We start from the raw sequence: 64309 nt of genomic DNA, 5'->3' as shown, positions 1-64309 counted from the left end.
CTATCAGATGATAAGATATCAATGAGATGTTGAATAAAAAAAAAACTTTCGTAAAGAATTATTGCACAATCACAAACCACAAGCAATATGAATTCCTTCTAAATCCACTGCAATCAAGTTAGAATTAGGCAATTTATAAAATCTATATATTTAAATGTTATATATATTTAACTCATAAAATTTAAAATTTAAAAGTTATAAAATATAAACTAATTAGTTTTAAAATATGATTTACTTATTAAACAATCATTTTTTTTATTATAAATATCTAAATAGTAATATGATTATTTTATTTTATTACACGCGTAGTTCTATCTTGTTGACTTATTTAATTTTAGTTCATGGTATTTATAATTGTGTGTATACTGTATACATGAGTAATTCAATTCCGTATGTAATTCAATTCATGTCACAACTAACAGTTTTATACATATCACAAAATTATTCTTTTAAATTAAGGAATACAATTAAATTATCTCACTTTCATTATATATAAAAAATCTCACATATCGTTAGTAAAGTAGTATGCAAAACTGATATCTCTTTTGGACGAAAAAAAATAGAGGGAAAAAACATAAGTAATAATATCTTTTTGTTTGATTAAAGAAAAAATAAACAGGATGAAAAACATATATTGAATTCTATAAGAAAAATATTTCTTTTCACCTTTTCTTTAATTTTTTTTTTTCAACTTCCTCATTTTCTTACCATCTAATCAAACATAGTATAAAAAATTATTATATTATTATGCTTTTTTTTTATCTACTTCCATTTCATTTTTTTCTCTCTATTCGTCTATTCATACTGTGTAACATTAGTATCGAAAAAAAAAATATTGTATGTAACATTATTTGTCATATATATATATATATATATATATATATATATATATATATATATATATATATATATATATATATATATATATATATATATATATATATCAATCTTTTATCTTCCTTTATTAGTTGTCTCTAGTTTTTTGTTTCTCGTAACATCCATAATAAAATTTGACCATATACGATCTAAACACTTATTACTAAATCAACCCTAATAGATTTTTTCTCTGTCCTTTTTTCTTATACTCATATACTCCAAAAATAGAGTATACCTTTTTCGTAGTATAATCACTCGTGGATGCTGAGAATATAAAAAAACCACGCTGTACGGGTTTAGTTATCTAGGAACATGATTTTGCGCTTGTCAAGTCATCTCATGACAGTGTGTTTCACACAATGTTGGTTCACTACATTTGTGTTTAACAAAAAAACCAGTAACTTGACAAATTATATATGAGTTGTTTCATTTATTTATTGGGGGGGTTGGTGCAGTGAAATTAAGCTCTTACCATAACACGTAAAAATAAATTTTCTTTTCATGTAAATATAATCTATCCATTATGTTGTTGTTAAATTCATTCATTTATTTAACCTAAAGCCACCGGTTTTAATCCAAATATTATATTAAACTTAAAACTAAGTCGGATTGAGTCAGTTACGACTCCAAAAGTGATAAAGATCTCCCCAGGATATGAATATGATCCCATATGAATCTGTATGAAAATGATGTGTTTTTATAATTTTTATTTGCTGGTTCTCAGCTGTGCAAAGTTAGCAGCACACCACTTGCCTCACGCAGAGTATGGCGAAAGAAAGGTACGAAATCATGTTAACATGGTTGTCTGAACCAAAAGGTTTTCTTCTTTTTCAATTTACTAAATTACTAGTCTTACTGGTATTATTTTCACTCTCTTTGACCTTATGATCAAATTCAACCGTCCATGTTAAGACCAAGACATATTCAAAATTTTAGGCAACAATTTAGAAAGACATATTTTTATTTAGATTAATGTCTTTAGACAAATTGATGTTCTCTTTTTACACCCACACAAATCTATTTAAAAATAGCACATTTTCCTTTCATGGTACAAGTATTTGTTAATTTAGGTAAAAACTTAAATTAATAGAAAAAATATTTAAAATTATAAAAGGATATGCTATTTAAAAATTAAAAGAAGGAAAGTTGAGAATAACGTCTAAATTGTTCAACTTCGGACCATTAAAATTTAGTCAAAATAAACCTCAAAGTAATGATTTTTTTATTTAATTAGAATATACTGAAAATGTAAATCTCTTTTACACTATCATTCAAATCACACTTAATTATGTAATTTGTTAAATTTTTAATAATTAATTTATAAGTTATACTTAAGATGATTTCTAGCAACATTACAAAAAATAAAGCAAATTATATTAATCTCCCTCCATTTAGCACTTATTATACATGAACTTTTTACTTAAAATTAAATTTCTTTTGCCTCTCCTAACACGTCAGTAATGGTGTTAGTTTTTTTTTCTAAAATACCAAAATAATCCTTATTAATTTAGTCACATACACTGAGTAATTTGAAATCCCAAAATCCTCTCTATTAGGGTTTGTGAAAACCAAAATCATTAGTGAGCCTAGTGCGCATCATTCTGATACATGAAGGGAGGTCTAGAAGAGGCAACCTTCGGAAGTAAGTTGCACGCGGTGGTCGTTGGTTGTGGTGGTGATTGTCACTGTTCAGAAGTCATGTGGTGATTGTCAATGTTGCTGGGGTTGTTGTCCAAAAGTGAGTTTCACGTGTGGTCTATGTTGGTTGTCGTTATTGGTGGTGGTTGTCATCCTTGTCCAAGGTGTTGATGGTGATTGTCGTCCAAACATTGTTTGTGTAAAGGTTCGTTCAAACACTAATTTCATGTTCACTTATTTAAACGGTATAATTTTTAATTTTTTAATTGGTTTTTCAATTTTAATATTGTGAAGATGATTTTAGTTGGAGACCATTTTTGCTTTGAAAATCATTGTGTGGTATTGAAATCCCTGTGTAAAAAAGAAAATGACAAAAATGTCCTTATATTACATTAAAACAGCATGTGCGACACATATGATAAATTTTCATTAACAAAAATCAATCTGTGACAAAGAATGGGATGTCATTGTAATGGAGTTGCAACAATTACGAGATTTAATGTAGGGGTAATTTACAAAAGAATTTTTCACGTGATAAGTTCTAAATGGAGAAAATGTGAGTGTAATTTACTCAAAAAATTATATTAACAATGCATAAAAATTAAACTATAGTTTTTATCTATTAATGTATAATAAAGAAATCATATAACAAATTTTTTTAAGAGTAACTTGTGCTATTTTAGAATATTTAGAAAAATGAATAAAAAAAAGGTGTAACAACTCAATTTATGAAATGCTACAACAACTTTATTTAAGATTAATATATAAAAGCAATGCCAATAAGTTTTTGGTGTTAGTAGTCTTAGACTTAGTTTCTTTAAACAAGATCTTGGGATAAAGTCTTGTGGATGAAAAAAATGTGATTAGAATGAGAGATCTATGACCTCTGAGCAATTTTTTTTTGGGTGTGATATAATGGACTATTTTACCACTTTGTAAATTTTATTTGTAATAATTGCTTGTTTAATAGTTCATTCCCAATTAATTCATGGTGCATTAGTTTTAAAAATCACTTAGAGTATGTTTGGATAGAGAATTTTAACCGAGGAAAATAATTTATCAGACAATTTGAATTTTTGTAATCTAGAATTCATTATTTTGATGTTTTTTCGTAAAGAATTTAAAATTTTGGAATTTTAAAACAGAATTTTAAACAACTAAAAATCTGGAATTTCAATTTTCTTCTAAAAAGTGAGAAATTGAATTTTTTTTTTTACCGTCTTCTTCAAGAAACACCGTCTCAGACTGTGGAATATCGATCGGGCCTGAGAACGTCTTCTTCAAGAAACACCGTCTGAGACGGTGGAATATCGATCGGACATGAGAACGTAGAAGAACACGTATAACTAACACACCAATCATATATTTTCTTTCTTTTCATTCATTTTTTTCACCCTCATAATTTTAACTTTTTTATCCAAACACAAAATTTTGAAAATAAAAGAATTTCAATTGAAGTATTTGAAATTCTTAGAATTTTAAATTTCTCAAAATTTTAAATTCTTTCATCGAAACACACTCTAATTAATTACGGGTGTATTTTATTAATTTTATCTTCACAACAACTTGAGTTCAAACAAACTTTTCACCCAACAAACAAGAAACGCTAGACTCAGCTTTTGACCTGAGTTTTTTTTTCTCCAAGAATGAATGAATGCTGCATTCGGCACAATTATTGACTCTGTCCCAAAATTTACAATTCAATCCTTTCCAAGAAAAAAAACTGTACGGTCAAAATTGGGATTTCGTAATCGTTTTAGGAATGGATTTAATTTTTCCAGGTTACTATACAATTTTTGTGCGTTAAATGTACCACAGAGTGTAAGAATTATCTTGTTCATTGAGTATTGATTTTAAAATAAAATGGCTTATTGCTAGTGCACCAAAAATGAACTCTTCGTTGTGTTTACTTAACCAAATTTCAAAGGCATGCGTATGTGGACGGACATAATTTCTCGTGTTTCTACCTAGCTAAAAGACTTATATCAGAATATTCTCACGAAGAAAAAGAAGAAGAGAGAGAATGAGAATAAGAAAAAGTTTGATTTGCGAAGTGTGAAGCTTGACTAAAGGACACTATAAGGCATCTTTGTCGCCTAGATCATTTGAGCGGTAGAAAAATCTATAAAGTGGGTTACGTGTTTACTACTTATTTTGAATTTGAAGCAAATAACAGTACCTCGTTAAAGTTGGCGAGCTTTACCATATGATAAAATAGATAAAATACATTTTGAGTTTGCTTGGATATTGGAAGAACATTTATGAGAAGCTATCAAAATTGTCGTCTAATTCAACTTAATTTAAAATTATCTTGATTTTATAAAATTGATTTTTGTTGAAACTGAACTTAAAAAGTAGTATATGCTTGAAAATGTTTATATCAAAAGTAAGCTTCTAGTAAATTTTAGTATAGATTTTTCAATTCAAGGCAACATTTTTTTTTTCATTTTTATTCTAATATGCAATTGAGTACAAACTTGATTTTACTATTTTACATTTATACATCTAAACATTACAAAAAAAAAATAAATCAAAATAACTATTGTGGTCCTTGAACGTGTGTTTATGACGAGCTAAAACACAATTAGTGAAGCCATCTAATAATTTCCACTAATGACTCCACCTGATTCTTCTCCTATTCATAGTTTCCCACCTAAGCTAAGCCTACGTGAGACTCTTGTAAAAGTTCTATTACTGTATTTTTTTTTTATAAAAAAAAAATACGAACAGTTATTAAAAGTAAAAAATACGACTAGTTTTTTTTTTTTTTTTTTACTGCAACACGATTAGTTATTAAAAATTATTATATTGTAAATATAAAAATAATTTAATATATTTAATAAAAATACATTTAATATATTGATATTGTCCGTTCATTAACGTAGTAAATAAAACAGTTCATGAATTAATGGGCATAAATAGTGGAGTGGTTAGTTAAAAAATCAGGAAGTCGAATGGAAGCACCCCACCCCAATACATTACTACAAATCACTCTCGTTGAGTTAAGGCCCCAAAAAATAGTTATATTAAATCAAAGGGTCAATTAAAGCTAGCTTGGTAAGATAAAGTAGTTATCATAATTTAAATACAAAATATAATTTCTTACGGAAATAACATGCTTATTGGTTTTAAAAACCTGAAAATCACTTTCGATTTGGAAAGAAATATGCAATGATTTTTGTCTTATTATGTTTTGTTATTTTGGAAATTTCTTTCTGCCTCATTATTGTGCACCGCATTAGTATATGCACACAAATAAAAGATGGTTAATTGAAAAATAACGCAACAAATTTAAACTACCATTGTAAAGCGATCGTGCCATCAAATTGGTAATAAAAAGTGATTGAGGAAATATTCACCATTTAAATACATAAAGAACTTCTTACTGACAAGAAAGACAAAAATATATATATATATATAGGGTACAATATACAAGGATCAATATCTCTCCATTTCCTTCTTACTAATTTTTTTTTGATAGATAAATAAAATGCACATGTTACACATTGAATATGGAGAGTACCGTTTATTTTTTCAAAATCATAGGAATGGAAGAAATGGAGAGAATTTTTCCCCAACTTACACATATTTATTATGATTATTATCAAAGTGTTGCTAACAAGTATCTTTAAACATTAGTTAAGAAATTAAAATATGAAAATACTCTAAAAATATTAATTAATATTTATCTTATTATTATAGGAGTCGTGAGTTAGTTTGATGGTCCAAAGGAAAGACATAAGGGTTAAAATAATAAGAAAATTATGAATTCGAATAGGCTTTATTTTATCGGTTGGGATTTTTTTTATATAAAATTATCAAATGTAGGTATTTTTTAAATTAATTCTTACTTAATAATAAATAATAAATTTTATAAACAAAAGTCATAAATCTTTATGCGACTTACTTTTAAAAGGTGTGGCCTTACAACTAAAAGGTTATGCGTTTGAATCTGCTAATATAGCATGCTAATTATTCGACCGTAAAAACATGATTATTGTTATTATTATCTCAGAGTTTTATCAAACTAAAAACACTGGAAAGAAAAAAAAAGGGGGCTAGCTCCTTGGAAGAGACAAATCCATTCGCCGAACGCCATGGCTATTAATTAGGTAAACTTTGCATTCAAAACTCAAAAGTCAACCATGGCACCAATTTTTCGCAAAACAATCCACAGACTGAAGAATTAGTTTTTGCAAGGAAGCGACTAACAGTCGCGTGCTAATAATTTTTTTTTATCTGGAATTGTCCCATAATTAAACCCACAAAAACAATGGTAATATTCTTTGAGTTAAGCACCAAAAAGAAACAACGAATTTACCACCCAATTAAATGTGATGCTTCCAAAGGAAAGGACCAATTTTTCCTTTCTTTCCCCACACACCAGAGAAAAAAGTCTATTTGTATAACCCTGAAAATTATTCGCATTAATTAAGAGTTACCAAGCTGGGAAGGTGATGCTGCATAGGACCAAACCAACGTTACAAGAGGACCCAATCAAACAACAGTTTCGTTTTTTTTTTTTTAAATTTGATATCACCATAATTTAATTATCATTTTAAGATATTCTTATAAATTTTAATTCTTTGGATGATTATAGGATTATTTTTCAATAAAAATTTAATCACATTTAAAATTTTGTATCCCTTGTATTCTATCGATCAAATCAGTTTTTTTTTAATCATCATTCATAAACTCAGCGTGTGTGTTGCATTGGCTTTTTTTCCACTTTTCACGCACCAAAACGAAAGAAAAAGAAAAAGTGAGGTCACTCACTTAATACTCTAGCGAGTTGGCTACAACCAGCTAAGCCGGTGAACCGGTAAACTCTTTCAAAGTTCAAAGGGTCCTCACCGCCGTACACACTATATAAGTTATTTCTTGACATCCCAGTGGCGTTTCAGTTCATTCGTTCACATTTTCCACTCCCTCTTTCGCCACTCAGAGACAAAGATGAAAGAGAGAAGAAAGTGAAACGCAGTATAGCCTTGCCGTTTTTGAAAAGAACGCTAAACGACGAAGCAAAACGCGTTCGTAACAGAAGAAAAGAAAAGAAAAGAGTAACTGACAACTGTACCAGTAGAAAAATCATCGACGGTATGGCCCTGACTGTCACTGCCTCTTAGTTTATCATTTTTTTGTTTCATTTCAATTTTTCACCGCCACGAAATTGGATCTGATTCAGTGATTCTCAAATTCTTCAAGTTCTCTCACTCGTAAGAGAAACATTCTAACGATTCACTTTTTTTCACGTTTTTTTGGCAATGAAAGCGAAAACGAGAAGCACGCTTTCTCATAAACCTCGCTCTGAATTATTATTGCAGTTTCTGTTATTCAGCGACTCGCTGAAGCGGTGAATTGAGCAAACCAAAGCGTGAAGAGAAGGTTCTGGAAGAAGCGGATGGGAAAATCGACGAATAATAACAGAGACTGGACGCAGATGTACGCGATCTATGGAATGGAGCAATGGCAAACCCTAATATTCCTCTTGTGTCAGGCGATGCTGTTTTCTGTGCTGTCTGTTTTGTATCTTCTGTATTTCGATCTAGTCTGTAACTTTTTCGAGAGAATCTTCTCCGGCGGCGGCGGCGGCACGGCACGATTCGCGGCCGGAATCACCGGCTCGGTGACGGCGCTCTCCGCGCTGTGCCTCTTCTTCGCTGCGGCGAACTTCTTCTACTCGTCGGTGCCGTTGCACTTCGACATGGCACAGCGCATCGTCTCCGCCGTGCACGACTGGTCGTCGGTGAAGCTGGCGCTGGACCTCGGCTGCTGCGGCCGCGGCATCCTCCTGAACGCGGTGGCGACGCAGCTCAAGAAGGAAGGGAGCTCCGGCCGCGTCGTCGGCCTGGACCGCTCGAAGCGCACGACGCTGTCGACGCTGCGCGCGGCGAAGATGGAAGGCGTCGGCGAGTACGTGACGTGCCGCGAGGGCGACGCGCGGCGGCTGCCGTTTCCGGACAACTACTTCGACGTGGTTGTGTCCGGCGTGTTCGTGCACACCGTCGGAAGGGAGTACGGTGCGCGGACGGCGGAGGCGGCGGCAGAGAGGATGCGCGCGGTGGCGGAGCTGGTGAGGGTGATGAAGCCCGGCGGAGTGGCGGTGGTGTGGGACCTACTACACGTGCCGGAGTACGTGCTTCGGTTACAGGAATTGAAGATGGAAGACGTGAGAGTCTCCGAGCGTGTAACCGCCTTCATGGTCAGCAGCCACATTGTATCATTCCGGAAGCCCAGTCAGCACGTGCATGGTCCCGCCGAAGTTCGCTTGGATTGGAGATTATGCTGACGTGGAATTTTTATTTTTCACACTAAATAGACAAATATTACCAAATATATAAATATAAATATATATTACACTAAGAAATGTTTTGTTAATTTTTTTTCTTTTTTTTTTAAATATGAGTAGATATCTGAAAGTAAAGTTATGGCTGGGGAGGCGAAGTCGAACCAGATGGTGAAAAAAACAAAAATTATATGTAAAAAAAAAGTGAATAATGTGATGACAGATCTCGAGCCAGGTTTTTGTATATGGTGATGGTTATATAGATAGAAGTGAAATTTCCAGCACTTTTGGTGTATCTTAGTTGTTATTTGTTTTTTTATTATTTATTTTTGTGAAATTGATCTTTAGAATTAGTTGACCAAATTAAATTGGTACTACATGTTAATGAATGTGTGAAACTTGTCTTGTGTCTTTATGTTTTTGTTGCTATGGTTGCAGATTTTTCAAACGATTTTAATTATGACTAGCGGAAAAGCTGGTAATTGTGGATTGAATGGATTAATAGTAGCTAGGACAGGGACTTAGATGGGTAACTTTTGAATTTTAATTTCTATGCATGAATGAAGATGTCGTTGTCTTTTATTTAATTTCTGGGGTTTCGGTTTCGGGTTTCTTGCCTCCATGTGAGGTAGGATTCTATTAGAAAAGGTTGAAAGCTAATTGACGCTGAATGGATGGAAAAGAAAAAAAAAATAGTGATATTTCTATTTAGTACACTTAAAAACTTTGTGGAGGGTGTGGATTGAAATGATGGTGTAGATTGGTGACCCTGTTAAGGTGTCACAATCAGAGATTTTTCGATGGTGAAGCTTTAACAACATGCTGGAACGAGTTTGTTGGAAGTTTGCATCTCATGTTTTGGATTTGGAGTGTTAGCTAGTGATAGAGAACTGAAAATTGTTTGCCCAAAAATTTAATCTTGCCTCGTACCAAATTGGTTGATGTAGTCATTTTACTTTGGTTTGTTGCACCAATTTGGATGTGATCTTCAAAATTACTGGTATGGGTCCGTAAGTAATTATTATGGTCAATTAATTGAGCTATGTATAGCTTACATGATCTTTGTGGATTGTGGGGCTGTTGCTTCACTGTCAGTAGCTACTTGCTAGAGATAACAATTGAAAGGCAACAAGTGCTCAAGTGGATTCACAGCAGACATTTTGCTTCTTCTATCCTGGTCTTTGTTTTTTGTTACTTTTATTTCCAATGAGAAAGATGCAGTAGTATCTTTTATAAGGATGGGAAGAGAGCATATGGACTAAAATTCCATGATTCAGTTGGTTTGATGCTTGGGTTCTTTACTTAAAGTATGAGATTTGATCTTTGATTTGGTCATTAAGTTATAATTAAATGTATTACTTTATCTAATTATGAGTTGATCTAATGGGAAAAAAATTAGTTCAATGTGAAATAAGAAAATAGATATCTTGTGATTGCATATAAAAAAAAAAAAATAGAGAGAGGACATGGAAGTGAGAAATATAGGAAGGACATTGTGAAAAAAGAAAAATCTAACCCGCATTTACAATTCATGTCCCCTTAACCAATTGAATTTATTAGAGGAAACTGTCGTTGTCACTGTTTATTGATTATATTGCTTACTCTCAAATCAAAACCAGTAAATGAAAATTATATGGTTAGGTTCTTTTTCCTTATTGACATTATAATGGCTTAGATTATCTAAAACAGTAGCATTTCCCAGGACCACATGGTGCATGTGCTCCTCTAATCTGACACCAGAGGTGTATGGGGCCATACTGGCTAATCCCATAACCAGTGGCCACTTGGGACATGACATCAATGAGGCCATGATTTTCCCTTCTTAGGTTCAATGTAGATATCTCATTTTATTGGAAGATCACATTTTCAGAATTATCCATGTCATATATATAGTCTGGATCTCTTTTTTCCATTGTAATAAATAAAAGTAGCGATAAGGATTGGATTCTGAAATGACTAAGTTGAGATCCTTACTAATATAAAAAATCTGAAGGATAAATACCTTGATAATGTGCCACTTTTAGAGGGAGTCAGGTGTCAGAACCAAACTAAACAAGAGCTTTTGTCGGATGCGCTTAAGAAAATATCTCTCTTAATTCGTTCACTTGTTAAACTTGAAGTAGAAAACTGTTTGCTAATTTGATAGCAAAACTTGAAATCCATATCCTTTATGATTCGAACATTGAAATCCATTAGAAATTTGTCGTGATGATCTTAGATCCATGGACTATAAAGAGATGCAAAGTGGGGTGTGAATAAAAACGGGTAAATGCTTGTTAATTTCTACTTAAAAGCAATCATGATAACATTATCAACATAGAAGGTAAGCATCTACATTGAGAAGGTTAACTGAAGATAATAATCTTGTGTTGTAGAGATATATCTCACTATTTTTTCTTTTTCTTTCGGGGACCGGAGACATATCTCTATTCTCTCCATTTACCTAACTGATGTAAGTCTATTGCGTGTAGAGAAAAACATTCATCCAAACTTTAATGCAAGGTCCACAAATGCCTTAGACACGATAAATTCTGCTGGATCAATTTATTTATTTTTTATTGTTTTGAAAGTGAGATCAATGGTTGATTTTTTTATTATCATTAAAAAAAAAACGTACAAACCAAGAAGGTTCTTATACATTTTCATATACATGTACCGTACACCGTTTGCAAACCTTGCCCCCATTTTGAAGCAGTTTGGTCAGCTGCTAGAACAATTTGCTAAGCAATCTATTTGGAAATGATCAAAAGGGGAAAATAATTGTACTAGGATAACTATTTTTTTTATAGGTAAATGCTAATTGTTAGTTTGATTAACAGAGAGAATCAAATTTGCGATATTTTCTCTCTTAACCATTTAATCAATTTTATATTTCTTATAGTTATTACTGTTAACTAGGAACCAAAACAATACATTCTCTTTTGTATAATGTATTTTATTATGTCACATTAATATATGTTGAAAATAGTATTCATATATTCTTTGTCTACTTCAACGTAACAAAAACGACTATATAAAATTTCGTGCTCTCTTTCTCTTTTAATTTTGATGCACTTTGTTCGCTTTGTGCCCGTGGCACAGTGGTTATGACGTACATGTTAACACAATTTCAGTTCCAAGTCTTTTACTAATGAAAGATGAAAAGTTGAAACGAATTGGATAAATTTGGCAATTTGGGATCACAAAGAAGCAAAAGATGAGAAGTGAGCAAGTTAATTTAGCAAACAAGGAGCATGGCGTGTCATGTGATCAATGCCAAACTGAACCAAACCACGACCTATGTGGATAAGAATAAAAAAGAACACCAAATTAATAGCATCACATTAATTAGTTCAATCCATGTGTCACTACTTCCATCCATGTGTCTCCTATTTCTCTTACAGCATCTCAAGAAAAATTAAATAGCCATGTTAAGCTGTTTGATTTGAAAATTGGTTGAGCTCATTCTCTGAAGTTGAGTGGTGCATTCCATGCATGAAGTGCACGCTGACCAATTTGTTTGGATGTTTTATACGCAATTAGCAATGTAGCATGTAATTATATGAGCCTATGACATTTTCTGTTTGTGATATTTTTTAACAAGATTTTTCATAGTGTGTTAGGAACAGATAATAAAATTTGATGTGGACTGCGATACATGTTGGAATCTTTTTGGGCTTGCAAGAGAAATAAAGTATTCTTAAATTATGTTTCACACTTGATTTAGTAGTATCATATCGTTGTTTGTATTCTCTCCACTTACGCAAAGCCCCAGTGCCAAGATTTAGGAAAAATATATCTATTGTGGCTTTTTCACAAAATAGGTGTATTTTGCTTTTAAAATTCCAAGAATAGTATAGTTTTAAAAAATTCAAGGTATATATTATATATCAACATTGTGAAAGTCAATTTTGGTTTTGTGGAGTCAATTTCAGACAATTTTGTCCCTTTTTAGTAGTTTTTCAAAACACCATATATTTTTTGACTGCCAAAAACCGTCAGAAATTACTTGCACAGAATTAAAATTGTCTTTGACAACGTGGATTTATATCCATGTTCTATGTAAACATTTTTTAGACTATACTATTTTGGTAACCTGTTTTTGGAAATTTTAAAATTGTACTCTAGAATTGAATCTATAAATTTACAGGTCCCTTTGGAGGTATATGAATTTTACAACACTGGAGATGGGGCAGCAAATTGTCTTCAACCAGGCATTGTTCGTTTATTTTAAAATTAGATAAAATTGTTTTTTAGTTTTGAGCAATTGAATGAGATATATACCTAAATTAATCTTAACCATAAATTTTACATTGGAATGTGTACTATGGTGGGAGACATTGATTTTGCGTATTTGTCAAGCGGGCACAAAGTAAGCCATGAAAGAAATAGTAGTAGTATATTCGATGAAGAACATTGATCTTCTAAACCATTGAGCAACATGGTAAGTAATGTACCTAAATCAATCTTGAGAAAGTCATACTCTCTATCTTAAAAACATATGGTGCTCTGCAATAATGTAGTTTGGTCTACCAAGAAAAATATTATACTGTCTTTCCTTTGCTAAAAACAATTATATTTTAGGAGTCTTCGTTTTCTGACCAATGCTCTTTTACAGCTAATCTGTGCTTAATCTGGTATGACACAATTAATTCACTGTAGTTCTGTTGCTATGTACAGACCCTATTTCCTAAAGTTGACGAATCTCGGGATTTGGTGATATTTTTCAATTTGATTTGAGTTCCATTATGTATGTTGATATATGTTGATATATTGTAAAATCTACTAATCATTTAGGAATCAAACATTTTAACTAAGAATGCAGGGTCCTCTTTCAAAGACCCTATCACAAAAATTAGCGTATGCCGCTGTAGGTGACAAATACACGGTATTCTTTAGTAAAAGGCGAAAGAATAGTTCGCTTTGTAATTATCACACGGCTCCGTGAGATTTAACAAAAATAACTCTTTCTTTTTATAGCATAAAACTTGGTTCAACTTAGTACATTGCTCGATGTGGGCTTTGTTTTCGAAACATACACCCACGAGTCATTCAGCTTCACTCATTCCTGGTGCCCCCCAACTCAACATGCTGCATATAAAAATACTTCATCTTTCATCTGATTTTCTTGTCTTGCCTATTATTATTACATTCTTTAGATCTCAACATCTGAAAGCAAAGTAGGTAGAAGAAACTGGACCTTGGTTTAATTATACTTGGTGACTCGTGTGCATGTGGATAACCTGGATTCAAAAGTTACCAATAGAGACTTCGAAAGTTGAATTCCATGTTTTCGGAATTATACGGAGGTAGGGAAAGCATAACTTGATAATTTTTCATTAAAAAAAACATACATATTTGAAGAAAGGAGGATCTTTAACATGTTACAGTGTGTGTGTGCAGATAAAGATGCCATTTTTTTTTTTGTCTATAATTGGAGCCAGTCCACTGCTGCTGACCGCATCATCGTCATCAAATATGAGAAGGCTGAACGTTTCTAAAGTCTTTTTTACTTATATAATATTTATTGATAAATATAATAAATTTAATCCGCATAAATCTTGAAATAGTTGGCATTCATTTCTTAAAAGCCCAAGAAATTTCATTTTCTGAACATACTGCAAAATTTGAAAAACTAACCTTGATCAAAAAACCTTAACCTATATAAACAGAAAGCAGTGAACAATGAAAGCCAAAACCTAAAAACTGTTTTGCTGAGGAGTGCCAGGCCCAAGCTATAGTGCAACGCTTAGGCGACACTTGATGATTGCAGTAGCAAGCCACTGCGGTGAACCATCCCCCTCAAAAAATACATTTAATATCGTGTGGACCAATGGCCCACATATCAGATATTAAACTGATAAGAACAGATACTACACTTGATCTTAGCCAAAAGGCCGAGAAAGGTATGCTTAAGAATTTCAAGGATTGTTTGTTTTATAGCCAAGTCTTTGGCGCAGATTCTTTCTCATCGCCGGTGTGGGACTTGGGCAATAAGGAGTTAAGCGCCAACATACATAAGAACTTGGATTTTCTGCTACTACCTTCTCTTCAACCTCTACGTCTCTATATCTTTTCTTCATTCTTCCATTATCCTGATTCCTGCAAAAACAACTCTCTCTTTTCTTTCATTTCAAATTGAGCTTCAAGACAAAGTTGAAGCTAAACCAAATTCAACTGAAAACCAAACAAAAAGCTTTCTCAGTTTTAGTTTTTAAACAAATGTCGGGAGTCTGACAACTAAAAACTAAGTGTTCCAATAGTCATAAAATCCCACATCGCTTAGAAGTCAAGGCTATGGATCATTTATAAACATCCTCTCCTCTCAACCTTGACTATTGGATAAATGATCCATAACCTTGATATGATAGAATTGAGGTCAAAACACTAAGCATAGTTGCATGATTAGTGTTTTGAATCTTTCAAATATTCCAAAGCAAAATATATGAGCCCTTCTGAATTGCATTTTACACACAAACAAGTGAACAACTGTAAGTTTTAGTGTTGGAAAATATTCTCCATATAGAGCCTAGAAAGAAAATTGATAGAAATTGTTTGATGAATAGAAAGTTAGGGGAAATATTAATGAAGAAAGATAACAGGTTCTGATGCAAATTCATTTGGAAACATTTCATTCTCCTTGCAGAGTATTTTATATTGGTAAAGGCAACTCGAATATGAATGTTGTTGTTGAACAAGAATTATTAACATTATAATTACTTTATACTTTAAATTTGTTTTAATCTCCAAAAATATTACTATTTTAAGTCCACACAATATTCCTTACTCGATTTTCAAAAGCCTTTGGAGAAGCTGTGCACCGAACAAAACACTTACTTTTTCTTGACAACTGATCTTAGATTACCAACTCAATAAAAAAGCTATTACATTTATCTCCATCACTCTAAATGTGCTTTCTGCAGTGCTCTCAGCACTTATTTTTGACCTGTGTCACTTACCCTATCAGGCTTGGCTTTTCTGTTACCTTTCCTTCTCAAGGTCCTTCCCATTATCTCTGCCATTGTAGACTGATTCATGGTAAAAATGCTAAAAAAATTTGGATGGTGTTGTGGCACTCCGTTGTCTGGAATTTGTGGTTGTTGAGGAATTCTATCATTTTCAGTAGTGGCAACTATGATTTTATTTCCCCGTTGTTTGATTTTGATGAATGATGCTACCTGATTGATTATATAGATTTGGTGGTTGTTGGCAACGTGTGCTCACCCTGTTGAGAGCTCTGAAGAAACTTCTTCATTCTATACTTCGTGGAGGCTTACAGCTGATTTTTTTTCTGACTAAAATTAGTCACAAACAGCTTCAATCTAAGTGCACAACTTGACTTTCATTCTCCATGCCCAAGGTGCTGGGTGAAATGTGACTTTAACATCAGGAACATCTTGTTATCATCAATGTACACTAATTTAACTTACAATAAAAATAAATCAAATTGATAACTTTTTCATATCTTTGTTTTTCACGTTTAGCACCTTATCTAAAATTATTATTTCAATTTCTGTCTTAATGTAAAGACTTTTTCCCATATTTTTTTAAATCTATTTTCACTATATTTAAACACAAAAAATTAACAAAACTTTTTCGTGTACAAAATTTGAAATAATTCTAAAAAATCAAGTTAAAATATTTTTTTAATAATTTGTTTCAATATTTTATTTATTTAAAATTATTATATTTCAGTGCAAATATTAACTCTTATAACTTAATTTGAATGAAATAATTTTTTGACCCAACTTAAAGATCTTTTTTCAAAATTGTTATTTGTTTTTATTATATTTGGACACGGAATTATAATTTTTAATTCTCAAAATTTTAAATAATGCAAAAATCATATTAAGATTAAAAATTACTTTTGTTTTTAAGATTTTATTTATTTATTTTTAATTTTTTGAACACAAAATATCAACTTCATATCTTCTTAGTATAGAAAATTTAATAATGCTAAGAATCAGATTCACATGCAATACCATTTATATTGTATTAAAAATATATAAAAAAAAAGTGGTATTACTGTGGTTTTAATGAAATTTAAGCTTCATACATGCAGACGTGTCAGCGTTCAACATGCAGTCATGAAGCATGCACCTCAAAAGTCGAATGCTATTTGCATTGAAGGAATGGACTATGAAGTTATAATCTTCGCCCCAGCAGTGATCAAATGGAATGTAGCATCCCAAATATAATTACCAATTTACCACGGTAGATTCGAAATTGTTTACAACGATTGGTATCTGTAATTCGATTTTTTGGGAGCAAAATAATGAAATTGTATATGGTGGTTCCTACCAACTTTTGTAATTTTGAGACAAAAGAATGTTATGGTCCGTGTATCTGTCTAATGTACAAGGAAGAGCACAAAATTCCACTGTACATGCGCCAAGGTTCCTGCTGCTGATACTTTGAGCAATGCATGAAGGCTACAACTACAAGCGACACAAATCCAACTACGGAGATTTTTAATGCAAAGAAATTAAAAGGCACAACGTTACACTTTCCTACTTAAACCAAAAAAATTCTCAAACATCTTAATAGCCTATGGAACACAAACTCAATCAAGATTGGGTGAAGACACAGTCACAGTGAAAACTCATGAATTAACTGGAATGCAGAAGGAGGAGCTGAGAGGCGGTGGCAAAACACAAACCAGATGTGGCCCAGCAGGTTTGCAGCTTATATTTGCCTCATCAACATCTGGCAGCCCAAGTACGGGAGGGTGAACATAACCAGCCACCAGTGGCATGCATAGTACCGAGATAACTATTCTTGCCCCTATCATCATAAGAACGCAATTCAAAGATCAAAAGGCATATTCAATACTTAAAATATGTTCCTTTCAGTTACTGAAAACAATATTTTCCTAAACTGTCAATATATCCAAGTACCTTGTTTTGTGGACAGAGATGCATATCCTCTTTTCCTCCCGGCTATCATCCAATTTCCAGAATTTGCATTTACCTCGTATAGCATCTCATCCTGTCAAAATCAAAAGCAAAATTGTGGCATCAAACAGAATAAAGTAAGAGTTTTAGAGAATCACACAATATTTATCCGGATTCAGGATTGAAACAACTCCACAGACACCATATATTTAACCAAGTTTCCTCTCCTGTTTCTCAAAAGAAAATACAGAGACAGAGGCATGCAGCATGTTGACATCATTTTCTGTTGATTTGGACTTACATTCTGTTTAGAAACTCCTTCCTCATCTAAATCCTTTAACCTTTCCACTCTCCATTGCATCTTAACTAGTTGTCCTACTCTTAGGCCATCTGAAGGGAGAGGAAGAAAACCAACAGCTAGGCATGGATCAAGCACAGGCCTTTGCAAAGTAATTGCACTCCTGAAGATTAACTCTTGTCTGGCACCATCAACTCCAGTAGATTCATTCATGACAGGAGGGTGAGCTCCAATTGTTCTATCGCCAGAAATTCCATATTTGACATTTAATATGCTTTCTGATTGCTTCCTGGCTTCTGTATTTTTGTTATGAAAAATCAAATCAGCTTATTAATTGAAGACATCAGGCTATTATAATTTCCACGAGTAAATACTTCTATTGGGACAAAAATGTGTACCACAGGTAAATCAGGATATCACTCAGCTTGTCAATTTGCAACATGCCTAGACCTCAGAAAAATAAAGAATGCCATAATGCTTTAATATTTTCGTAATATAACATTCTATTGACATGCCCCTCATGCTTAATGTCTAAAAACTCTTTTAAGGTAAAAAAACATGATAAATAAAATGAAAAAGTGACCACTGAGGTGGTAATATTATCAAAATCACAAATCAACTTTGCCTTCCTGTGAAACTAATAAACACTGGAAACCACAACGTTAGTCTTTAACATAGACAACAGGTCAAAGATAAAAGAACAAACGTTTTTCTTGCCTATTCAGAAAGATCAATGTTGAGTTTCAAAAGAAAAAAGAAATTAGTAGAGTTATTGACTGCTGCAATTGGCCAGAAATTATTGACTGCTGCAGTTGGCCAGAAATTATTGAACTTGAAATAGAATAAATCAACCAATCAGAAACCTCTGAAAATGGATAGAATTACAGTTCCCAGATTCTGCATTGATTATATAGTAACCTTATATTTAGGGCATTTATCAAATTATTTGGTGAGAACATATTAAAAGCAACAATAACATCACTTCACTGATCTCCGGAAAAATGAAATTACCTTCTGCATTTGTGTTGTCTAGGCAGATACTAAACAATATTCCTCCTTTGGAAGTGGGAGATATGTTTAGCGGGAAGAAACTTGAATTAGGTCTACCCTCAGTTTGTCCAGTATGAACAAATCCATCTTGAAGATCAAGCCAGGCATCATAAATGGTCAATGTAGCCTTTACTTCAGAGTGAAGTATTACCTAGAAGTCACATGACCCATTGAGTACTCTATCAACAAAAAAGAATAAGATGAAATCATAGAATTTTAGTGGTTAAAAATGTGTCCGTGAGAAAATATTGTTACATTGTTGTATAGATATATAAAAATCTTCAAACAAGTAGAAAGCTCAAATTAACTTAGATTTTCATTTATTATTACCAGTTGAATGTTTTCATAAATAAACCATCCAAAATCTTAACCTGTTTGGGAAGGCATAGGAATGATTTTATATTTAACACGTCTCCTCATGCAAGAAACCTTTGGACTTGAAACATGGACAATGCACAAGTCTACACTACCTTGTGTTAAAAAATTTATTTAGAAGAATGCAGGATGGTTATAGAGGTTTTGATACCATGTCAAACCAATAATCCCAAAAAGTAACTAGTTTGGAGAAGCACCTGAATGGTTTTATATGAACAAATGTCAACAATGGCCTGATTAAGTTTTGGAGCATCTTACGATGAGCTGCTATTGTAGCCTTGTTAAAACACTGACCTTAAGTACTATGATATTTGTCATGAATCAACCATTCCAAAAGCTTAAAGTTGTAAGGTAAAGGCACATGAATGTGTAGTAACATATTTAACATAGCATGTCATGCAAGAGCCCTTTGGGCTTTAAGTGTGGAAATGCACAGGTCCCCTACCTTGGGCTTAAACTCAACTTCTTAATAAAAGAATGGAAACAACAATGATTAAATTCTAGACCACTTGGTCATAGAAGCTCTGATATCATGTCATTAACCAACTGTCTTAAAAACTAAAGCTGTTAGTTGAAGGGGTGTATGGTTTTATATTAACATTTAACAATACTTCAACAATACTAAAAGATGTAAACAAAACTTAATGCTAAAAGTGCATATTTTTATGATGGTTAAGTACATGAAAAACCCTTTAAGATTTACAAATTCAATCAATCTTTCATTTTTTTTCTCTTCAGGTAGCAATCAAAGTGACTTCAAATGAAAAAAAAAAGGCAATGAATGTATTATTTCCAATTTTGTCACAAAAAGCATTGGAAGGATTTAATTCGTGACAGTTGTCAGCCTATTGTCCATAATCAAGTGTAATTAAATAATTATGAAAATAAAGACCCATACCTGCAGAAGCAGGGTACCATCATTGCATTTATCAGTAACACGTGTCCTCACATAGAAAGGATACGTAAAATGCACTGCTAGGGTCCTGGGTATCAAGGTAAGATATTAAGTAACTAGGACAGAGCACGCAAAAGCCAGATGCATGGCATTCATAATTCAACAGTTGTATGATATATTATGATGATTAAAACATAAGAACAACGGAAAATGGAAAAACCTTTCAAATATCTGATTGTGGAATGCTCCAAATTCAAGTTTCAGAGCTATTGTTCTCATTCCATCTACAATACTTTCTCTCCTTGTTGTGGCTGGAAAGAGAAACAAAATAAGTACATCTGGTTAAATTTAAAAAGTGCACATGTATGAAGCCATCAAAACTCGTGTCACCATCTTAACCTGAAGAAGATCCTCTGCTGAGCGTGTCACTGATGGCACGAACCAGAACCCAAAGAATAGAAGGAGTGTCACTTGCCCAATTTGGAAATTCTATTTTACCATCATGAAGAGTCAAACATTCAAATTTTTTATCAGAATTTAGAGTTCTTATCTGAGCACCATCATTCTGCACCTGGTCATCATCACCCCGAGATACACCAGCAGCATCGGTTTCCATCTCAATTACATGCAACTCTTTAATCTCCAACCCTGGACCAGTATCAATATGCAAGACAGCAGCTTTGAGCGAGTAATTTACAGGTCGAACTAAAATGCCAACCCATTGGTCTTCATTTATCAACAAAGCAGATGAAACAGCAGCATCAAGATCAACAAGGGCTCTAGGTTTGAAAACCTAAAAAATGATAAATGGCATTTTTAGATAATTAACTCTAAATTCTTTTTTTTTTGTCACTAAAAAGATTAACAGCACTATGGCAAACAAATGACAGATTATAATTATCAGAAAATATATAAAATCAATTTAAGTTAAAATTATGTATTGATCAAGAGGAAAACAACAAAGGAAGGAAAATAATATAAATAAAAAATCCCTATTTTCTGTTGAACTGTCATATTCCATTTCTTTTTTCATCTTGTTAAAAGCCTACCTTCAGAATGGGTTTAGCTGGCTTTTCATAACTCATAAAATCATCACTATCAGCGGGACCAACTTTTGAAAAACTATGAGATCTAAACCTCAAATGCCCAATCTGCCCAGTAAGAACTCCGAGAACATAAGATCCTGGTTTCTGAGGTGGTAGATTCAAGGTAATAGTATTCCGACCAGGGTGTAACACAATGGCTGTAGAACTCTTCAATGCCTAAAGCAATTTAAATAGCAGAGTTATTCAGAGAGGAAATAATTAAAAACTATAAACTTCTCATACTGTAGTTAAAAATGTAAAATAACACCTAACAACAAATACCTTTACACCTTCATCGGTATTATATGTTGCATTTAATGTAAGACTGATTGAATCGAGAGTTATATCATCTGGAAAACCACTCCATACAGTTACAGAAAGGATGCCAGGATCCCTATCACATAACTCCAATGGAGGCCCAGGATTTCCAGAAAATGTAACTAATGATGATACATCAAGAGGTACAGGGTCCTTCATTTCGCTATGAGCAAGACGAACAACTTCTGACTGAAAGGCTTGGCGCTCCTTGGTCAAAAATAATCCTTCATCAAGAGAAAGTAACCTCACACAAGATAATAAGTAGCCAGCTTGATCATTAAGACTCTTCTGACACTCAGCTAAATTGGGAAGGACCTCAGCCAACAAATCCTGCCATCCTTCACCAGCATACAGTGCACAAACCTTCTCATATGACTTTGCCGCTTGATCAAAACATCCATGCTTAAAATCCACAGCTGCTATCTCACCATCAAGGACAACACCATGTCTTTTCCACCAGGAACGATGATAATTGTCAGCAGCACCTTTAGTTAGCTCTAAATATTTTTGCTGCCCGCAACAAGAGAAGGACAAGAAAGGAAATTAATCATGTCAAATAGCAATAAAATATTAACAAACATATTTACAAGTATTCAAGATGTATTCATTAGGGGGAAAATGTAAAACACACAATCAGGGACATGGATATAAATTATGAGAAACTCTCATTGAGGGATTTTAGAAAATCATTCCAATGAGCTTTTGCTATCCATCAGGCCTAGATGATACCTCAAACTCCTCGGATGATGATAATGATTTCCCCAGTTCTGGATTAGAAATTGTTTGCTTCAAAGCATGCTCAGCAGCAACAAAAATCTCAGCAAGCCTCATTGGTCGGTCAATTGAGCTATCAAAGTTTCCTGGTGAAGAATTTGTACGTGACATGGAACTTGCAAGTGCTTTTTGTGGTGACATTCTAGTGGATGCATCAAAACCTGATCTGTCAGCATACAAATCAGATTGATAAAACCCAAATTGTAACAGAAAATATAGGATTTCTGAACAGTTCACTAAAAAGGAATCCATCTGTAACAATATATAGCACTTCATTACCCATCCATTGGACCCTGGCGACTGTCAAATATTTCAGACACATTTCCAGCTGAAAGTGAAGCCCTCCGCCTGTTGGCCTCTCGTAGAAGAACAGTAGGTTCAAGAGGCAGGGGTTTCCTCTGGATACCAAAGTGCTTGGTTCTAGAAGTTGTTTGTAGAATCAGCTGCAGAGGTATAATCATATTATTTAAGGTAAAAATATGATGGGTAAAAATCTCAGGAAACAAATAATAAATATTAAAACATGCATTTGTTCAACCCATTTCATATGTAAATATTTCTTCTTACTATTTTAAGTGAAATTCTAATTCTGTTAAAGGAAAGTGTTAGGATGTTCCAATATGGGTAAGGGCATAAAGGGGATTATAGACTATAACAAACCTGCATATGTGGCAAAAAGTGTGGGAAGTATTGTGAGTATGTTGGATATAAGGGAAGAGAGGGGAAATCAGAGGGTTGGTAATCATTTGGGTAGTTGTGAGTGTCTATTGCCACAGGGCAGAGAAGTTTTCCTACTCTGATTTGTTTTCTTTCATTTTCAGTTTCTGATTTTCAGAAAATTATCAAAAATATTTTTCAGTTCCTATCAGAAACAAAAGCATCTTTCCCACTTCTAATTAAGAAAAATATTTCTAATTTATAATACGGGAATAAAGAAAATGACAAACACCTTTAACCAAGAATTAAGTGAAAAAAAAGTGGAATTGAAACAGTTAAATGAAAACATAGCCATATGCTGTTTTAAGGTACCTTTTGGCTGGTGCAAAAAATGTGGGCTTCTATGGAAAAATCTTTCAATTCCAATAACCTGTGAATTATGATATGATATATTCCCCAGCTCATGATCCTAAACAGATCTATAGTGAAAATTGCTTTGTTCAGTGATGGAGGCTAGACAGACCAGTTAATAAAAAATATCATGACTGTTATAAATTACATTATATAATTCACATCATCTTTGATGAGAAGATTCAACAAAATTTTATGTTGACTATTGGCTGCCATACAACCCTCCTCTTTTTTATAGGCTAGGAACCAGACTTGAGATGACTACATCTTCCATTGCCAGTAAGTATTTTGACATTAAACAGAATTTAGCAGGTGTGGAAAAGCATTATAGTGTGATAGCCCATGACCACCTATTAAGAAAGTTTATTTGAGGAGGAATAGAGGCACAACAGAGGATCATTCCCTTAGAATAGATCATAACCATGCAACGGACTAACAGCAGCTAGTTAGTTAGTTAGTTATAGAATAGGGTGTAAAAGAATATTAAATCGTCTGAAAAGGAGAAGAGAGAGGCATCGAAAATTGTATTTGGGAATTGTTGGAGAGAGTATTGGTCTCTCAAATACCAGTGACCGTATTGTGTTTATTTCAGTTTTCCTCTACTCTGCCACCACCCTGGTGATGGGCCAGGGGAGACGAATTCCTAATAAATATCCATTTTCCTACTTCTTCTGAACCATTTGCTATCAGAGACATAAGAGATGAGCAATTTTTCTGTTAAAAAATAAAATGTCTGTTGTGTTGGGTCACAATCTTCTGTGATGTCATACTCATAATTATGACTACAATACCTTTTCTTTCTCAAGCACCTCTGTTGATGTGTCAGCAGGAACTGAAGGCCAGACAGCTGGCTTAGGCCAAGGTAGCAAGCTGAGGGAAGCACTGCTCAAAAGGAAAGAAATAGCTATTAAACTTGAAGAATGATACCAACTGTGATGTAACTAATCTTGCATTACATGATTAACTAATGCAAGAAAAAATATTGGCCTTCTAATTACAAAAAATGTACCTGTTGACAGGACTTCTTTCTATATCAGTTCCATATCCAATTAAATAGGCAAGCCTCATGAACTGTCAAGATAGATAAAAACATAAAATTCACAAAGCAATCCTAGTTAACAACGGTATAGCATAGACAATATCAATGTAGATGATAATCCACATTACAGAGAAAAATGAGGAGGAAAAAAGGAGTTAAGAGAGACCACTGATTCAACTCCATTTCCAAATGGTGTATTTTGGTCATTGGAGTTGTCTCATTTAAAGAGTGCATCAAACAAACCAAAATAGATATCCAGTCTATTTACCAACTTCTTGAGAATCCTACCTTAACTCTAGCTAGAGAATATAGGTCACCCAGAAGACGAAAGAACTCCTTCTCTACGTCAGGCGCCACATGTCCATCATTATAATTAGAAGTGGTTGCTTCAATTAAAGCCAAGCAAGCAGTTGTTACCCAGACTTCACGCATACAAAAAGGCAGAATACGCTGAGAAGAAACATCATCTTGAAGTCAAAATGGGAGAAATAAAAAAAATATGCAACTCAAACTGGAATAATATAGTAATATACACTTGAAGAGGGCATATGAAAAACAGAAAATCAAATACCTCATGCAATGCCAAGGATTTGGAGAAGCTTATTATGAATGAATAGCCACGTGACGCAGCCTCAATGGGACGATTTAACTTGAATAAGAGCTGCAAAATGACAGCAAAGTAGTAAGCCATAGAAAGTTAAATTAGGTATTCAGTTAAAAGGATAGTTCCTAGCAATAATAGTGTTTGAACCCAAAATGTCAATGAGAACACAACAAGACAATTGTCTAATTGGCTTAAGACATTACAATTTTAAAAGTAAGAACATCTCTATATCAGTGACTAAGGCCAAATAGATAAAACTTTAGGGACTAAAATTGGAATAGAACTTTAACCATTAAATGATTTTGTTGCAAGAAAGAACTCATGATATATGAAAATGAATGTTTTTTCTTCTATTTAAAAATATCATAAATAATACAAGTAAAGAAGCATCCTAGCTTGTAAGCATCAAAGACGACACAAAGGACAAAATCATTCTAAATTTGCTTTAGAACTAAGCTGCTAATATATGTAACATGTTTTATGTTATACAAGTGCTCCGGGCAGGGCACACCTTTGACTGACAGGCAAATAGATACTGTCTGAATTCAAACTCCCGAAATGAGTCCTCTTGAACAATCTGTGTCAATGCTTTATTTCCTGGATTAACCAATGCTGCTTGATCGTCACCATGATCTGCCCCTCCAAAGTCTCTCTGCTTTCCAGTCATGTTAACTGCATTAATTCCAGTTATATTTGAATCATTGTTTACAGGAGATTTTCTGTCAGACACAAGATTTAATGTTCCATATAGGTGTCTAAAGCACAATTCTGTCAATCTAAACATCAACTTTTCTTGACTACAACAGCAACAGAGAAGGAAACTAAGCATCATGCACCTGTTTCAAGATAGCAGAGTTCTAGTTCATCATATTCCCGTAAGGCATCTTCATGAAGGTGAGCCATTTCAAACATAAAAGCCAAGCTTTCCTGAGCAAAGAATACAAATTTGTTATAAGACTCCAAAAGATCCTAGAATATGCAGAAAGGAACAATTTATAAAGAACAATAAAGGTTGGACTTTCAGAACCATTTATTGCACTTTAAACTATAATTCATCACAACAGGATCAACCTTAAGAATGAAAAAGTTGCAGAAGTTCCAGACTGGCATGAGGCGCTGTTCACTGAGCTTTCGTATCTCATCCTCATAAAATTGTACACGCCTATCCAGGGTATTTCTGATGCATTCCATTATCTTTGATTCTAGATCCTCCCAAAAGTTTGCTTCAGGGAAATGCATATCATATTTGCAGCATCTAGATGAGGAAGAAGCAGTGTTAAAAGCATCAAAAGGGAAAGAAATTAAGTTGTCACTAATGCAATTAAACTAAACAGTAAACAACATAAACAATCTTTTATTTCACTCACAAATGGTTATTATTTCTGTTTGATAACTGATTTTTCCTAACTCTACCATCAAAATTTTCAACCACTTACACGTGTAACGTAAACAGTTGACTCCATAATATTTATGGAAGAAAAAATACACAATATTGGACAAATATCCTCTATTGAAAGCAACTACAAGATTTACCCTTGAAGCTAAATTTCCAAGCACCACTTTTGCTTTTTATATCATCACATCAAGTTCATAATAAGCAAAACAGTATGCAATTAAATAGTTGTTAAGATTCTTAAACGTTGACCATAAGCTGTAATATCTATGAAAAGTTGACAAAACATTGACTTGAAAAAAAAGATTACAAACTATCAGCCAACAAGTCATTCAAACTTCTATTGGGGAATGGGAGAGTGCACTTGTAGCAAAAGTCCAATTTTTCAAGTTTACCTTTCTCTTTTTTTGGTGTTAAACTCAACTTCAAGTTTAGCATATACTTTCTTTGCCATTTTGCTTGCCTGATCATTAGCTGGATGAGCTTTAGATACAAATACAATGAACCACTCCTTTTCATCATTTTGGATAATTAATTTCAAGCGTGGTTTAAGGATGGTTTTAAACTCATCCAGATCCTGGGAACAAAAAATAAGAGTTAAACTACACATTAGATCCCACAACTGAATGAAAAAGTGAACAAACTATACACCAATAATTTATTAACTCCGTGAAATAAAGCTCCTTATAATGGATTTTGGCATCAGATTACCAATAATTACTGTTCCAGCATTTGAAAAACTCACAAGAAGCAAGAAAACTAGCCATACATCAGGCTAATTCAACATAACCAACAGCATTTAAAATGCAATCTTCAAGCCAACAAAAATTACAAATGACGAGTGAGAAAAGCATGCAGAAGGAAATCAAGTCAAATCCAATGAGATAAAATGGATTCATGATAGCAACTATCATGGCTCTGAAGACTGAATTTTAAATAAAAAAATAAACAAACAAATAGGATGTCATGGAACTAGTAATCATAAAAGCTAAAGTTATCAGGTGCAAATCAAAAAATGAGGTTTTCCCCTATAAGGCACTTAAAAGCTCATTGGAATTGAAGCTAGGACAAAGTATTCACACACAATTACCTTGTGCTAAAACAATATAATTATAACAATGGATCAGCTAGGATCAAATTTCAGCTCCCTTAATTAAAAAGGCTGCATACCATGTAAGAAACCAGTCATCCTAAAAGCTGAAAAGTTAAGTGCAAGCCCCAAAAATGTGTATAAAACAGACACACTATTATATTTGATGACATATTTTTTTCCTTACTGGAAAGGGATAAGACTGAAATTTTTCCAATCAAAAGTAAAAAAGTAAAAGTACCAAACTATGTAATCAATTTTATCAGATGTACTCCAATTATATGTAATTCACTGACCCAATAAAAACCTTTCTTTCCACTTGCTAACAATTGAATGAAGATGTCAAGATGCTTTGCATGTTATTTACCTATTACTTATGTTTTTTTATCTCCCATTCAGTTGCACAAAATGTAGCCTCACTAAGAACATGTTTGAGTAAATAGCTTATTTAAGCACTAATACAACAAGAGTTTGTCAAATGAGAGCTTATTCATGAGCTTTCTTATGATGCTTATTGCAATGAGCTAAAAAGAGCTTATTGAAATAAAAGGCCATAAATCATTTTCATAAGACCAAACAAGCTCTGTAAAAACTCTTCCAAACACTCCTAAGTTATATATCAAAAACATCCATGTGAAGTAAATGATCACAATGCAACAGCAAGCTACAAACTATGGTAAAAATCATAGTGGGTCTCCCACTTAAAACAGTACAACTTTCTGGTAGATTCTAAAAAACGTAATCAACAGGAAATCACATTACCTCACAGGTGACAAGTACAACAGTCACATACGGCTCTCGAAACCAAAATAAAAATTGCTCCTGAGGGAACCGGCTACGGAGTCTTGAATCGGTGGTTAATATGAACTCGGCCGGCAATGTGTCAACAAATACAGGGTTCCGCGTCTTGTTATTCAAAGTCGCCCGTTTGAACGGCAAACGCCCCTCAAAAGCAGGCTTGACAGTTGGCCACAGGTCACTCACATCCTCCACTGAGAATCATTTTGGTAAAGCATCAATGTAAGGTCACACACGCGCACGTATATTCAGATCAATCATAGCCTACATCTATTGTATATTACTGTTTCTGCTTAGTCACAACAGTGAACACGGTTGAGGCTATTTTTGCAGTTGCCAATGGACCTCTTAAAATGATCACCATAATACATTGAAATTGAAGTGTTACTGAGCTTAATTGTTAGGATTTCGTTTCATTTCGATGATTAACATCAACAACTATTGACAATACTAATATCAGAAGCCATAACAATAACTTGTTGATAAAAACAACTAAAAGCCCTACACCGCGATTTAAAATTCGTAGTTGAAAAAAAACACGGAACGAAACGGAGCATTTCTATGTGATTGTGAATTCGGAAAATGCTCGGAAAGAACGAAGGAGATTGGATCTTCGGTTAGAGAGCGAAGAGATGAAAATAGCAATGAAATACCTGAAATGACAAGGCGATCCGAGGTGTTCTTAATAGTCTGGAACTGAGCGAGGAAGTTGGCCATGCTGGATCTGAAGAATCAGCAAAGATCCATGGAAATGAAATCACAGAGAGAGAAGAAAGTGCGGTGGTGCAGTGAGTGAGAATGTTGAGTTCGATGAGCGAGTTCGAGTATGAAGAGTTCGGAACTTCAGAGTGTGAGAGGTCACGGCCCGCAGAGTATGAGAAGAATTTAGAGACCAAGTTTTTATTGAGTTTTCTATACCAAAAAAAAAAGGTTTTATTGAGTTTGTTTATTTAGTAATTTATTTAGTTTATAATATAAAATATTTGACTAAATTATAAATTTGTTTGACTATAAATGAATTTATTCAACTAGTTTGTAGCATTATTTCATACGTTTCTTACAGTAGTACATAAACTTATATCCTTTTTTTCATTATTATCATTAACATCTTAATAAAATTCTTCCCTTATCTCCCCTCAATGAAAAAAAAGAAAAACCTTACCTCTATAATCACCTTTACAATATTCATTTCTCTCTAAACCAATGTCATCCACCCACCCCAATCTCTTTGATCTTTAAACAAAAGCTATGATCACTTAAAAATATGTTTTTATCTATGAAACAAAAATATATGAAAAATATATATAATCATATCCTTTTATATCAATGTACTCAAATAGTTCAAAAACTAAATATGTCATTTTAATAAACTAGCTTAATACCTTGATCTTTCAACTAAAAAATAGCTTTTACCTTTTAATTAACTCTTAATTTTAATTAGCTTATTAAATATTTTTACTAAATAAATCCGATGTAACAAAGTTTTTAGTTCTCCCAAGTTTGGTGATTTAAGAGGAAATATTATCTCATTTTCTTTTAACCCTTAACAAAAATTGTAAGATTACATTTTGGATTTAATTACTTGTGTAGGAGACGGCTAGAAGTTATGCAACAAGTCATATGGATGACGTAATATGATACTCTTAGATAAGCCAGATTGAAAAGGTAATATCCATCTATGAGCTTAAAATGATATGAAAATAATTTTTAGTATGAAATTTATTATTATTTTAACATACCATTATTCTTTTATATATAAGAGTGCATGTAAATATTAAATTAACGTAAGAATTGTTGTGCATAGTGCATACTAATAAGGCAATACTTTATTTCTGTGTTTTGTTAAGCATTTACATATTTGATTTAGAATTTCTTTTGATTCTAAGTCAGATGTGAAAAAGTATTTTTTAATTTATTGGATTAAAAATTAATTATGTTTGCAATGTTTGATTGACATTAGTTTAAAAAGATTTTACATTAAGAAAATTAAACATGAATTATTCAATTAAATAAATCATTATTTTACATGTGAACATAACAGAGTTTTATACAATATCAACCTTATGACTTATATTTGATTTATAGAATAACCTTAATTTTGTAATCTCAAGTTAATGAAATTAAAATTTAAATAAAATTATTTATATTTAAAACTTTTATTTTAAAAAAATAAAGTCAAACTTAATTAGTTTGAAAAAATTTCATCTCAATGCAACAATTATAATTTTTATTCTTCTAGTCAAACACATTTTTAACAATAAATTAATTTTAACAAATTATCTAATGGATTATCATACTAATTAGGCATCATACACTCACATTATAAAAAATGAAAACAATTTATTTAAAAAAGAATTCTATATTTGATTTTCATCGTCCATAAAAATCCTTTGGGTAAACAATAATCATAATATCCCGAGTGAAAATAATCTTTGTCTAATAAACTAGAAAGAATATCATAAGAAAAAAAAAAATATTTCATACAAAATGGCCTATCACTTTTCAGTGCAACTTTTGAGATCATATGCGCTCTCAAATATGCTATTAATTGGAATGAGTGGTTCAACATGAATATCTGTTGCTGTATGAAAACTGTAGTCCTCCACTTTTCCTTTGGATCACAATTTTTGGGTGAAAACTACAACTAGCAACTAGCAATTATGTTTAAATAGTTATTTTATTTTTAATTACCAAACAAAAGTATCTATTGCACATTTATCTACAACCTTAAACATTTTGAATGGCTTGTATTAAAGTTGGTCAACAAAATGTGTTAAAACTTGAAACCAGTTATCCCATTATCCATGATAGAAACATCATCATTTGTTTGGTTGTGCTTCCTCATGTATATATTAAGCACCAAGCAAGATGCTTCGATTGCACTCCACATGAACACGTAGGCTCAAGCTTGTGGACCTGGACGAGTCACTGACTCTCTGTTGTTTGTGGCCCATGAACAATACGTCCTGGACGCATTTATTTTTTACACTCCTACTATTAAATATTGTACTTTCTATTATATTTCAAAAAAACTCATTTTAGAATTTAAATTTATATTTTTTTAAATTTTGAGATATAATGAGGTGCAAAATTCAAATGATGGAATGCAAGATTCAAATATCGTTCCTAGACTATGATTTGGTTCTTATTTAATCCGCACAAGTAAGTCCTCATTGGACTAGAGGAGGGAGATTCTAATTATCGAGATTCTACCGTACTACCCAGAAAAAAGATAAAAAAACATGGCTTAATTGTAAAATTTATTCTCTTATTTTGTCTATTACATTAAATCGATCTTTTTGTTTTTTAATTCATTATTTAAGTCTTTCTATATTTCAAAATACTCTATCTTAGTTCCAGAGCTTCCACATAACACATATACTCTTTTATTATCAAGTGTTCATTTGAATATTTAGTGTAAAATATAATATTAATATAAGTTTTATGTAAAAATAGTTTAAAAATCAATGTAAGAAACTAAAATAATATATTTTGAAATATAAGAAAACTCAAATAATAAATCAAAAAATAAAGAGATTGATTTAGTGTAATAGATAAAATATGAAGATAGATTTTGTAACTAAGAAAAAATATAAGTTTAGATCTTCAAAAGTTTACACATTTTTATAATAAAAAAAGGATTTAAGTGCGCTATAATCCAATCATACACTGATGGCAAATGCAAATCGTAATTTTTTATTATTTATAATATGAGAAATTATATTTTTTAATAAATTTATTGTATAAACCACAATTAATAAAAAAAGAATAAAGAGAAAAACACCAAAATATCTCACTCAATTGTTTAAGTTATCATAAAATTTTAGTTTATGCATTCGATTTGTACAGATAAAATAATAAAACAAGTATTGTGATGAAATTGATAAAAAAAAGTTATGAATAAGTTTTTGGAAAAGCATGTCTTATAACATAGCACATAGAATTAAATTTATTATGTAAATAGTCATTGTTTTTTAAATAATTTGTTTTTTTACTTTTAATTAATGTTTTTTTTTTTTGGGTGTAGTATGAATACAAGGCAAAGCAAAAACTAAGATGATGGAGACAAATATCTACTTTTAACTAACTTTATATATAGAAAAATATTCACAATTTATCATTAAAATTATATTCTATTGATTAAACTAAACGAGTATTTTTTAAAATATTTTGATGTTTCATCTGTATAAAAAAAGTACATTTGCAATGCACTTATGCACATAATATTATTTATAGATATACGTTTTTTTAAATGAAAATTTATACAGTTAAAATATAAATATGCCCGAATCATTGTTTTTATCAACAAAAAAAATATTTATGGCAACTGCAAAAACGTTTTCCTTACTTTCTTCCTACAAATATATTTATTTTATAGAAAAAGATATCTGCGGGCTTTATTTAATTTAATTTTGCATTTTGTGATATCGAATTGATCCACGTCTTTCATGTAGACACCATCTACGTCCTCTGTGTCACTAGAACCAACTTACGTACCTCATATTGATTGATTCCCCTTAATACTCCAACAACACCCTCTTCTCGCGTTGTCTCCAAAGCACGCCAAATTACCCACACGCAAACGACAACAACCGCGCGCGTTTCACACCTCCATAACTCGGAGTAGCATACGCAGCGTCGTTGACTCCCAACTCGTAACTTGGCCTCGCGCGCCGATGGCGTCGGTCCCCAGCACCGTCGCTCCCCGCACCTTCCTGCCGTCGATTCCCAAGCCGAGAGCTCCTCTTCACGCCGCGAAATCCGTCGCCAGCGCCGCGCGCAACTTCCCGAGACTTTCGCACAACCTCATTCTCTCCGGAAACAAACGCGCGGTGGCGGTGAACTCGGCGTCGGAGGAGTTCGACGTGATATCGGTGCAGAGCGAGGACATTACCGACCAGCAGGAGGGCGTGGTGGTGAGCCGCGTCGAGATGGAAGGTGGAGACGGCGAATTGGCGACGCAGGTGAGCGGATTCGGCGCGAACGAGGGTTTGCTGTCGTTGGAAGGGTTTTCTTCTTCGTCTTCGTCTCTGATCGGGAGTGAGAGCGTGGACATGGAGAAGCTAATTGATAGAACTATCAATGCTACGATTGTGCTCGCAGCTGGCACTTTCGCCGTCACCAAACTTCTCACCATTGATAGTGATTACTGGCACGTAAGTCAAAACGCTCAACGAAGATCAATGCTTATCTTATCTTCAATTGAATTTGTATTATTCTCAGAAAACATAGTTAATGGTTTTTTTTTAACTTTTTACTGACAAAACTTACTTACAGTTATATAGGCACTGTTTGTGCTATTCTCCGATCAGAGTTGAAGTTTTATTTCAGTCATCCACGTAATAAAGATTTGTATGAAAGGATTATGCAGATTATCAAGGGGAAACTTAGTGAGAATGTTTATTATGTTGTCTGTACTATATAGTTAATAGGTAATTCAGTTCTGATTGGAGAACAACACAAACAATATCTTTTGAATTGTATCTAAGTTTTGTCTTTTAGATTAAGGCTCTGTTTGGATAGATTCCTCTGCGAGTACTTATAGGTGAAGGAAATAAGAAAATAAAATCTGTTTTTTCCATAAGCTATAATCAATTTATGCACCTCAACTTTTAGAAAAGTTAGATGAGGGAGCATGTATGAAATTTAAGTGCATTAGTTGATTTTAGCTTTTTGGATAAGCTCAATTCATTTTATCTTTTTATTTTCTTATCCTATATGTGTTTATGAACAATTTTATCCAAACAAGACAGAACTCAATACTCGGGTTGAAATTTGTTTAATTATTTATTTTGTAGAGAGTTGAGGACTTGAGGTTTACTTTATTTGCTATGGTTTGTGATTTTCAATACCATACAGGGATGGACGCTATATGAGATACTAAGATATGCACCTCAGCATAACTGGTCTGCTTACGAGGAAGCTCTTAAGACAAATCCTGTTCTTGCCAAGATGATGATTAGTGGGATTGTTTACTCCTTAGGGGACTGGATTGCGCAGGTGAATTTCTGTGTAATTCATGCATGCACAGTTTTACTTCAATTTAGTGAAAAAAGCAAGGGTTATAATGCATTGTGGTTTAACTACTCCTGGTTTTGCAGTGCGTTGAAGGAAAACCTCTGTTTGAGTTTGACCGTGCGCGGATGTTCAGATCAGGGCTTGTTGGTTTTACTCTTCATGGTTCTCTTTCTCATTTCTATTATCAGTTTTGCGAGGTAGAGTGTAATGCTAATTTTCTTTTTCTTGTTCCATTTGGTTCTTGAAATTTCTGTGTTGATGTACTGAGCAGCTTTTTATTTAACTAGGAGCTATTTCCTTACAAAGAATGGTGGGTAGTTCCTGCCAAAGTTGCCTTCGATCAAACTGCATGGTCTGCACTTTGGAACAGCATATATTATACTGTTGTTGCATTACTGCGTCTTGATCCTCCTATGAGTATTTTAAATGAATTGAAGGCAACGTTTTTCCCCATGTTGACGGTAAGAGAGCCTTCTGGCTTTTCATATTTATTTCATTGAAATAATTCTTTTTCTTTGAGAACAAATTAGCGCATGGACACATCATTTTTGTGCTGTGTACCACACTGACTTGTGTCTGACAAGCATCAGTAGGTGTCCAGTTTATTTATTTGGCTTAGACCTGGAATGCAAGTGGCTAGTTTCAATTTTAATGATTTCTTATATTTTTGTACACAGGCCGGATGGAAGCTATGGCCATTTGCCCATCTCATTACTTATGGTGTGATACCGGTTGAACAAAGACTCCTCTGGGTGGATACCATTGAGCTTATTTGGGTGACCATACTTTCCACGTATGTCTATCTGGATTTATTTTGAAACACTACATATTAGAATTTGAACATTAATAACTTCATAGTTGGATGAAATTAAGATTGGGTGACCATACTATGCTTCTTGAATTTCCATTTGATTCTGTTGCAAATTTGGATGAAATTAAGATTGGCCTTTACGTTTCATTTTGTCTTTTCCGTTTGCTTTTGACTTTTGAGAGATAAATTCTATATAGAAGTTTCCCTCTAGTAGAAATTTTGCATAATGAAAAGCTAAACCTGCCTGCTGCACATTGTTCTCTTTGGAAATACATAAGATGGCTCTAACATTATATTGTTTTGAGAATATTTTAATTTATTCTTGTTTTTTTTTTTCTGGAGGAAGGGAAGGGGGGGAGATTTTGTATTACTGTTAATTAGCAAATTCACCTGATTCTGTCAATGCTTGTTCAGGGAATGCCGAGGCTGATTAATTTTAATTTTAGCAGTCTAAAACAATAAAACATTTCCAGCTTCTCTTGCATGATTATTCATGTTTCAAAATTTTGTATTGGTTCTAACGTAGGCTTTTGTGATCATTAGATTTTCAAATGAAAAATCAGAAGCAAGAAACTCTCAGTCTATGGTGCCTTCAGAGGTGAAATCCACCACATATGTTCATCCTCCTGAGGTATATGATAAATTAATAATTATTATATGAGCGTATTTAATAAATTTCGTAAAGACATTTTTATAATCTTTCTTATGTTCATCAGGAGTAACGAGTGGAGATATGACCAGAAGCAGTGGGAGAAAAATGACTTTGCCAAATCAAATTTTGTCCTTGATATGGACATAGATTTTTGATGCGGAATGTGAAAAAGCTAATTATATATACGTTGCATCCCGCGGAAATTCATGTATGTTAGGTAACATCAACTTTCCAGTAAACAGTACACATAATGTAATTAAATTTAATGAGTAAATAATTTATGTCCAAACTTGCCTTCCAATAATTATAATCTTATGTGTTAAAATTTTTGTCAATAAAAAATTAATAATTGATATTTATCAATAAAAAGAAATTATCGAGATGAGATTCAGACCATCAAACAAGTCATGTTTGAAACATGAACATGAGAAAAGATGTGAATTCTTTTGTTTCCCCATACAGCTGGATGGATGACTTCCCATAAATAATGGTAATTTCTCTATACGAATAGTGAAGATATTTGATGGGTGACTCATAGCCCATAGGTGTAGCATTAGTGGGGAATCCTCAGTTCATGTGCGGCTACGCCGGCTAGAGTGCACTGATATATTGCATGCGATGTGTGGACCTGGCTGATTCATGAACACAGACAAACGTTGTATCTTAATCCAGGTCATATTGAAGAACTGGATTTATTTAGATTTGTGTAATCATGTGGCTGGTGGCCTACAGCATGTTGGCCTTTCACTTTTGCTATTGCTATCTGTTAATCACATCATTCGTCATTGATCATTTGATCCTCTATTTATTCGCATGAATTGATAAATAAAACAAGTTGATAGAATGATGAATTTACGATAAGCTCGTTCTGGAGACCAAGAAGAAAAGTTTTTGTCTTTTTTGAAGGATTAATGTTCAACTACGCTCACAAAAGTATAAGGTGTTAGAAAAGAATAACATAATTTTAGAAGAATGTTATAATGCTAGAAGAGTATTATATCATTGCATAACATATAAAAAAAAACGCTAATCATGCATGTATACTCATAACTAAATAACTAGAAAGGTTAGGGTCATGGGTTTACCTTGGTATCATGTTTATCCTGTTGTATTAAATGATTCGGACCATTTGCTTTATGTTCATATAATGTACATAGCTTTAGTTTATAAGATTAGTATGACGATAAAAGAAAAAGAGAAAAAAAAAATCTTGAATTCGATTCATTTTACTAACAAAGTATTAATAATTAACATTTGTTAACAAAAAATAAATTATCTGGGTTAGCAATCAGGAAACTATAAACAGAAAAAGATATGATATTCACTTCCTCTTGTTGCAAAGAATTCTTGACAAGGCATGAACTATTTTTTATTATTATTTTTTCTTTGTAATTTCTTATGGATTAACACATGTCCAAGAACATTAGGAGCATTTGCAGATCAATTTTGAGCCAAAAAATCATCTTATTATATCAATAATATTTTTTTATTCTACCCTATTAATCTTTGAACTATCATCTTAATATAGTCAAATATAAAATAAAATATCATGTATTATTTAATAAATTATTTATTACATATTAAACATTAAACAATATAAAAAATATCATATTTTATTCTTATTTAATTCATATAATATATCTTATCTTACCATAACCATTAAACCAGCTCAACTTTTTAAAAACTGAGTAAAAGTAATATTTTTTTTAACAATTTTGTCACATTTAATAAAAAAAAACACATACACGTACCCACACTTAATCTTAACATATTTTAGGTATAATTGGTCTTTTTTAGTATAATTTAAATATCTTTTTGAGAACTTAAGGCATAATTGGTCTTCAAAAACTGGTTAGGTATGATTGCCTTTTGAGTATATTAAATTTGAATAACTTTTTTTAATCATTTGTAATGAACTAATGATGATTTGAATAACTTTTGCTTCCATTTAACTAAATAATTATAATATTTTTTAGAGGATTATAATATTTTTATATTGTGTACTGCTGTTGACATTCCATTCATGAACTTTTAATCTCCACCGCTGACAATGTACTTTAAAAAAATTTCAAAGGAGGAGCATTACCCATGTACCCTATTTGCATAAATCAAATCATATATACACCAAAAATTGTCAAATCATATGATCTAACTCTAATGTCAAATCTTTAATGGTTATTGTAATTTATTATTTCTTTCTAACGGAATAGTCATGAGTCGTGACACTACCTTTGTAGTTCAAATTGAAAATAATGATTAAGTAAATTTCTTTTCAAAATGATGACTGTAGGATTCAAGCCTTTAATAATTAATATTATTGATTAATTTAGCACGAAAATACAATTTATTTTTACTGCTACTGATTACTATTAGGAGTTATTTTAATTTATTTGATGCAAAACTTCAATTTACATGCTTGATGCTTTATTTTTTTCTCTAAAATAATCAGAGATAATAGATTGGATCCTCTACTTTCAGTACTCGTAATCATCTACTAAAGACTTCATTCACCAAATTGAAAGACATTTTGTTTTGGGGAAAGCAACGGTGCCACTATGATGCTCTTTTCGTGGTACTGGTTTAATCTTTTGGTTCGATATTGATATAGCCATGCTTTGCAATTATTTTTTGGTGAGAAAAATGAGTTTGGTTCCTTGTGCTGGTCTTTGAATTGAACAAAGGGGGTTGATAGTGCTGCTCCTGTTATTCTTATTTCATATGGTGCAACTGCTAGAATGATGCAAATTTTGGTTCTTTGACATAATGTTTTTCATCTATTTTGTTTGTTTTGTGTAAACAAAATTTCTCTGTTTATAAAAGAAATGCCATTTTCTTATTTGACATATATATTTTTATCAAAATATTTAATAAATAATAATATAAAAAAGAGAGTTGAATAAAATGATACTAAATCATCTTATCAAATACGCACACTAAAACCAAAAAAAAATGTAATAGATTTGAAAATATTTGAAAATGTGTGTTTTAGTAGGAATAAACTATGAACTAATTTATTCATATCTTTTGAGTTGATATATGTGAGATTTACTGAAAAATAATTTAAGTTCTATGATAAAATATGTTTTTAATTATTATAAGTATAATTTCATCTTACTTTAATTTTTTGAAAAATATTAGTTTTAATTTTTATATTTTAAAAATATTTTTTATGATTATTTAATAATAACATGACATACATGAGACATGTTACATTATATGTTTTCTTTGAATGATTAACGTTAAATAAATGTACGATAGGTCACCATTAAGTAAATATAAGAATAGTTTAAAAATAAATTAAATTTACGAAGACTAAAACAAATAAAAAGACTAAAGAATAAGATTAAATGAAGTCATGTTTATAGAGATTTATTCTCCATAGTAACATGTTTAAACCTAAATTTAAATTTTAGATAATCTTTTTATCTTTTACTACGGATTCTTTGTTATCTCGTGTTGTGCATTGCATCATATGCATAATCTTATCAATTGGTTCTCTCCAATCTTTTATATTTTAATAGATAGATAAAAAATATTAGGGGGATTACAGGAATGCTTTTTTCCATAGAGAAAGTGGCGCGAGTCCTTAGATTAGAAACTCTTTACCACTTATCCAAGCCTTGCAACCGTCTATTATTGTGCTATAAATATACTGAGAAGAACAGAGTGTTGAACACTTCAACATCTCTTGAAGATTAGAAATCCACGTATGGAGGGTGCAAAGAGTTGCTCTTGTTTTGCTACAATATCTGTGGCATTGGTTTTGCTCCTTCTTCCGAATGTGGCTGTGGTTTGCCATGGAGGCAAGACAAGCACTTTCATCAGAAAGGTTGAGAAGACTGAGGACATGCCGCTTCATAGTGATGTATTTGTTTCCCCTTCAGGCTATAATGCTCCTCAGCAGGTACCTCTTTTTCCTCCTATAAACATCTTAGAATTTGGGTGTGACATCTCCTTTTATGTATGCATTATTATATGGTATAATTTATTATGGTTATATCAGTAGAGTAGTCTATGTGAGATCGACCATTACACGACATTAATTAATGCCTTTAATTGGTGACAAATTAACATGTTTTGGTCTTTGTTTTGTAGGTTCATATAACACAAGGTGACCAAGTGGGAAGGGCCATGATCGTGTCATGGGTGACTCTGGACGAACCAGGAAAGAGTCTAGTGCATTACTGGAGTGATGACTGCCCGCACAAGAGGGTGGCCAAGGGAAATCATTTCACCTATAGATACTTCAATTATTCTTCTGGTTTTATTCATCACTGCACCCTTAGAGATTTAGAGGTAAGAGGTCATTAATTACTGCATACTAATGGTTCTTCTAATGCAGGAAAACAAAGAGAAGTATTTGTTCATTGAATTGACTCAAATTAACCAATTAATCATGTAGTATTTTTAAGACAAAAGTTAGGTGCTTTTAGTACACAATTTTTATTGGAAAATATCATTAGTTAGTACCTGTGGAACAACACCTAAGTCTTGTGTATTTTATTTATCACACATTAGTACGATTGTTAACTCAAGTTTTTCATTTTGGCAGTTTAACACAAAATATTATTATGAGGTTGGAATTGGGCATACTACCAGGCAATTTTGGTTTGTGACCCCTCCTGAAGTTCACCCTGATGCGCCTTATACATTTGGTCTCATTGGCAAGTTTATATTCTTGCAAAACTACAATGATTTTTTTTGCTTTACACTTACTTTTTGTAAACCCAGTACCATTGGCATTGAGGTTTAAGCTTGCCAAAATTAATTTTGGATGATGGGGCTTTCTTTGCAGGTGATCTGGGTCAAACTTTTGATTCAAACAAGACCCTTGCTCACTATGAATCAAACCCTCACAAAGGGCAAGCTGTGTTGTATGTTGGAGACCTCTCTTATGCAGATAATTACCCAAATCATGACAATGTTAGGTGGGATACATGGGGAAGATTCGTAGAAAGAAGTACTGCTTATCAACCTTGGATATGGACTACAGGGAACCATGAACTTGACTATGCTCCTGAAATTGTAAGTTGTCCACTTGATTTTGTTCAGATTAGTTTTTTGATATACAATGGACTGCGATAAGGTTAGAACCTAAGACTTCATGCAACTAACTAAATCCCTACCACCAGGCTGACCTTAGAGAGTTATTTGTTCGGATTATTTGTATGAGTTTGATTTTATTCAGAATGTAATTCCTCAAACTAGGAATTATGACTCATGCTTCTTCTACTAAATGCAAATTTTAGTACAGAAGTAAATTCTGAAGAGCGAAATTCATGATACTTTTCAGGATGAAACAGAACCTTTCAAGCCTTTCCGCCACCGTTATCACGTTCCTTACCAAGCATCGGGAAGTACTGAACCCTTTTGGTATTCTATCAAGATAGCTTCTGCACACATCATAGTTTTGGCTTCATATTCAGCTTATGGTAATATTGGATACACCCCTTTCTCTTGAGATTACCTTATAATCTTAAAGTTTTGCTGAAAAGATTATTGTTCATAATTTAAAGCTGAATCGCTTCCTTATATGTTTCATATATACACCTTTTTTGCACTAAACATCATTTTCCTTGTTCAGGCAAATATACTCCCCAATATGAATGGCTTGAGGCAGAGCTACCAAAGGTTGATAGAACCAAGACCCCTTGGTTGATTGTTCTTGTGCACTCTCCATGGTATAATAGTTACAGCTATCATTACATGGAAGGTGAAACCATGAGGGTAATGTTTGAGCCTTGGTTTGTGAAGTATAAGGTTGATGTTGTGTTTGCTGGTCACGTCCATGCCTATGAACGAAGTGTAAGTGCTCCATTTCATTAGGTGTCATGAATCTCTAACATTGCTGGGGAGAATGATAAAACCACAACAATGCAATAAATTTTTTACATTGTCAATTAATTATAAATCATCTTAAATATAAAGAATCTCACCATACATGATAATTTATAATTATATGCACCTCATATCAGGAACGAATCTCCAACATTGGATACAACATTACGAATGGTCGATGCGGGCCTTCGAAGGACCAGTCAGCTCCTGTATACATAAACATTGGTGATGGAGGGAACATTGAAGGCTTAGCAAGGAAGTAAGCTCTATAAAAAATTTCTTCCTTATATTAATAATGGCTTGTCTAATGTCTTTTCTATAACAAGTTTAATTTGATTACTGATTTGTATTTTTTTTTCTTTCCACTGCAGCATGACAAATCCACAACCTGAGTATTCTGCATACAGAGAAGCAAGTTTCGGGCATGCAATTTTGGAAATAAAGAACAGAACACATGCTCATTATAGCTGGCACCGAAATGAAGATGAATATGCTGTTACAGCTGATTCCATGTGGTTTTTCAACAGACACTGGCATCCTGTTGATGATTCCACCACAACCAAGTGTACCAATCGATGCTAATAGGATAGTTCTGCAGAGTGCAGACTTTTCCTTTTTAAAACAGATCCATTTTATAATGTATTGTTGGTTGATGTACTCTCGTTATCGAAGTAATTAAATTCAATGTTTTCTCCATAATTAATCTTCATCAACAATCACACTAATCATTATTTTTAATGGGATTCACATTTTCTTTTTTCAATCACCTTATTGCAAAGTAATTTTAATAGCTGAAGTAGGATTAATCCATACGGAGGATATCTATAGTTGTATGAAGGATACTGTGAGCCCTAAGAAAAAAAATAAGAGAGAGAAGCATTTTTAACTCCAGAAATATTGATTTAATAATATTTTTTTGATAAGATCAATGCATCAATTTAATCTCTAAAATGACGAGAAATGAAATTACAAAAATATATAGTCTTTAAAATTAAATCATCAAATAGTATTACTTTTATATTAATTTATAAATCGATCTAATCGTCTAACCCAGCTGAGAAAAGCTACTTATCAAATAGTTCCATAAAGTTACAAATATACGACACTTAGTTATTTGATATTGTAATTTTCAACGCACAATTAGTCATTAAAAGATCAATTTAATCTCTAAAACATCATTAGCAATCTAAATTAGTGCTTAAAAATATTAAGTAAAAATAGATAAAGAATTAAAACGTCTATACCTTTGACAATTATTTGGTTTTTTTTTTAAATAAAAAAATGAGGTAACTACTACTATTTCTTTTAGTAGATGAATTGGGTATTTATTAAAATAAAGAGGCTGGTGTGTAGATATTGGAAAAGAAATATTCAAAGTAGAAGCAATTTGTGGTGTTTAGCATAAAAGTTATTCTAACGACTATTTCTTCCATACACACTACTACTATAGTAGTAGTATCCGCTAAATGCCGATGCTGGAATAATAATGGAGAAATTTTGAAGCGGTCTAGCTGCCAACTAAGAAGCCATTGGGTGCCGGCTCCATGGAGATGGGTCAACGTCAACCAGATGAGCCAATCAACAACAAGTTTGGTAAACAAGATAAAAAGATATAATAAGTCATTTTTTTATTAAATTCAAATGCGTTACATAAACTACATTATAAAATACCTATTGAAATATGTAATATAAAAAAATTAAATGCATTAGCCCAACATTTGATGAATTACGGTCCTTAAAAGAAAAGAAAAAGTTGTACGGTCCAACCACATGTTGATGATTTAAAGAACTAGCTTACATTATTTCTGAATTAGATCATCTAAAATAAAAAATACATTTTTAAAGTTTGCTTTTATTACAATGAGTACTCCTATTTTTTTAACCTAATAAAAAAACTTCTTGATTTTTTAGTTCACTAGTCATTTTTTGATGTTTTAGACTTAAGAAAAATTAGTTTGAAACTATTATATAAAGAACACATAATTTTTTTACCTAAAATGCCCTCAATCCTTTTAACTTGGCAATTATTTCACCTTAAAATAGTTGTCCAAAAATACATATGTGTAAAATAATTTACATAATTTCAACAAATCAAATCAATATTTAAAGCTCAATTAAATAAAAAAAATTATATGTAATTAAGTATTAAAATAATTGTCTACAGAATTCTTTATGTTATTATTTAAATATTTTTTTTTCTTTTGTTTTTTTTTCATAAATGATTTTTTTTTCTTATTAAATTTACCAACGAAAGTTTGAAGAGTTAACACATGAGTTAAAAGTAATGTTGAAAAAGAGTGGATGTTGATTGTAATTAACTAAAAATGCCATTTTAAAGAGAAGAGTGTAAAACATAATTATTAATAATTAAAAGAAAAAATCAAGAAAAAACATAATTATATTGGCAACAATCATGGGTTCTTTACTTATTTTTTAAAATTAATTATGTAATTAGGAGTTGATTATGAGCAACTTTATTTTTTATTTGGTATCCTTATTTCTTTAATTACTCCTTGATTTAGTGTTCTTATTACTGTAATTACTCTCTGATTGGATCATCTCAATTGTAGTCTTCTCTGTAGTTGGAAGTTAACTATATATGAAATTCTCTCCATGATATCATATCTTGAACAATAAAAGAGGTTGACGGTTTCTAGAATGAAAATGCTCACTTCAAAACGAGAAACAAGGGATGCTATTCATTGAAATAAATAAATAAATTACAGGCCTATATTTTTTTGGCTTCATACGAGTATTCAAGACAATTTTGTATGAGGTTTTATTAAGTATTCAATCAATGTGAGCACTTTTCCTGACAGAATTTTTTTACAGAAACTTCTGACGGATTATTACTCTATATTAACACGAAATATTGCACAAACTTAATAAAGTAGTAATTAGAAGGTATAATGTATGTGTATTTATAAATACAAGTAAAATACAACAAAATATATTTTAAAAATTCATTTAATATATAAAACATTTATCTACTAATAATAAAAATAAAAATCTACCAGCACTTCCATTTGAAACTTTTAAGAAAATCATTTTTTGCTTTCCATTTTTTCAAATTTCTTCGTATTAAACAACTCTTAAAATATATTCCTTTTTTCATCATTTTCACCTTCATTTTTTCTTTATCTTCTCTCTTTCCATTTCCCCCCCTCCAACCAAACAAAGTGCCTAAAAGCATTTTTGTTTCTTTTGTTACCAACTCTTCAACATATGGTATGTTGTTGTAGGGCACAGTGATTAGCAAGAACTAAAATTTAAGCATATGGCATGTTGTAAGACAGTCAGTGACTAGCAAAAGCTAAAATCTAAGCATATGCTATGTCTAAATTCACCTGCACTCCAATACACACCTTACAAATCATCTAAGATTCCATAAATGTATAATGCACATACAAATGTCACTATCTTAGATATCTACCATTTGTCACTCAGATCCTGTGTTATGTATTGTCTTTCTGTCATATGAGGCCTATTAACCTTAATGCTGATTCAAGTGAAATTGCTACAAGATGGTGCCAGTAATCTAAAGATTCCCATCTCCCACCCTTTTCTCAATCTTATCTTGTTTAGAAATCACAAGATTAAGCTAAGCATAAAGAACAAATCCGACCTTCGTGAAGAATTCAAAAATCACATCCTCTAAAAACAGTTGTTATGAGACAGACAGCAAACATTTGTTATCACTATCATCAGACAAAGGAATAATACACACATAAAAATCACTACTTTTAAGTTTTTATCTAACCAACTCAAGCATCATCAGTTTTTCTTTTTATGTACCCAATTTTTCATCTTTCAAGAGACAAGGATCTGAAACTAGATCAACCAATAAAAAAAGACTGAAGCTTGATAAGGAATATGGAATAATCTAATTTCATTGGATTGTCAAACTCGATTGTACAAACATCCCAAGAAAAAAAAGGGGAAAAAAAAGAAAAAGAAGAAAATTAGGCCATGGACATGTTGGAGAGTCTACTTGGGGTTGGTCTGAAATTCAACCATCTAAGGGCCAAACGTTTTGGTGGCGGTGTTAGTGCTCTTCTCAGGATCTCTTTGCTCGCCACGCGCCTCTTCTTCTCCCCTGGCTCCATGTACCCGTGACGCGCGCACCGAACCGAATCAGGCCAGTTCGAGCACGTGCAGGCCGGTCTGGACCGGGGAACCACGGCCAAGTACCTACCTTTGTGCTGCCCATAACTCAAATCACCCACCCTGTGCCCGGAAAAGGGCACCTTTGGTGAAAGTTGTGAACTTTCTTCGGTTTGTTGCTCAAGTGTATCTTGCATTTTCCCTTCTCGAGGAAAAAATTTGAAACTTTTTGTGCGTGTGTGTGGATTTTGTTAGGTTTGGAAGAGATTCCGAAACACCCCTATGATGGAGGATTTGAAAAGTGGAAACTTTGTGTGGATTTTGGTTTGGAAGAGGTTTTGAAACTCCCTTATGAAGGAGGTTTTGTTGAGGTTGAGACTTTGGTTTGGTTTGAAACTAGGGATATTATATTGAAGGGAAGGTTCGTGAAATTTGATGTTTTGTGTCTGGGTTTGGAATGCTTGACCAGTTTGAAAAAGACTAGGTAATGGAATCGTTGGGGTTTAAAGAAGGAGTGTGTAAATAAATGGGAGCGAGTTGAAAGGAGTGAGGGACTAAAATGTTTGATTTGACCAATACTTATTTGGCGTGCGTGTGTGTACTTGCAATTTGGTCAATTTTCTAGGGCTTGACGCACAAATTTGAAATTGGAACGTTTGGAGTAAAAAAGAAAACTAAAGGGTGAGTATTGAACTGGGATTTTAAAAGTTTTTTTTATAAATTTTTTTGGTAGTATTTAATCCGAATTTTTAAATTATATAAATAAATTTTAGGGTATTTAATTAAGAATTGTTGGAATTTTTAAAGAAATATAATAAAATTTAATGAAATTTAATTAAAAAAATTTATAACTTAAAAAAAAGTCTTTTGATTTTTTATATTAAAAAATATAAATTTTGATTGATTTTATGTGATTTTTTAGTATAAAATATCTATCAAACAATCTTATAATAATTTTTGAGATTTTGTTAGATTTTTTTCTTTCTTTTTATATTGGTTATCATATTTTGTTTTTTCCTATCACATGTACCTTGTTCCTTCTTTAATATCAAACACAATATTTTTTTGATTGTCACTTTTAATTTTATCCTTTTCATGACTCAATAAACCATCCAACAAATTTTTCACTTTCATTACTCTCTTTTAGTATAGACTTATCATTGCACCACATTTTAACACATCATTAGATTTATTTATTATGTAATAATTGTAGTAATTGAAAAAAAAATCAAAAAACCAGTATATAATTTTAAATTTATTGTTCAGATTCAAAAGCAAAAAATGAAAAAAATGTTACTACAAGAAGCATTAGTATAAGAGAACCTAAAACTAGAATCAATTTAGCTATTAAAAGATTGAAAAAATTATATTGGTTTTATTTATTTTTATTCAAATCTCATCATTTTTTATTATTTTTTCACTAACTACAATAATTTTGAATTTGTTTGTAAAACAGAGTTTTTTTAAATTTTATAAATCTATTTTCAAATTCTTTAAATTCTTTTGATATAAATCCATTAAAATTCAAACTATCATAAAAATCTTGTAAAAATATATATGATAAATCATAACATTCATACACAACATTTTTACATATTCTTTAAAATCTACAAGATTTTTTTTATATTAATTTTTTTTTTAAATCTTAATTCAATACATTCCCTTAAAATTAATTGTCTATTTGACTCTACTTGTCTACTGCTTGTTTCACAAAAAAGCAGTCTTGTTCACAAAGGGATAACTATGGGCCCAAATCCCATTTTGCTATAGGTTCCTATTAAGGGATTTATACTTTTTTTCCCAAAATACTTTTTTCAGATAAATCTGATTCCCTTATATAGTTAGACAATGAAATCATATTTTTATTGTTGACTGAGAAAGTATGAAAAAATAAAATATGAAATTATGTTTCTATTATTTTTGAAGGATGGAAAAAAAAATAAACAATAGTGATTGTGTTTCCATTATTCTTACATTTATCAAATAAGAAAAAGAATAGCTAAAACAACGTTTTAATAAAACCTAGCTGATAAGCCCAATATAGCCCAAAACCCACAATCTATTTGGGCCAATAAAACCCTAAATCCAATCCATTCCGATCCACCCAAGCAAACATCATATCATATAAGCAAGGCTAACCCTAAATCGCTCTTACTCTCTTTCGTCACTTTCGGGGGAAGAGATCCAGCAGCAATGGTGAGTTTCGGATCCTCTTGTATCTTCTCCGTAGCATGCTTCGTTATTTTGCAGAATCTGAAATTTAGTTATCCATGCTTAGTTTAAGCTATGTTCCAATCTTTTGCATTTATATAGAATGTGAACGTTATGGATTTTGGATAGTTTTAGTGGAAGGAAAAGTTCTTAGTTATGGTGGGATTTTGTTTCTTGTTGTTACTTCCATGAGTGCTCCTTTCAGTTACCCGTTATGTTTTTTTTTTTTTTTTGTGTCCTTAGTTTTTATGTGTTTGGTAGCTTCTAATGGATCGGTTTTAAATGAAGGCTCTGCATGCTTTGTTGCTATTCCTATGACCTGTGCATTTTTCCATGACATGATAAGTATTAACGTGCTTTTTGGTTCATATTCAAGGTGTACGTCAAGGCTCAGAAATCAAAAGCCTACTTCAAGAGATATCAAGTCAAGTTCAAGAGAAGAAGAGGTTTTCATTTTCTACTTTTTTCGTTTCGTCGTGTTGAATGTTGAATACGATGTTTATAATGGTTATTTTGTTATCTGCAGAGGGAAAAACCGATTACCGTGCCAGGATTCGGTTGATTAATCAGGACAAGAACAAATATAACACTCCGAAATACCGATTTGTGGTTCGCTTTGTATCCTTTTCTTATCGATATCTTAATTAGCTTAATTCAGGCATGAAGAAATGATTTGGGAGTGTGAATAATGAGAATTGATTTGACTGTAGTTAAACTTGATTTAATAAAATTGGCTATTGGTAGGTAAAAATGATTTTGCCTCAACCTAGATTCGACTAGAAGTGATAAAAGTAGCTTCTGCTTTGGTTTCAGTATAAAAAGCATCCAAAAATAAATCACTATCACTTTTCTTGAAAATCAATTTTAACCTAACTTCCATTGATTTAAAATCAATGTCGCAAACGTTCTTCTGAATAAACATTTTATGTAGTTTAAATTTGTTATGGCTCGTGCATAGCATATGAAGATTGAGAAGATGTTTTATCTGGCAATGCTTTTTCTGTGTGTGTAAACCTTGACCTGGTTACTAGAGCAACAAGGACATTGTTGCACAAATAATATCTGCTAGCATTGCCGGCGATTTAGTTCTTGCTACAGCATATTCACATGAGCTGCCACGATATGGTCTTGAAGTAGGACTTACAAATTATGCAGCAGGTGCTGTGTTCATGAGGAATTCCTTCCTCTCCCACCCTCGTCTCACTCAGTTTTTTTTTAAACTCTTGTCTCATATTTTAATATCTGTGTCCAGCGTATTGCACTGGTCTCCTGTTGGCCCGAAGAGTCCTCAAAACACTTGAAATGGATGAGGAGTACAAAGGAAATGTTGAGGTATTTATCCGTTTGCTTTGCTGTTTGTGCCAAAGTGCATTTTTTTTCTCAGCATTGTAATTTAATTGGTTGTATATTTTATTTCAGGCTACTGGAGAGGATTATTCAGTGGAACCTGCCGAGAGCAGGAGGCCATTCCGTGCACTCCTTGATGTTGGTCTTGTTAGGACTACAACAGGAAATCGCGTCTTTGGTGCCCTTAAGGTAATCTCTAATACTGCAACTCTTGGTATGATTTTGTTTTAATGGTGGTCAAATTTAATAATTGTGATGGTTTACAGGGAGCTCTGGATGGGGGTTTGGATATTCCTCACAGCGACAAGAGGTTTGCTGGGTTTGATAAGGAGAAGAAGGAGCTTGATGCCGAGGTTCATCGCAAATATGTTTTTGGTGGACATGTTGCTGCCTATATGAAGGCATGAGATAAGATTGTATATTGTACAAGTCTTCTTTATTATATAATGCTATATTTGGATTTTTCAGCCATTTGGTAGACAACCTATTTTTTATTTTCTGCAGATCTTGGCGGAAGATGAACCAGAGAAATACCAGTCACACTTCAGCGAATACATCAAGCGTGGGATAGAGGCTGATGGTATTGAGGCACTGTACAAGAAGGTTCATGCTGCCATCCGTGCTGATCCTACTCTCAAGAAATCTGATAAGCAGCCCCCGAAGGAGCACAAGAGGTAAAGTTGATTTTTTACTTGAACTGGAATACTAGATTCTAGAAATAGTAATGTATGCATCTATTTTCTCATTTGATTTCTGGCATTAATTTTTGACCTGTTGTTGGCATGGATTTATTTTCTGCTATTTATGTGCTATTTATCTTGGGTGTGACCATATATTTTTGTTTGACTTTTAGAACTTTTGGATTGGTAACATAGCCTTAGTATTTACTGATTAGTGAATGTTCATTTAGAGTATCTGCCTCTTTCTGCAGGTACAACATGAAGAAGCTGACTTATGAGGAGAGGAAGGCTAAGTTGGTTGCACGCGTGGCAGCCATCAACTCTGCTGCTGATAATGATGAAGATGATGAGTGAAAGTTCATTGCGGATGCTGTCTCATAGCTGCACAAGTAGAAACTATCTTATTTTGTGTCTACAGAATCATTTTCTTGAATATTTATTTGCCTGTACTGTTTATTTTCTATGTCCAAAATTTGGATACTTTTTGGAGTTGAGAGCCTTATTTTTGGTCAATTTTGTGTTAAGCTTGAATTAATGTTTTACCTTATTTTTATGATTCACTATACCCAAGTAATGTTCGTATAAAATCAGGTTTTGTTAACGTGTGATCATAAGCTGTCTGGTAAATGGTAACTAGTATGCGCCGTTGCCGTTGTTAAATCGAGTAAATTCATTTATGTAGCACTACCAAGAGAGAAGTTCAATTGGAGTGTGTAGTTACAGTGTATCAGTGACAATTGAAGTGGATTTATGAAATGTGAGTTAAAAAGTTGGTATGTCTTTGTAGAAATTAATGTACAAATTATTGTTGAGGCATAGTTCCTAGTTGATGATGAGTGAATGTACAAGTAGAAACTATCTTATTGTACAATTAAAAGACCTGTCACACGACAATTTTTTAGAAATTAATGTTGGATTCTGAGACATTATAAATCAGGCTAGCGATTGATCTGGTCATGAATCAATGTAGTCACTTATTGAATCACTAGGAATATAATATTTATTTAAAAAATTACTATAATATATTCATGATTCTTACATTCAATAAATAAATTTAGTCAACTGGTATGGTAGTAAGTAATGAGGGCATTCAGGTCCTGTGATCAAGACGTACACCACATTTTTTTGTTCATTATCCCAAATACCTAATTTCTCAAATGTAATTGAAATCGGACAGTGTGTTTCCAGCAGCAAATTTCAAGAAACTAGATAGCAGTGGATTTCAATATTCAAGTCAAAGTGGTGCAGTGACTTTGACAATGGAGACAAACATGATAAAAATCCGTTGGACTAATGACTGATTGTAGCAGTTTTGACTGCTAATGTCAAGTTTATCATTTTAATGAGTTTAAATGCCTTTTTGATCTATTGTGTTGATTGAACGGATACATGTCTTATTTCTGATTAAACCGATCAGTCTGATCTGAGTTTCAAAATACTATTTTGTGATAACTTATAAAAGTGCACATACCATACGATTTGTGATTGACCTTTAAAATCAAGATCTACAATAGAATTCTCCAGTAAATTTTGATGACCTATAAACCCAAGCACAATCGAGTTACTTCGTAATTGAGGTTCTCATTGTCTCTATTTTTCATGCTCTACATGTGCTTCCTTTAGCATGTTTCTTCGAGTGTAAATGAGGAAGAAAATAAAGGAAATATAAATTTTCTGCATTCACATTCATGAATCGAAATCATTACATAGAGATTAGATGGTTCACATTTGCGTATGGCTTCAATGTGGTGTAGGAATGTAGTGAATAGCCAGAAAGAAGCATTTTGACGTTTGATTAGTTTGGTTTCTCTTGGTTTATTTGATAAGTAATTGTGTTTTCTTTTTTTAAATTGCGACGGTTGCACCTATGTAAATATTGTATATAGTTGTTGTCTTTAACTGTACCGCAAAAGTGGATCAAAACATTACTAATTGAACCTTAAATTGCGACGATTGCACCTGTGGTTTTTTATGAACCATGTTGCTAATTCGGGTCCTTAAAAAATGAATTCAAAACGTAAACAGTAAAGGAGATTAGTTTTGTATATAATTGGGAAAGGGAGATAGTTAGGAAAATAAAAAAAGGTATATTAATGTAAAAAAATCTAATGTAGATCTTGATTCGTACTCATTGATTCAACAGTTAATTTCAGTACCATGACCTCAATCACCGAACCGAATTTGAGAAATTAACTTTTCTTTCGGTAAATGCTGACAATAAATTAAATTACTCAAAAGTTAATAACAGCAACCAATGCATACTAGTTCCTCCCTCTGATGTTAAATATAAGAAAAATAAAATCATACCACACTAACTATCATAATTAATCACTTTTAATTAAAAAATATTTTTTCAGCATATTTTTTATTGGAACTTAACATAAGGATAAAAAAATCATTAAAACCGACAACTCAATTAAATGTAGGATATTTTATATAAAACGACAATAAATAAGATAAAATTAATTAAAATTATCTTAAATTTGAAACAAAGAAAAATGTATTTTTTTTCTTCTTATACTTGAGACTAGAGAAAATACCAGACAATCACAAATTACGATCACACCTCAGGTTAACAAAAACTGATTTTATAAGGTAAAACATCAATTTAAGCTAACACGAAACTGACCAAAAATAAGACCTACTCAATTCCAAAAAGTATACAAATTTTGGACCTAGAATTTATTTTTTCTGGAAGGCAAAAGTATATATAGAAAAAAAATTTGGACCAAGAAAATAAACAGCACAGGCAAATAGATTTTAAAGAAAATGATTCAGTGGACACAAAATAAGATAGTTTCTACTTGGGCAGCTATGGGACAGCATCTGCAATGAACTTTCACTCATCATCTTCATCACTATCAGCAGCAGAGTTGATAGCCGCCACACGTGCAATCAACTTAGCCTTCCTTTCCTCATAAGTCAGCTTCTTCATGTTGTACCTACGAAAGAGCCAGATATTCTCAGGAACATTCTCCAATCAGTAAATACCAAGGCTATGTTACCAATCCAAAAGTTCTAAAAGTCAAACAAAAATATATGATCACACCCAAGATAAATAGCACAAAAATAGCTGAAAATAAATCCATGCCAGCAACAGGTAAAAATTAATGCCAGAAATCAAATGAGAAAATAGATGCATACATTACACTATTTCTAGAATATAGTATTCCAGTTCAAGTAAAAAATCAACTTTACCTCTTGTGCTCCTTCGGGGGCTGCTTATCAGATTTCCTCAGAGTAGGATCAGCACGGATGGCAGCATGAACCTTCTTGTAAAGTGCCTCAATACCATCAGCCTCTATCCCACGCTTGATGTATTCGCTGAAGTGTGACTGGTATTTCTCTGGTTCATCTTCTGCCAAGATCTGCAGAAAATAAAAAAATAGGTTGTCTAACAAATAGCTGAAAAATCCAAATATAGCATTATACAATAAAGAAGACTTGTACAATATACAATCTTATCTCATGCCTTCATATAGGCAGCAACATGTCCACCAAAAACATATTTGCGATGAACCTCGGCATCAAGCTCCTTCTTCTCCTTATCAAACCCAGCAAACCTCTTGTCGCTGTGAGGAATATCCAAACCCCCATCCAGAGCTCCCTGCAAACCATCACAATTATTAAATTTGACCACCATTAAAACAAAATCATACCAAGAGTAGCAGTATTAGAGATTACCTTAAGGGCACCAAAGACGCGATTTCCTGTTGTAGTCCTAACAAGACCAACATCAAGGAGTGCACGGAATGGCCTCCTGCTCTCGGCAGGTTCCACTGAATAATCCTCTCCAGTAGCCTGAAATAAAATATACAACCAATTAAATTACAATGCTGAGAAAAAAAATGCACTTTGGCATAAACAGCAAAGCAAACGGATAAATACCTCAACATTTCCTTCGTACTCCTCATCCATTTCAAGTGTTTTGAGGACTCTTCGGGCCAACAGGAGACCAGTGCAATAAGCTGGACACAGATATTAAAATATGAGACAAGAGTTTAAAAAAAAACTGAGTGAGACGAGGGTGGGAGAGGAAGGAATTCCTCATGAACACAGCACCTGCTGCATAATTTGTAAGTCCTACTTCAAGACCATATCGTGGCAGCTCATGTGAATATGCTGTAGCAAGAACTAAATCGCCGGCAATGCTAGCAGATATTATTTGTGCAACAATGTCCTTGTTGCTCTAGTAACCAGGTCAAGGTTTACACACAGAAAAAACATTGCCAGATAAAACATCTTCTCAATCTTCATATGCTATGCCCGAGCCATAACAAATTTAAACTACATAAAATGTTTATTCAGAAGAACGTTTGCGACATTGATTTTAAATCAATGGAAGTTAGGTTGAAATTGATTTTCAAGAAAAGGGATAGTGATTTATTTTTGGATGCTTTTTATACTGAAACCAAAGCAGAAGCTACTTTTATCACTTCTGGTCGAATCTAGGTTGAGGCAAAATCATTTTTACCTACCAATAGCCAATTTTATTAAATCAAGTTTAACTACAGTCAAATCAATTCTCATTATTCACACTCCCAAATCATTTCTTCATGCCTGAATTAAGCTAATTAAGATATCGATAAGAAAAGGATACAAAGCGAACCACAAATCGGTATTTCGGAGTGTTATATTTGTTCTTGTCCTGATTAATCAACCGAATCCTGGCACGGTAATCGGTTTTTCCCTCTGCAGATAACAAAATCACCATTATAAACATCGTATTCAACATTCAACACGATGAAACGAAAAAAGTAGAAAATGAAAACCTCTTCTTCTCTTGAACTTGACTTGATATCTCTTGAAGTAGGCTTTTGATTTCTGAGCCTTGACGTACACCTTGAATATGAACCAAAAAGCACGTTAATACTTATCATGTCATGGAAAAATGCACAGGTCATAGGAATAGCAACAAAGCATGCAGAGCCTTCATTTAAAACCCCATTAGAAGCTACCAAACACATAAAAACTAAGAACACAAAAAAAAAAAAACATAACGGGTAACTGAAAGGAGCACTCATGGAAGTAACAACAAGAAACAAAATCCCACCATAACTAAGAACTTTTCCTTCCACTAAAACTACCCAAAATCCATAACGTTCACATTCTATATAAATGCAAAAGATTGGAACATAGCTTAAATTAAGCATGGATAACTAAATTTCAGATTCTGAAAAATAGCAAAGCGTTACGGAGAAGATACAAGAGGGATCGCACCATTGCTGAAGCTGGATTTCTTCTCCGGAGAGTGACGAGAGACAGAGCAATTTAGGGTTAGCCTTTGCTTGAATGATATGATGTTTGTTTGGGTCGTATGGATCTAGGGTTTTACCGGCCCAAATAGATTGCGGGTTTTGGGTTATGTTGGGCATATCAGCCTGGTTTTACGGTTAAAACTAACATTGTTTTAGCTATTCTTATTTGTTAAATGTAAGAATAATGGAAACACAACCACTTTTGTTTATTTTTTTTGCATACTTCCAAAAATAATAAAAACATGATTTGATAGTTTTCTCACTCCCCCAGTAAATAATGAAAACACGATTTTATTATCAAGTTTGTGTGAAAAGGGTGTTTTCAAGAAATAAAAAGTGTAAATCCCTTTAGTAGGAACCTGTAGTAAATGGAATTTGTGCCAATAGTGATCCCTTGTGAATAAGACTTTTTTGTTTGTGAAACAAGCAGTAGACTAGTAGCAGTCAATTAGATAATTAGGTTTAAGGGAATGTATTCAATTAAGATTTTAAAAAATTATTTTAGTAAAAAAAAACCTTCTGAATTTTAACGATTATGTAAGAATTTTATAACTTATTAGATTTTTTTATAAATTTTTTATAATTGTATGGATTTTAATGAATTTATATTAAAAGAAATTAATTTTTTTATAGATTTATAAGATTTAAAATAAATTTATTTTAAAAACATATTTAAAATTATAAGAGTTAGTAAAAAAATAAATAAAAATGATGAGGATCGAATAAAAAAAGTAAAACCAATATAACTTTTTTTATATTTTAATAGCTAAATTGATTCTACCTTTAGATTCTCTTATACTAATTCTTCTTGTAATGACATTTTTAACATTCTTGTTTTTGGATTTTAATAAATTTAAAATTATTCACTATTTTTTTTTCAATTACTATAATTATTACAGAATAAATCCAATGACATATTTTAAATGTGGTGCAACAATAAGCCTGCGCTAGAAGAGAGTGATAAGGGTAGAAAATTATTGGATGGTTGCTTAATTATGTAGATGATAAGATTAAGATTGATAGTCACAAAATCATTCCATTGAATAAATGATGAGTATAGTTAGTATAAGGAAATCATGATTAGCATTGACACACAAGACAAACATTAATTTAATTTAAAAAACAAATAGAAAAGTACAAAAAATGAAGAGTATATTTGACATTGTTTTGTTCCAAAAGAATAGGAAAAACATATGACACATAGATTTTAAAAATATTATTTTTTTGTTTCAGCACTACCTCTTTCATTTGAGTAAATCTCATTTTTTTGTGTTAGGTATCAAATAAAGAAGAAATTACATTTAATGTAATGAGAAAAAAAGAGTTTGATAACCAATATAAAAAATAATAAAAGTGTCTAACAAAATTTTAAAGTGATTGTGAGATTGTTTATTAAATATTTTATATTAAAAAGACATGAAATTCATCTTAAAAAATCATCAATTGAAATTTATATATTTTTAAATATCAAAAGACTTTTTAAATTATAAAAAATTATAATTAAATACCATCAAATTTTGTTGTATTTTTTAAAAAATTATAAAATTCTTAATTAAATATCATAAGAATTATTTATATCATTTAAAAAATTTAATTAAATACTACAAAAATTTATAAAAAAACTTTTAAAATGTTAGTCCGATACACTCCTTCTAGTCAAATCTAGGTTGAGGCAAAATCATTTTTACCTACCAATAGTCAATTTATATTTTTATTAAATCAAGTTTAACTACAGTCAAATCAATTCTCATTATTCTCACTCCTAAATCATTTCTTTATGCCTGGATTAACCTAATTAAGATATCGATAAGAAAAGGATACAAAGCGAACCACAAATCGGTATTTTGGAGTGTTATATTTGTTCTTGTCCTGATTAATCAACCGAATCCTGGCACGGAAATCGGTTTTTCCCTCTGCAGATAACAAAATCACCATTATAAACATCGCATTCAACATTCAACACGACGAAACGAAAAAAAGCAGAAAATGAAAACCTCTTCTCTTGAATTTGACTCGAAAGATCTTGTGACAGAAGAGTGAGAGCGTAATAGAGTTTAGGGTTTTATTGGTCCAAATGGGTTTCGGATTTTGTTTGGGCTATACTGGGCTCATCAGTCTGGTTTTACTATTAAAACCTAACATGTTTTAACTATTCTTATTGGTTAACTTTGATGGTCAAAATTTTCCTTAGTGGTGATGCTGTGGTGGGAGATAATTACTCTTGAATTGTTAGTTGCTTTGTTTTTTTTTTTATTGATCTCACACAGTGTTTATTTAGAATCAAATCTACATGTGCTGTGGATGTAAAACTTTTCTGCATAGAGAGTTATGGACATCCAATAAAAATTCAACCTATTGTAAAATTTTCCTATTAATATCTGATTGTGCAAAAAAAAATTTACACTATAAGTGCAACTAAATAAAGTTCAAATTTTTAACTAAATTTGTTTCAAAATCTCAAAATGCATCTTGGTCTTAGTATAAAAAAATTATTATTATTTTTGCTCGTTGAAACATAGATATAATAAAATATTATTTTTCACTATAAATTGCACTCACTTTATTAATTAAATAGAATACAGAATAGTATAAAAAATCTCGATGGTAGAAAAGCGTTTAGTATTTAGTGTTACACAAAATAAGACATCTTAAGTTGTCTGAAATATTTTTTCCAAGCCTCAATTCAAAACAATAATCGTTATTTTTTAGTTTTTTTTTTTTTACTTTATACGTGTTTAGTCTACATGTACAGCTTGTTTTTAGTTTAAATTAATTATAATTTTATGTGTTAAAATAATGTGCTTGACAGATTGTATTGTTAAAAACTTCTCTCTTACCAGACCTTTCTTATATTAATTTGTATTAATATATATATATATATATATATATATATATACTTGAGTGAGTCGGAAGAAAATTAGTTCAACAAAGAGCATGGAGGGTTGGGGTGAAGGATAACCATTTTCAATGTTGCCTTACTTACAAAATGGTAACTTTCATAGTAGAGGGGGAGATATGAGAATGGATTTTTGTGTCTAAGTATTCGGGTGGAGAGATATTTGGGAAAGGGAGAGTAAACCTGATGAGTTTTTATGCTGGAGAAATTTGAAGATTGTTTATGAAGGGGAGAGTGATTCTTGATTTGATAAGTCTTTGGAGTGGAAGATTGAGAATGGTTCTAGTACTAGATTTTGGGTGGATAAGTGGGTAGGGGAGGACTCATTTCAAAACATTTTTCCTAGATTGTTTTTGAATTTTGAACAAAAAGGGGAAGTGATAAGTAACATGGGTTTTTGGGTTGACAACAAGTGGGTGTGGGTGTGGGAATTAGAGTGGAGAAGAGAGTGGTTTGAGTGGGAAACGATTTTGGTGGATGAGCATAGATCAATTTTGGAGTCGGTTAGCATCAACTTGGCCAGGGAGGATCATTAGTTCGGGCTGAAAGATGAATCAACTTTTTTCACGGTCAAATCGGCGTATTTGGCTTTGTATGACATGAGATGGAGGTTTTCAAAAACATGTGGCAAATACACATACCACTCAAAAGTGTCATTCTTGTTTTGGAGAATATTGCTTGATAGGATCCCAACGAACGAAGTTGAACTTAACTACACGATCATGAGCGTCTGTGCGTGTTCTTCAATTGCTCTGTATCGCTTGATTTGTGGAGAAGGTGGTACAAGTTTTTATGAAACCGCTTTTGGCAACATTTACCATATGGTAAATGCAAGAGATGTGGAACGTTTGGTTACTCTGTAACGCAATGATCTTTGAAGGCAAGCAGATGGACATCCAGAAACTACTCAGGGCACTTGACAAGAAGTTTGTTGTCCCTTTCCAGCAATGACAAGCCTACCCGAGGAATTCATTTGTTGGCTTTTAGCAGATAAATGGTTTCATTGATCTGTGTTGATTTTGTTTGGGGATGTATCTTGCTCTATGTGGCTATATGCTACAATACTAGTATAGATTAAGAATCATATCTTCATGTAACAATTTCTGGTTTATCATTTTTGGCTGGGTGGCTAGTAGGTGGATGAGAACTGTTATGTTGGTGGGGTATGTATTCTATATTTCATGTATTTTTTCCTGCACTTCTTGTGCTTTTTTAATGAAGTATTATTGCTGATATATATATAGACTGATTTTTACGGCTTACAAAAACATTAGTTTAGGCTTCTAGTTGGATGAATAAAAAAAAAACTCTGGGCATGTGATGAAGATAGTTTTAAGGGGTTGTTGTTGGTCCCAACAACATTGCTATAAGCGCCACCCATATTTTTAAAACTACCCTTTCCCACATTGTGGAATCATACTTTCCTTGTATAAGTGGGGGTGTGAAAAATTACACCACAGAATTATAATTCCTTTTTAAAATGTGCAACAAAATTATAATTCTGTTGTATAATTATTTTTGCACTCCCACAATGAAACATAAATAGAATTATGCTTTATTGAATATTAAAAGGGAATCATATTTTCATTGAGCAACTTCGTGGCACCCCAACCCAATTATCACCCCACACCTCTACTTCACCCTGATGTCAACACCCCATCACCAACACCATTGTGCCGTTGTGTGAGGTCACATGTGGATCTAACCAATGTGATGGTGTGCATAGTGGTTTTGGAATTTGGTGAGTGGTGGTGGTGCGCGACATGGATTAGAAGAGGTAGGACTGTCATGCAATGCAAAGGTGGTCAGCATTGATTATGGTTGCGTGAGTTCAGATGTAGACGGAGCTGATGGGTTGGGTGAGAAGAAGGTGAAAGAAAGAAGGAAGGGTAAAAAGGTCTTTTTCTCATTATTATAGGGGCCAATAGCAATATGGTTGGGATCAATATCAACTTCTGTTCATAACTGGTACTGGGCCACCACCAAAGCCCACTTGACATTCATGGAGGCCACATGGTGAAGGGGATGGGTGCTTAATATCAATTTATAATGGAGGAGAATCAGCCTCCCCATATGGTATCTTTTGTCTACCTGTGGCATAGTGCACACCAATTTTTTATCACAAAATGCGCCGCCATACAACTAAATCCCATCACAAGTGCTTAGTTGGCTATTTGTTGCGCACATTGGGTCTTGCTTGGGAAAACCTAGACCTGATTTTGCTAACTGTACTTTTCTTTTTCTCTTTTCGGATCCAAGTTCCAACCCATGCCAACTACTTGCTCTTTTTATTATGATGGTGAATATTGTTGTTGTTTTTTTTTACGCGTTAAGAGTGTTCCTTAATTGTTCACAACAAAAAAGAGCGTTACGTTTAATAATCAAGGGTTGATTACTTTCCATGTATAAGTAATAGTACTATCTTTTCTAACAATAATTTTTTCAAACATATGATTAGAAATGATAAAATGAGTTTAATTTATTAAGTTAGCTTGTTTAACTACTAAACAAGTGAGTTGGATGAGACTTTTATCTTACCTTTAAAATGAGTTTAACTTTAACCTAACTCAATTGCTTTGGATGAACACGTTGAGTGGATTTTTAAAAAAAATATATTTATTATAATTCATAAAAAATTATTTACAGTTATGAACTTATCGAGATTAATGAACTAAAACATTAATGTTTCTAATTTTATTTATCAAAGTAATTCCTTGGTATACTTGAATAAGACTTGACAAAATAAACCAAGTTAGTTGGACCACTTAAATCTTATATATGGTTTGGACTCTAAATTTTAAACTTGAGTTAAACTCAAACTTTTTAAAATCTAATCCAATAAAGTTTATGTCAAATGATCTTTATTTAGTGGGTCATTTTATATTATATTTTTTTATTCCTCATACTTAAATTTAAGACATTGTTAGAAAGATTTGAGGTCAATTTTACTTGCACCAATGACATATTAGTTTTATACTTATAATATAAAATATTTTCTTCTTTGCTTTTTATTTTTTGAACCTGTGTCTATGAGTACGCATAAAAGGCCATATTATTGCAATTTATTTTTTGAAACATCCTGGCTTATCTGTTTCTTTTATAATATCTCCCTCTAAGATTTTCTGCAAATAATTGGAAGGCATAGTACAACTTTTATGATTGCCACACTCTATCATATATACCCCAAAGTGGGTTCTAATTATTTGGTTTTCGTTTTTCTTTTCCTTTTCTCCCAACTGATTCAGTGTAACATGTTGCCAAAGGCACGAGAGGCCTAACACAAAGTAGTGTTTTTTATATGTGGGGTGGGGGGTGGGGAGGGACTTAACCTACGTGCCCTGTGGTGGTGGGGCTGTGCCAAATTTGACTTGATGATAATTGACTGTTTTCCCACATATTATTATGTATCATTAATTTGCACGGTATTTGTAGTTAGCTGGATATACGAACCTATCAATCAATCAATCAAGATTCAAAGACCTTCTTCCATTCTTTAATTTCTTTTCGGCAAGTTCCATCCATGAAAAGGAACACACTGATGCCCTCAATTATTAACTTACAATACAAGAAGTCAAAAACTAGATAGATCTTTCTCCTCAGTCCTCATCATCGAAATCACTCCATGCACCTCTCAAACATTTTTCCAAATTGTTCTCTTGTTTTATGGTGAAATAGTGCTAGAATTGATTTACATGATAAAGACAATATTCTATGAGTCTATATGTAAATATTTACATTAGTCTTCGAATTTTTCATTGCCATACAAATTAGTTTTTGGTAAAGACCATACAAATTAGTTTTTTTTTATAAAAAAAACATCCATTTTTATCCAAAGGAGAATACCAATTAATAGGAAATAGTCTTTTAAATATAAAAGGCTATATTAATTTAATCATTTAGAAAAAAGTAACATATCCATTTAGTTCCAAGTTATAAAAAATACATTAATTTAGTTTATTAATCGTACAAATTTGATATTAATTCCTTAATCATGAAAAACCACATCACTTTAGTTTTTTCAGTCTACCTATATAAAAAGACAATTTTATTTGATGACCCTTCATATGATTAATTAAGGAACTAAATAATTGTCAAAGCATTTTAAAAAAATCCATGACACTTGAATATTCACAAAATTAAAATGACAATTTACTCACATTTAGTTAAAAATTAGTAAGTTTTTCCCATTGTATGGGTATTTTTAAAAATATTTATGTAAAAATTTAAATAAAAATAGAAGTACATATGGTAAAATAATCACATTGTTAAATAATGATGAAATCACTTATTTTAAGAAAATACATGCTATAAGATTATTATCAAATAGGGACACGATTAATTAAGTTAAAATTTTAAAGTTAAACTAATTAATATATATGTAAAATACAAAATCAACCAATCTAATTAATATTTGAATAATTTGTAATTAATTTTCTAATATTGTATATCAAATTTCAGTTAATTAATTTTGACACTTGTTGTGTTGTTCTTGTAATATATACTTACTTATATGTTAAATAATTGTAAAATTTAATTTTAGTTCTTATACTATATACAATGTTGCTTTTAGTCCTTCTAAAAAATTTTGTCTACATTTTTCTTTCAAATTTTAAAATGCATCACTTTTGGTACCCAAGTGATTTAGATAGTGGTTGGAGAACCAAAAGTGATAGATTTCAAAATTAGAAGGATAAAAAACAATTTTTTTAGAGATTCTAAAATCGAAATTTTCATATTTTAGAAGGAATAAAAATATATTTTTTCTTATTAATTATTGTCTGTCAAAATAAAGTAGTGCTATGAATTTTATTTTTTTTCATGAAATTTTATAAACCAAAGCTACTTTATAAAATATTGTAATTTAACGGTTGGATAGGTTAATTTCATATTCTTTTAAAAGTTATTAAGTGGTTTATATAAAATTTGACTCCTGATATCATTTGATCGCATCCCTATCAAATTCTGAAGATGCTGTAAAAAAAAATCATTCTGAAGATTAATTTTATTAAATAGGAAGAAAACTAAAGATATAAGACTTTTCATATAAGAGAAATGAATTATGATTATAAATTATTTAAATCAATATACATTATTTTATCTTTATTAATTTAATGTTGTGTGTAAAAATTTAAAACTCAAATCAATAAACTAAATTCAAAATAATAGAAAAGTGTTTCAAAATAAATTATGAGATACGCCACCGATTGAAAAATCAAAGTAGATCTTAAAAGTCCTCTGCACTAAGAGTGGGCTGTGGATAAACTAATTTATTTTAACACACAAAAGTTGATAAAATAATATTAATTTGACAAGTTAAGGGCAGGTTTTATAGTTTAAGGTTTTTCTTTCCTTATTTCTCTCTCTTCTTAGGGACCGGGCGTGTATACGTCTATGATCTTTTTGTTTTTAGAATTTTGGCATATGGATGAGATTTGATACATTTAGGCAGTGTGAAAGCATCATACACAACTGAGGCATACCAACAGCAGCAATAATAGTGCAATATATCGTTATGATATCCTATTCCAAAACGAAGCACAAATGATGCTAAATTTTATAAAGTTGATTTGTATTCTTTCCTGAGAAGGGAATGCAATTAAAAGGGGTATTAAATTTGTGTGGTATTAGGATAATGATTCCTTTAGATGATAGCAAGAATGGTCCCTTAGAGTCAAGCCAGAAAGAAAGGCTAGCTGCTAGTGAGGTCGACTTTGTTGTCTATTTGCGTGACCTCTGTCTCGGTGGTGGAATATAGTTAACTACGTCTTATCACTCCCACGAAAGATAATGACGCCCATGCTCGCTCAAATATCTTCCATGCCCTTTTCAGATTCAAACAAACCTTATTTATGCCCTGGCTTCAAATTAACTATAATAATGTTCAACTTAAATACATATTTTATATTATTTTTAATGTTAATTCTTTCCTCTCAATAGTCATATATGGTCTATTATTGACCATGGAGCTAGCTAGCTTAATTACAATCCTGCATTGAAGTGCATGTTTGAAAAATTTGTTATTGCTGTTATCTGG

At 32.2% G+C, this 64309-nt stretch overlaps 6 protein-coding genes and 2 non-coding genes across 11 annotated transcripts; 4 read left to right on the top strand and 4 right to left on the bottom strand.

Moving 5' to 3' along the window:
• The first annotated feature begins 7400 nt into the window (after window positions 1-7400).
• Window positions 7401-9095, top strand: LOC114373842. 3 transcript variants are annotated; one of them, XM_028331389.1, is made up of 2 exons: window positions 7401-7611; window positions 7839-9095. In XM_028331389.1, the coding sequence occupies exon 2, from the start codon at window positions 7916-7918 to the stop codon at window positions 8801-8803; it is 888 nt and encodes a 295-aa protein (XP_028187190.1). In that variant the 5' UTR covers window positions 7401-7611; window positions 7839-7915; the 3' UTR covers window positions 8804-9095. The 3 variants fall into 3 exon arrangements, with proteins under 3 accessions (XP_028187190.1, XP_028187191.1, XP_028187192.1); XM_028331390.1 differs by having other exon boundaries at window positions 7786-9095; XM_028331391.1 differs by having other exon boundaries at window positions 7401-7730.
• A 4509-nt stretch (window positions 9096-13604) lies between these two features.
• On the bottom strand, window positions 13605-13721 carry LOC114377708. Its single transcript, XR_003659147.1, has one exon. It is a non-coding gene; the product is annotated as a U5 spliceosomal RNA (small nuclear RNA).
• Window positions 13722-14493: 772 nt separating this feature from the next.
• Window positions 14494-14689, bottom strand: LOC114377779. Its single transcript, XR_003659214.1, has one exon. It is a non-coding gene; the product is annotated as a U2 spliceosomal RNA (small nuclear RNA).
• A 2256-nt stretch (window positions 14690-16945) lies between these two features.
• Window positions 16946-29349, bottom strand: LOC114374762 (trafficking protein particle complex II-specific subunit 130 homolog). Its single transcript, XM_028332431.1, has 21 exons — window positions 29114-29349; window positions 28425-28654; window positions 26968-27149; window positions 26251-26434; window positions 26016-26106; window positions 25691-25851; window positions 25147-25236; window positions 24864-25025; window positions 24546-24607; window positions 24328-24418; window positions 22748-22911; window positions 22424-22634; window positions 21659-22204; window positions 21341-21553; window positions 20691-21084; window positions 20512-20602; window positions 20295-20379; window positions 18983-19172; window positions 17975-18267; window positions 17677-17767; window positions 16946-17563 (listed from the first exon to the last, which is right to left on the bottom strand). The coding sequence occupies exons 1-21, from the start codon at window positions 29175-29177 to the stop codon at window positions 17382-17384; spliced, it is 3777 nt and encodes a 1258-aa protein (XP_028188232.1). The 5' UTR covers window positions 29178-29349; the 3' UTR covers window positions 16946-17381.
• Window positions 29350-32945: 3596 nt separating this feature from the next.
• Window positions 32946-36245, top strand: LOC114376925. Its single transcript, XM_028335259.1, has 7 exons — window positions 32946-33616; window positions 34320-34460; window positions 34562-34675; window positions 34766-34939; window positions 35156-35271; window positions 35833-35920; window positions 36006-36245. Exons 1-7 carry the CDS (start codon window positions 33137-33139, stop codon window positions 36009-36011), a joined length of 1119 nt encoding a protein of 372 aa, XP_028191060.1. The 5' UTR covers window positions 32946-33136; the 3' UTR covers window positions 36012-36245.
• Window positions 36246-39612: 3367 nt separating this feature from the next.
• Window positions 39613-42467, top strand: LOC114375701 (purple acid phosphatase 2-like). Its single transcript, XM_028333550.1, has 8 exons — window positions 39613-39845; window positions 40037-40237; window positions 40494-40605; window positions 40737-40966; window positions 41235-41373; window positions 41526-41746; window positions 41917-42038; window positions 42151-42467. The coding sequence occupies exons 1-8, from the start codon at window positions 39651-39653 to the stop codon at window positions 42359-42361; spliced, it is 1431 nt and encodes a 476-aa protein (XP_028189351.1). The 5' UTR covers window positions 39613-39650; the 3' UTR covers window positions 42362-42467.
• Window positions 42468-47916: 5449 nt separating this feature from the next.
• Window positions 47917-50890, top strand: LOC114377019 (60S ribosomal protein L5-like). 2 transcript variants are annotated; one of them, XM_028335385.1, is made up of 10 exons: window positions 47917-48079; window positions 48471-48540; window positions 48621-48712; window positions 49126-49252; window positions 49347-49426; window positions 49514-49630; window positions 49708-49842; window positions 49946-50115; window positions 50373-50521; window positions 50557-50890. In XM_028335385.1, exons 1-9 carry the CDS (start codon window positions 48077-48079, stop codon window positions 50473-50475), a joined length of 897 nt encoding a protein of 298 aa, XP_028191186.1. In that variant the 5' UTR covers window positions 47917-48076; the 3' UTR covers window positions 50476-50521; window positions 50557-50890. The 2 variants fall into 2 exon arrangements, with proteins under 2 accessions (XP_028191186.1, XP_028191185.1); XM_028335384.1 differs by having other exon boundaries at window positions 50373-50732.
• A 1785-nt stretch (window positions 50891-52675) lies between these two features.
• LOC114376968 (60S ribosomal protein L5-like) lies at window positions 52676-55486 on the bottom strand. Its single transcript, XM_028335314.1, has 9 exons — window positions 55342-55486; window positions 54894-54963; window positions 54722-54813; window positions 54184-54310; window positions 54010-54089; window positions 53806-53922; window positions 53594-53728; window positions 53320-53489; window positions 52676-53063 (listed from the first exon to the last, which is right to left on the bottom strand). The coding sequence occupies exons 1-9, from the start codon at window positions 55342-55344 to the stop codon at window positions 52961-52963; spliced, it is 897 nt and encodes a 298-aa protein (XP_028191115.1). The 5' UTR covers window positions 55345-55486; the 3' UTR covers window positions 52676-52960.
• Between the last annotated feature and the right edge of the window lie 8823 nt (window positions 55487-64309).

Source organism: Glycine soja, chromosome 11 (genome assembly GCF_004193775.1).
Source record: "Glycine soja cultivar W05 chromosome 11, ASM419377v2, whole genome shotgun sequence".
Taxonomy (NCBI): domain Eukaryota; kingdom Viridiplantae; phylum Streptophyta; class Magnoliopsida; order Fabales; family Fabaceae; genus Glycine; species Glycine soja.
This window is presented reverse-complemented; position numbering and strand designations above follow the sequence as displayed.

Excerpts from the sequence above, each read along its gene's own strand:
- LOC114376925 (XM_028335259.1), top strand. The coding sequence starts at position 33,137 with ATGGCGTCGGTCCCCAGCACCGTCGCTCCCCGCACCTTCCTGCCGTCG. Across the intron at positions 33,617-34,319 it reads TTGATAGTGATTACTGGCAC|GGATGGACGCTATATGAGAT; the intron begins GTAAGTCAAAAC and ends AATACCATACAG. Across the intron at positions 34,940-35,155 it reads CGTTTTTCCCCATGTTGACG|GCCGGATGGAAGCTATGGCC; the intron begins GTAAGAGAGCCT and ends TTTTGTACACAG.
- LOC114376968 (XM_028335314.1), bottom strand. Across the intron at positions 54,814-54,893 it reads CAAGTTCAAGAGAAGAAGAG|AGGGAAAAACCGATTACCGT; the intron begins GTTTTCATTTTC and ends TGTTATCTGCAG. Across the intron at positions 54,090-54,183 it reads ACTTACAAATTATGCAGCAG|CTTATTGCACTGGTCTCCTG; the intron begins GTGCTGTGTTCA and ends ATCTGTGTCCAG.
- LOC114374762 (XM_028332431.1), bottom strand. The coding sequence starts at position 29,177 with ATGGCCAACTTCCTCGCTCAGTTCCAGACTATTAAGAACACCTCGGAT. Across the intron at positions 27,150-28,424 it reads TTGTACTTGTCACCTGTGAG|GATCTGGATGAGTTTAAAAC; the intron begins GTAATGTGATTT and ends TTTTGTTCCCAG. Across the intron at positions 25,026-25,146 it reads AATCCTTGGCATTGCATGAG|CGTATTCTGCCTTTTTGTAT; the intron begins GTATTTGATTTT and ends GTTTCTTCTCAG.
- LOC114375701 (XM_028333550.1), top strand. The coding sequence starts at position 39,651 with ATGGAGGGTGCAAAGAGTTGCTCTTGTTTTGCTACAATATCTGTGGCA. Across the intron at positions 40,238-40,493 it reads GCACCCTTAGAGATTTAGAG|TTTAACACAAAATATTATTA; the intron begins GTAAGAGGTCAT and ends TCATTTTGGCAG. Across the intron at positions 41,747-41,916 it reads TCCATGCCTATGAACGAAGT|GAACGAATCTCCAACATTGG; the intron begins GTAAGTGCTCCA and ends ACCTCATATCAG.
- LOC114377019 (XM_028335385.1), top strand. Across the intron at positions 49,253-49,346 it reads ACTTACAAATTATGCAGCAG|CGTATTGCACTGGTCTCCTG; the intron begins GTGCTGTGTTCA and ends ATCTGTGTCCAG. Across the intron at positions 50,116-50,372 it reads CCCCCGAAGGAGCACAAGAG|GTACAACATGAAGAAGCTGA; the intron begins GTAAAGTTGATT and ends CTCTTTCTGCAG.
- LOC114373842 (XM_028331389.1), top strand. The coding sequence starts at position 7,916 with ATGGGAAAATCGACGAATAATAACAGAGACTGGACGCAGATGTACGCG.